General features: G+C 42.7%; 1 protein-coding gene across 1 annotated transcript; it reads right to left on the reverse strand.

Moving 5' to 3' along the window:
- Positions 1 to 36,878: 36,878 nt before the first annotated feature.
- HS3ST1 (heparan sulfate-glucosamine 3-sulfotransferase 1) lies at positions 36,879 to 60,598 on the reverse strand. Its single transcript, XM_073657415.1, has 2 exons — positions 60,195 to 60,598; positions 36,879 to 38,114 (listed from the first exon to the last, which is right to left on the reverse strand). Exon 2 carries the CDS (start codon positions 38,001 to 38,003, stop codon positions 37,086 to 37,088), a length of 918 nt encoding a protein of 305 aa, XP_073513516.1. The 5' UTR covers positions 38,004 to 38,114; positions 60,195 to 60,598; the 3' UTR covers positions 36,879 to 37,085.
- Between the last annotated feature and the right edge of the window lie 11,491 nt (positions 60,599 to 72,089).

Genomic DNA, 72,089 nt, shown 5'->3' on the forward strand with positions numbered 1-72,089 from the left:
TCCCACACACAGCTAGAAGCCCAATATTTTTTCAGAGGTAGATGCAGAAAAAAATATATTCAGTTTGCAACCTGATGGAGGTCAGTATAGATGGACTAATAGAACAAGTCCAACACACAGCTAGAAGGCCAAATATTTTTTCAGAGGTAGATGCAGAAAAAAATTATATTCAGTTTGCAACCTTATGGAGGTCAGTATAGATGGACTAATAGAACAAGTCCCACACACAGCTAGAAGCCCAAATATTTTTTCAGAGCTAGATGTAGAAAAAAATATATTCAGTTTGCAACCTGATGGAGGTCAGTATAGATGGACTAATAGAACAAGTCCCACACACTGCTAGAAGGCCAAACATTTTTTCAGAGCTAGATGTAGAAAAAAATATATTCAGTTTGCAACCTGATGGAGGTCAGTATAGATGGACTAATAGAACAAGTCCCACACACTGCTAGAAGGCCAAACATTTTTTCAGAGCTAGATGCAGAAAAATATAATATTCAATTTGCAACCTGATGGAGGTCAGTATAGATGGACTAATAGAACAAGTCCCACACACTGCTAGAAGCCCAAATATTTTTTCAGAGGTAGATGCAGAAAAAAATTAAATTCAGTTTGCAACCTTATGGAGGTCAGTATAGATGGACTAATAGAACAAGTCCCACACACAGCTAGAAGCCCAAATATTTTTTCAGAGGTAGATGCAGAAAAAAATAATATTCAGTTTGCAACCTGATGGAGGTCAGTATAGATGGAATAATAGATCAAGTCCCACACACTGCTAGAAGGCCAAACATTTTTTCAGAGCTAGATGCAGAAAAATATTATATTCAATTTGCAACCTGATGGAGGTCAGTATAGATGGACTAATAGAACAAGTCCCACACACAGCTAGAAGGCCAAATATTTTTTCAGAGGTAGATGCAGAAAAAAATTATATTCAGTTTGCAACCTTATGGAGGTCAGTATAGATGGACTAATAGAACAAGTCCCACACACAGCTAGAAGCCCAAATATTTTTTCAGAGGTAGATGCAGAAAAAAATTATATTCAGTTTGCAACCTGATGGAGGTCTGTATAGATGGATTAATAGAACAAGTCCCACACACAGCTAGAAGCCCAATATTTTTTCAGAGGTCGATGCAGAAAAAAATATATTCAGTTTGCAACCTGATGGAGGTCTGTATAGATGGATTAATAGAACAAGTCCCACACACAGCTAGAAGCCCAATATTTTTTCAGAGGTAGATGCAGAAAAAACTATATTCAGTTTGCAACCTGATGGAGGTCAGTATAGATGGACTAATAGAACAAGTCCCACACACTGCTAGAAGGCCAAACATTTTTTCAGAGCTAGATGCAGAAAAATATATATTCAGTTTGCAACCTGATGGAGGTCTGTATAGATGGATTAATAGAACAAGTCCCACACACAGCTAGAAGCCCAATATTTTTTCAGAGGTAGATGCAGAAAAAATATATTCAGTTTGCAACCTGATGGAGGTCTGTATAGATGGATTAATAGAACAAGTCCCACACACAGCTAGAAGCCCAATATTTTTTCAGAGGTAGATGCAGAAAAAAATATATTAAGTTTGCAACCTGATGGAGGTCTGTATAGATGGATTAATAGAACAAGTCCCACACACAGCTAGAAGCCCAATATTTTTTCAGAGGTAGATGCAGAAAAAAATATATTCAGTTTGCAACCTGATGGAGGTCAGTATAGATGGACTAATACAACAAGTCCCACACACAGCTAGAAGCCCAATATTTTTTCAGAGGTAGATGCAGAAAAAAATTATATTCAGTTTGCAACCTTATGGAGGTCAGTATAGATGGACTAATAGAACAAGTCCCACACACAGCTAGAAGCCCAAATATTTTTTCAGAGGTAGATGCAGAAAAAAATTATATTCAGTTTGCAACCTGATGGAGGTCTGTATAGATGGATTAATAGAACAAGTCCCACACACAGCTAGAAGCCCAATATTTTTTCAGAGGTAGATGCAGAAAAAAATATATTCAGTTTGCAACCTGATGGAGGTCAGTATAGATGGACTAATAGAACAAGTCCCACACACTGCTAGAAGGCCAAACATTTTTTCAGAGCTAGATGCAGAAAAAAATATATTCAGTTTGCAACCTGATGGAGGTCAGTATAGATGGACTAATAGAACAAGTCCCACACACTGCTAGAAGGCCAAACATTTTTTCAGAGCTAGATGCAGAAAAATATTATATTCAATTTGCAACCTGATGGAGGTCAGTATAGATGGACTAATAGAACAAGTCCCACACACAGCTAGAAGGCCAAATATTTTTTCAGATATAGATGCAGAAAAAAATTATATTCAGTTTGCAACCTTATGGAGGTCAGTATAGATGGACTAATAGAACAAGTCCCACACACAGCTAGAAGCCCAAATATTTTTTCAGAGGTAGATGCAGAAAAAAATAATATTCAGTTTGCAACCTGATGGAGGTCAGTATAGATGGACTAATAGATCAAGTCCCACACACTGCTAGAAGGCCAAACATTTTTTCAGATCTAGATGCAGAAAAATATTATATTCAATTTGCAACCTGATGGAGGTCAGTATAGATGGACTAATAGAACAAGTCCCACACACAGCTAGAAGGCCAAATATTTTTTCAGAGGTAGATGCAGAAAAAAATTATATTCAGTTTGCAACCTTATGGAGGTCAGTATAGATGGACTAATAGAACAAGTCCCACACACAGCTAGAAGCCCAAATATTTTTTCAGAGGTAGATGCAGAAAAAAATTATATTCAGTTTGCAACCTGATGGAGGTCTGTATAGATGGATTAATAGAACAAGTCCCACACACAGCTAGAAGCCCAATATTTTTTCAGAGGTAGATGCAGAAAAAAATATATTCAGTTTGCAACCTGATGGAGGTCTGTATAGATGGATTAATAGAACAAGTCCCACACACAGCTAGAAGCCCAATATTTTTTCAGAGGTAGATGCAGAAAAAAATATATTCAGTTTGCAACCTGATGGAGGTCTGTATAGATGGATTAATAGAACAAGTCCCACACACAGCTAGAAACCCATTATTTTTTCAGAGGTAGATGCAGAAAAAAATATATTCAGTTTGCAACCTGATGGAGGTCAGTATTAGAGATGAGCGGTGTTCGACTAGAACTGTTCGCCAATCTCAAATTCGAGCTGTTTTGGGCGGTGTTCGAGTTGTTCGACGAACCCGAACGATTTGCAAAAAATTCGGCTGTTCGAGGTTATGTTCGATAACTGTTCGTGCACCAAAAGCGTGTCCTGCATGTCTGGCGCTATTTAGAGCACCAATCATGCAGGGATTGTCTGCCACTCACTGTAATGTCACAGCCATGGTGGTTGTGGCATTACAGTGATTGCCCAAATCGATGGGAACAGTGCTCACAGTGAAACATGAAAAGCCGGCAATTCATCAGCGGCATACACCTGTACCCGACAATTTAGAACCGAAAGAATAGAGCTTCACACATAGATTAGATAGATATAAACATGTCAGCCACATATATACGAAGTACAGTGAAAGTGCTGCTTACTGTACTTGTCATTTAGCGTAAAGGATTTATCAAAAAAAATAATAGTGTTTTCATGCACCGTCTCTTTAAAAAAGCCGGCCGGCAATTCAGCAGCGGTACCCGACAATTTATAACAGACAGAATAGAGCTTCACACATAGATTAGATAGATAGAAACATGTCAGTCACATATATATGAAGTACAGTGATAGTGTTGGTTACTGTACTTGTCATTTAGTATTAAAATAAAGGATTTATTATTAAAAAAATTGGCGTGGGGTTCCCCTTAATTTTAGGCTCTAGCGGAGGTTAAGCAGACGGCTGGGGCAGATGTTTGAAGCCTGGGAAGGGGGTAATACCCACGGAGCTTCCCAGGCTACTAATATCAGCCCCCAGCTGAATACATAGCCTTTACTAGCTATTAAAATGGGGGACACCCCAAAAAAAATGACGTGGGGTCCCCCCTAATTTAATAGCTAGCAAAGGCTAGGCAGACAGCTGGGGGCTGATATTAATAGCCCAGGAAGGGAGCCATGAATATTGGCCCCCTCCCAGGCTAGAAACACCAGCCGTCAGCCGCCCCAGAAATGGCGCATTCATAGGATGCGCCAATTCTGGCACTTAGCCTCGCTCTTCCACGCTGCCCTGGTGCGGTGGCAGGGGGTAATAGGGTTGGGGTTGATGTCAGCTTATAATGCCAGCTGACATCAAGCCCAGGTTAGTAATGGAGAGGCGTCTATAAGACACCCCCATTACTAACCCCATAGTCAAAGTTAAAAAAAACACAAACACCCAGAATAAAGTCCTTTAATTGAAATAAAGACACAATCCTTTATTGTTCTAAATTAAACCATACTTACCGTCATGCCCATTCCAGCTGAAGCCAACGATCTCCTGCAATAAAAGAAAAATAATAAAGCAACCTCATCCTTACCTTTCCATGGTTCCCACGACAGCTTCAGCTCTGCTACATCGAGATGACAGGCTGGACCGCAGCAGAACGCTGCCATCCAGCCTCTCATCCCGCAGACACTGAGAAGCGCAGGCTTGCTTGCGCTGCTCAGCGTCTCTCTGTGACGACATCCAGATGAGCCGAGTTCATGTCCAATGAACTCGGCTCACCTCATGCACGTCACTGACAGCGTGGGAAAATTCTCACGCTGAAGCGGTGAGTGCAGGAGAATTCTCCCACGCTGTCAGTGACGTGCATAAGGTGAGCTCATGTCCAATGAACTCAGCTCACCTCCTGCACGTCACTGACAGCGTGGGAAAATTCTCCTGCACTCACCGCTTCAGCGTGAGAATTTTCCCACGCTGTCAGTGACGTGCATGAGGTGAGCCGAGTTAATTGGACATGAACTCGGCTCATCTGGATGCCCTCACAGAGAGACACTGTGGAGCGCAAGCAAGCCTGCGCTTCTCAGTGTCTGCGGGATGAGAGGCTGGATGGCAGCGTTCTGCTGCGGTCCAGCCTGTCATCTCGATGTAGCAGAGCTGAACCGGTCCTGGGAGCCATGGAAAGGTAAGGATGATGTTGCTTTATTATTTTTCTTTTATTTCAGGAGATCGTTGGCTTCAGCTGGAATGGGCGTGATGGTAAGTATGGTTTAATTTAGAACAATAAAGAATTGTGTGTTTATTTCAATTAAAGGACTTTTTTTTGGGTGTTGTGTTTTTTTTAAATACTTTACTAGAAATTCATGGTGGTCATGTCTAATATTGGCGTGACCCCATGAATTTCGGGCTTAGGGCCAGCTGATAATGCCAAGCTGGCCCTAACCCCTTTATTACCCAGTGAGCCACCGCATCAGGGCCCTGGATGAGTTGGGTACAGCGCCAGAAGATGGCGCTTCTATGAACGCGCCATTTTCCGGGGTGGCTGCGGACTGCAATTTGCAGCGGGGGTGGCCCAGAAAGCTTGGGCCTCCCTGCGCTGCGGATTCCAGCCCCCAGCTGCCTAGTTGTACCTGGCTGGACACAAAAACAGGGCGAAGCCCCACGTCAATTTTCTTTAAATTATTTCATGAAATAATTAAGAAAAAAAGGGCTTCCCTATATTGTTGTATCCGGCCAGGTACAAATAGGCAGCTGGTGGTTGGGGGCAGCCCGTTCCTGCCTGCTGTACCTGGCTGGACACAAATATAGTGCGAAGCCTTACGTCAATTTTTTTTAAATTATTTCATGAATTTCCTGAAATAATTTAAAAAAATTGAAGTGGGGCTTCGCACTATATTTGTGTCCAGCCAGGTACAGCAGGCAGGAACGGGCTGCCCCCATCCACCAGCTGCCTATTTGTACCTGGCCGGACACAACAATATAGGGAAGCCCTTTTTTTCTTAATTATTTCATGAATTTCATGAAATAATTAAAAAAAATTGAAGTGGGGCTTCGCACTATATTTGTGTCCAGCCAGGTACAGCAGGCAGGAACGGGCTGCCCCCAACCACCAGCTGCCTATTTGTACCTGGCCGGACACAACAATATAGGGAAGCCCTTTTTTTCTTAATTATTTCATGAATTTCATGAAATAATTAAAAAAAAAGTACGTGGGGCTTCGCCCTATTTTTGTGTCCAGCCAGGTACAACTAGGCAGCTGGGGGCTGGAATCTGCAGCGCAGGGAGGCCCAAGCTTTCTGGGCCCCCCCCCGCTGCAAATTGCAGTCCGCAGCCACCCCGGAAAATGGCGCGTTCATAGAAGCGCCATCTTCTGGCGCTGTACCCAACTCATCCAGGGCCCTGGTGCGGTGGCTCACTGGGTAATAAAGGGGTTAGGGCCAGCTTGGTATTATCAGCTGGCCCCAAGCCCAAAATTCATGGGGTCACGCCAGTATTAGACATGACCGCCATGAATTTCTAGTAAAGTATTTAAAAAAAACACAAACACCCAGAATAAAGTCCTTTAATTGAAATAAAGACACAATTCTTTATTGTTCTAAATTAAACCATACTTACCATCACACCCATTCCAGCTGAAGCCAACGATCTCCTGCAATAAAAGAAAAATAATAAACCAACCTCATCCTTACATTTCCATGGTTCCCACGACAGCTTCAGCTCTGCTACATCGAGATGACAGGCTGGACCGCAGCAGAACGCTGCCATCCAGCCTCTCATCCCGCAGACACTGAGAAGAGCAGGCATGCTTGCGCTCCTCACTGTCTCGCTGTGACGGCATCCAGATGAGCCGAGGTCATGTCCAATGAACTCGGCTCACCTCATGCACGTCACTGACAGCGTGGGAAAATTCTCACGCTGAAGTGCTGAGTGCAGGAGAATTCTCCCACGCTGTCAGTGATGTGCATGAGGTGAGCTCATGTCCAATGAACTCAGCTCACCTCCTGCACGTCACTGACAGCGTGGGAAAATTCTCCTGCAATCAGCGCTTCAGCGTGAGAATTTTCCCACGCTGTCAGTGACGTGCATGAGGTGAGCCGAGTTCATTGGACATGAACTCGGCTCATCTGGATGTCGTCACAGAGAGACGCTGAGCAGCGCAAGCAAGCCTGCGCTTCTCAGTGTCTGCGGGATGACAGGCTGGATGGCACCGTTCTGCTGCGGTCCAGCCTGTCATCTCGATGTAGCAGAGCTGAAGCTGTCGTGGGAACCATGGAAAGGTAAGGATGAGGTTGCTTTATTATTTTTCTTTTATTGCAGGAGATCGTTGGCTTCAGCTGGAATGGGCGTGATGGTAAGTATGGTTTAATTTAGAACAATAAAGGATTGTGTCTTTATTTCAATTAAAGGACTTTATTCTGGGTGTTTGTGTTTTTTTTTAACTTTGACTATGGGGTTAGTAATGGGGGTGTCTTATAGACGCCTCTCCATTACTAACCTGGGCTTGATGTCAGCTGGCATTATAAGCTGACATCAACCCCAACCCTATTACCCCCTGCCACCGCACCAGGGCAGCGTGGAAGAGCGAGGCTAAGTGCCAGAATTGGCGCATCCTATGAATGCGCCATTTCTGGGGCGGCTGACGGCTGGTGTTTCTAGCCTGGGAGGGGGCCAATATTCATGGCTCCCTTCCTGGGCTATTAATATCAGCCCCCAGCTGTCTGCCTAGCCTTTGCTAGCTATTAAATTAGTGGGGACCCCACGTCATTTTTTTTGGGGGGTCCCCCATTTTACTAGCTAGTAAAGGCTATGTATTCAGCTGGGGGCTGATATTAGTAGCCTGGGAAGCTCCGTGGGTATTACCCCCTTCCCAGGCTTCAAACATCTGCCCCAGCCGTCTGCTTAACCTCCGCTAGAGCCTAAAATTAAGGGGAACCCCACGCCAATTTTTTTAATAATAAATCCTTTATTTTAATACTAAATGACAAGTACAGTAACCAACACTATCACTGTACTTCATATATATGTGACTGACATGTTTCTATCTATCTAATCTATGTGTGATGCTCTATCTTTCTGTTCTAAATTGTCGGGTACCGCTGCTGAATTGCCGGCCGGCTTTTTTAAAGAGACAGTGCATGAAAACACTAATATTTTTTTTAATAAATCCTTTACACTAAATGACAAGTGCAGTAACCAACACTGTCACTGTGCTTCTTATATGTGTGACTGACATGTTTCTATCTATCTAATCTATGTGTGATGCTCTATTCCTTCTTGTCTAAATTGTCGGGTACCGGTGTATGCCGCTGCTGAATTTGCCGGCCGGCTTTTTTAAAGAGAGTGTCTTCTGAGCAGTTTGTCAGCTTTTGGACACCTTTGCAGGTGTTTTCTATGTGTTTCTATGTGTTTTTGTTTGCCTGCCATTGGTTTTAACGGTGTTCGACGGTGTTCTAAGGTGTTCGACGAACAGTTCGACGAACAGTTCCTTGAACATCCCGGTGTTCGACGAACCGAACCGAACCCGAACACTACGGGGGTGGCTCAACACTAGTCAGTATAGATGGACTAATAGAACAAGTCCCACACACTGCTAGAAGGCCAAACATTTTTTCAGAGCTAGATGCAGAAAAAAATATATTAAGTTTGCAACCTGATGGAGGTCAGTATAGATGGACTAATAGAACAAGTCCCACACACTGCTAGAAGGCCAAACATTTTTTCAGAGCTAGATGCAGAAAAAAATATATTCAGTTTGCAACCTGATGGAGGTCTGTATAGATGGATTAATAGAACAAGTCCCACACACAGCTAGAAGCCCAATATTTTTTCAGAGGTAGATGCAGAAAAAAATATATTAAGTTTGCCACCTGATGGAGGTCTGTATAGATGGATTAATAGAACAAGTCCCACACACAGCTAGAAGCCCAATATTTTTTCAGAGGTAGATGCAGAAAAAAATATATTCAGTTTGCAACCTGATGGAGGTCAGTATAGATGGACTAATACAACAAGTCCCACACACAGCTAGAAACCCAATATTTTTTCAGAGGTAGATGCAGAAAAAAATATATTCAGTTTGCAACCTGATTGAGGTCTGTATAGATGGACTAATAGAACAAGTCCCACACACTGCTAGAAGGCCAAACATTTTTTCAGAGCTAGATTCAGAAAAATATTATATTCAATTTGCAACCTGATGGAGGTCAGTATAGATGGACTAATAGAAGAAGTCCCACACACAGCTAGAAGGCCAAATATTTTTTCAGAGGTAGATGCAGAAAAAAATTATATTCAGTTTGCAACCTTATGGAGGTCAGCATAGATGGACTAATAGAACAAGTCCCACACACAGCTAGAAGCCCAAATGTTTTTTCAGAGGTAGATGCAGAAAAAAATTATATTCAGTTTGCAACCTGATGGAGGTCAGTATAGATGGACTAATAGAACAAGTCCCACACACTGCTAGAAGGCCAAACATTTTTTCAGAGCTAGATGCAGAAAAATATTATATTCAATTTGCAACCTGATGGAGGTCAGTATAGATGGACTAATAGAACAAGTCCCACACACAGCTAGAAGGCCAAATATTTTTTCAGAGGTAGATGCAGAAAAAAATTATATTCAGTTTGCAACCTTATGGAGGTCAGTATAGATGGACTAATAGAACAAGTCCCACACACAGCTAGAAGCCCAAATATTTTTTCAGAGGTAGATGCAGAAAAAAATTATATTCAGTTTGCAACCTGATGGAGGTCTGTATAGATGGATTAATAGAACAAGTCCCACACACAGCTAGAAGCCCAATATTTTTTCAGAGGTAGATGCAGAAAAAAATATATTCAGTTTGCAACCTGATGGAGGTCTGTATAGATGGATTAATAGAACAAGTCCCACACACAGCTAGAAGCCCAATATTTTTTCAGAGGTAGATGCAGAAAAAAATATATTCAGTTTGCAACCTGATGGAGGTCTGTATAGATGGACTAATAGAACAAGTCCCACACACTGCTAGAAGGCCAAACATTTTTTCAGAGCTAGATGCAGAAAAAAATATATTCAGTTTGCAACCTGATGGAGGTCAGCATAGATGGACTAATAGAACAAGTCCCACACACTGCTAGAAGGCCAAACATTTTTTCAGAGCTAGATGCAGAAAAAAATGTATTCAGTTTGCAACCTGATGGAGGTCTGTATAGATGGATTAATAGAACAAGTCCCACACACAGCTAGAAGCCCAATATTTTTTCAGAGGTAGATGCAGAAAAAAATATATTCAGTTTGCAACCTGATGGAGGTCTGTATAGATGGATTAATAGAACAAGTCCCACACACAGCTAGAAGCCCAATATTTTTTCAGAGGTAGATGCAGAAAAAAGTATATTCAGTTTGCAACCTGATGGAGGTCTGTATAGATGGACTAATAGAACAAGTCCCACACACAGCTAGAAGGCCAAATATTTTTTCAGAGGTAGATGCAGAAAAAAATTATATTCAGTTTGCAACCTTATGGAGGTCAGTATAGATGGACTAATAGAACAAGTCCCACACACAGCTAGAAGCCCAAATAATTTTTCAGAGGTAGATGCAGAAAAAAATTATATTCAGTTTGCAACCTGATGGAGGTCTGTATAGATGTATTAATAGAACAAGTCCCACACACAGCTAGAAGCCCAATATTTTTTCAGAGGTAGATGCAGAAAAAAATATATTCAGTTTGCAACCTGATGGAGGTCAGTATAGATGGACTAATAGAACAAGTCCCACACACTGCTAGAAGGCCAAACATTTTTTCAGAGCTAGATGCAGAAAAAAATATATTCAGTTTGCAACCTGATGGAGGTCAGTATAGATGGACTAATAGAACAAGTCCCACACACTGCTAGAAGGCCAAACATTTTTTCAGAGCTAGATGCAGAAAAATATTATATTCAATTTGCAACCTGATGGAGGTCAGTATAGATGGACTAATAGAACAAGTCCCACACACAGCTAGAAGGCCAAATATTTTTTCAGAGGTAGATGCAGAAAAAAATTAAATTCAGTTTGCAACCTTATGGAGGTCAGTATAGATGGACTAATAGAACAAGTCCCACACACAGCTAGAAGCCCAAATATTTTTTCAGAGGTAGATGCAGAAAAAAATAATATTCAGTTTGCAACCTGATGGAGGTCAGTATAGATGGACTAATAGATCAAGTCCCACACACTGCTAGAAGGCCAAACATTTTTTCAGAGCTAGATGCAGAAAAATATTATATTCAATTTGCAACCTGATGGAGGTCAGTATAGATGGACTAATAGAACAAGTCCCACACACAGCAAGAAGGCCAAATATTTTTTCAGAGGTAGATGCAGAAAAAAATTATATTCAGTTTGCAACCTTATGGAGGTCAGTATAGATGGACTAATAGAACAAGTCCCACACACAGCTAGAAGCCCAAATATTTTTTCAGAGGTAGATGCAGAAAAAAATTATATTCAGTTTGCAATCTGATGGAGGTCTGTATAGATGGATTAATAGAACAAGTCCCACACACAGCTAGAAGCCCATTATTTTTTCAGAGGTAGATGCAGAAAAAAATATATTCAGTTTGCAACCTGATGGAGGTCAGTATAGATGGACTAATAGAACAAGTCCCACACACTGCTAGAAGGCCAAACATTTTTTCAGAGCTAGATGCAGAAAAAAATATATTAAGTTTGCAACCTGATGGAGGTCAGTATAGATGGACTAATAGAACAAGTCCCACACACTGCTAGAAGGCCAAACATTTTTTCAGAGCTAGATGCAGAAAAAAATATATTCAGTTTGCAACCTGATGGAGGTCTGTATAGATGGACTAATAGAACAAGTCCCACACACTGCTAGAAGGCCAAACATTTTTTCAGAGCTAGATGCAGAAAAAAGTATATTCAGTTTGCAACCTGATGGAGGTCTGTATAGATGGACTAATAGAACAAGTCCCACACACAGCTAGAAGGCCAAATATTTTTTCAGAGGTAGATGCAGAAAAAAATTATATTCAGTTTGCAACCTTATGGAGGTCAGTATAGATGGACTAATAGAACAAGTCCCACACACAGCTAGAAGCCCAAATAATTTTTCAGAGGTAGATGCAGAAAAAAATTATATTCAGTTTGCAACCTGATGGAGGTCTGTATAGATGTATTAATAGAACAAGTCCCACACACAGCTAGAAGCCCAATATTTTTTCAGAGGTAGATGCAGAAAAAAATATATTCAGTTTGCAACCTGATGGAGGTCAGTATAGATGGACTAATAGAACAAGTCCCACACACTGCTAGAAGGCCAAACATTTTTTCAGAGCTAGATGCAGAAAAAAATATATTCAGTTTGCAACCTGATGGAGGTCAGTATAGATGGACTAATAGAACAAGTCCCACACACTGCTAGAAGGCCAAACATTTTTTCAGAGCTAGATGCAGAAAAATATTATATTCAATTTGCAACCTGATGGAGGTCAGTATAGATGGACAAATAGAACAAGTCCCACACACAGCTAGAAGGCCAAATATTTTTTCAGAGGTAGATGCAGAAAAAAATTAAATTCAGTTTGCAACCTTATGGAGGTCAGTATAGATGGACTAATAGAACAAGTCCCACACACAGCTAGAAGCCCAAATATTTTTTCAGAGGTAGATGCAGAAAAAAATAATATTCAGTTTGCAACCTGATGGAGGTCAGTATAGATGGACTAATAGATCAAGTCCCACACACTGCTAGAAGGCCAAACATTTTTTCAGAGCTAGATGCAGAAAAATATTATATTCAATTTGCAACCTGATGGAGGTCAGTATAGATGGACTAATAGAACAAGTCCCACACACAGCAAGAAGGCCAAATATTTTTTCAGAGGTAGATGCAGAAAAAAATTATATTCAGTTTGCAACCTTATGGAGGTCAGTATAGATGGACTAATAGAACAAGTCCCACACACAGCTAGAAGCCCAAATATTTTTTCAGAGGTAGATGCAGAAAAAAATTATATTCAGTTTGCAATCTGATGGAGGTCTGTATAGATGGATTAATAGAACAAGTCCCACACACAGCTAGAAGCCCATTATTTTTTCAGAGGTAGATGCAGAAAAAAATATATTCAGTTTGCAACCTGATGGAGGTCAGTATAGATGGACTAATAGAACAAGTCCCACACACTGCTAGAAGGCCAAACATTTTTTCAGAGCTAGATGCAGAAAAAAATATATTAAGTTTGCAACCTGATGGAGGTCAGTATAGATGGACTAATAGAACAAGTCCCACACACTGCTAGAAGGCCAAACATTTTTTCAGAGCTAGATGCAGAAAAAAATATATTCAGTTTGCAACCTGATGGAGGTCTGTATAGATGGATTAATAGAACAAGTCCCACACACAGCTAGAAGCCCAATATTTTTTCAGAGGTAGATGCAGAAAAAAATATATTAAGTTTGCCACCTGATGGAGGTCTGTATAGATGGATTAATAGAACAAGTCCCACACACAGCTAGAAGCCCAATATTTTTTCAGAGGTAGATGCAGAAAAAAATATATTCAGTTTGCAACCTGATGGAGGTCAGTATAGATGGACTAATAGAACAAGTCCCACACACAGCTAGAAGCCCAAATATTTTTTCAGAGGTAGATGCAGAAAAAAATTATATTCAGTTTGCAACCTGATGGAGGTCAGTATAGATGGACTAATAGAACAAGTCCCACACACTGCTAGAAGGCCAAACATTTTTTCAGAGCTAGATGCAGAAAAATATTATATTCAATTTGCAACCTGATGGAGGTCAGTATAGATGGACTAATAGAACAAGTCCCACACACAGCTAGAAGGCCAAATATTTTTTCAGAGGTAGATGCAGAAAAAAATTATATTCAGTTTGCAACCTTATGGAGGTCAGTATAGATGGACTAATAGAACAAGTCCCACACACAGCTAGAAGGCCAAACATTTTTTCAGAGCTAGATGCAGAAAAATATTATATTCAGTTTGCAACCTGATGGAGGTCAGTATAGATGCACTAATAGAACAAGTCCCACACACAGCTAGAAGGCCAAATATTTTTTCAGAGGTAGATGCAGAAAAAAATTATATTCAGTTTGCAACCTTATGGAGGTCAGTATAGATGGACTAATAGAACAAGTCCCACACACAGCTAGAAGCCCAAATATTTTTTCAGAGGTAGATGCAGAAAAAAATAATATTCAGTTTGCAACCTGATGGAGGTCAGTATAGATGGACTAATAGATCAAGTCCCACACACTGCTAGAAGGCCAAACATTTTTTCAGATCTAGATGCAGAAAAATATTATATTCAATTTGCAACCTGATGGAGCTCAGTATAGATGGACTAATAGAACAAGTCCCACACACAGCTAGAAGGCCAAATATTTTTTCAGAGGTAGATGCAGAAAAAAATTATATTCAGTTTGCAACCTTATGGAGGTCAGTATAGATGGACTAATAGAACAAGTCCCACACACAGCTAGAAGCCCAAATATTTTTTCAGAGGTAGATGCAGAAAAAAATTATATTCAGTTTGCAACCTGATGGAGGTCTGTATAGATGGATTAATAGAACAAGTCCCACACACAGCTAGAAGCCCAATATTTTTTCAGAGGTAGATGCAGAAAAAAATATATTCAGTTTGCAACCTGATGGAGGTCTGTATAGATGGATTAATAGAACAAGTCCCACACACAGCTAGAAGCCCATTATTTTTTCAGAGGTAGATGCAGAAAAAAATATATTCAGTTTGCAACCTGATGGAGGTCAGTATAGATGGACTAATAGAACAAGTCCCACACACTGCTAGAAGGCCAAACATTTTTTCAGAGCTAGATGCAGAAAAAAATATATTAAGTTTGCAACCTGATGGAGGTCAGTATAGATGGACTAATAGAACAAGTCCCACACACTGCTAGAAGGCCAAACATTTTTTCAGAGCTAGATGCAGAAAAAATATATTCAGTTTGCAACCTGATGGAGGTCTGTATAGATGGATTAATAGAACAAGTCCCACACACAGCTAGAAGCCCAATATTTTTTCAGAGGTAGATGCAGAAAAAAATATATTAAGTTTGCAACCTGATGGAGGTCTGTATAGATGGATTAATAGAACAAGTCCCACACACAGCTAGAAGCCCAATATTTTTTCAGAGGTAGATGCAGAAAAAAATATATTAAGTTTGCAACCTGATGGAGGTCTGTATAGATGGATTAATAGAACAAGTCCCACACACAGCTAGAAGCCCAATATTTTTTCAGAGGTAGATGCAGAAAAAAATATATTCAGTTTGCAACCTGATGGAGGTCAGTATAGATGGACTAATACAACAAGTCCCACACACAGCTAGAAGCCCAATATTTTTTCAGAGCTAGATGCAGAAAAAAATATATTCAGTTTGCAACCTGATTGAGGTCTGTATAGATGGATTAATAGAACAAGTCCCACACACAGCTAGAAGCCCAATATTTTTTCAGAGGTAGATGCAGAAAAAAATATATTCAGTTTGCAACCTGATGGAGGTCTGTATAGATGGATTAATAGAACAAGTCCCACACACAGCTAGAAGCCCAATATTTTTTCAGAGGTAGATGCAGAAAAAAATATATTCAGTTTGCAACCTGATGGAGGTCAGTATAGATGGACTAATAGAGAAAGTCCCACACACTGCTAGAAGCCCAATATTTTTTCAGAGCTAGATGCAGAAAAAAATTATATTCAATTTGCAACCTGATGGAGGTCAGTATAGATGGACTAATAGAATGATGCTATGCCCAAAAGATTTTACTTCACTAGGTGCAGTAAAAAAATTGGTATTCTATACACAGGTGGTATATCTTGCAACACAGATAGGCTACTCCACTGACTAACACACTCTGCAATAGGCCAAAAAGGATTAGCTTTGCTAGATTCAGCCAAATGCTGTGAAAAAAACTTGCACAGCACTGGCACAGACCTGCCTGGCAAAAACTGATAGGAACTGATGTAACCTAGTCCTGAAAAGGACTCCAATTACAATTAGTCTTTACTCCCACAATCTATCTATTTAAGAGCACAGACCTGCCTGATAAAAGTCGTAGGAAATGCTGTAACCTAGTCCTTAAAAGGACTGCAATCACAACTATTCCCTACTCCCAAGCTATCTGTAGATTTGTGCGAAAATTGGCTTGAAATTAACAAGGTATAGCGCACACAGCAACAGCGGTGCCGTCTAACACGCAGCTGCAGCAGTGAGAAAATGGTGGCGACGGGGAAAATGGCTGGGTCTTATAGGGCAAGGACATGTGACATACACTGCCAATGACACATGCCCTTGCTTGTGTGAAAAAAAGCACTTCGCTCCGTGTGTGCGCTGCTGATAGGCTGACAGATTGCACCTCCCCACTGCAAATGCGGGAAAGAGAAAAAAAAATGGAGATCTTCATTGTTCCTGCAGAGATCCATCCCCTGCCCCTCCCCCCACCCCGCTGTACACTCAAACTGCGTATTAACATTAATTTTCATCATTACTGAGAAAAAATCCAGTTATGATTTTGGTGCATGAACAGTTATCGAACATAACCTCGAACAGCCGAATTTTTCTCAAATTGTTCGTGTTCGCCGAACGGCTCGAACACCGCCCAAAACAGCTCGAATTTGAGATTGGCGAACAGTTCGAGTAGAACAACGCTCATCTCTAATTATAAATTACAGCTTTGGATGGGCCTCTATAAAAATTGCACCTTGAGGTTCACACAATGAGTTCTCTATACGTTTGTTTTTGTCACAATTTTCTGAAAATTAGGTAAAATTGCCCCCTTTTTTTTTTTTTTTTTTTTTTTTTAACTTTAGTTTTGGAAAATCACTGCTTTAGTTTTATAATTACTGCCTTTGTTCTGCAGAAACTGAAATTTAATCAAATATGTTAATTAGGGTGCTCAGTGCAGCCTGGATGTGGCCAACAAACTTAGCATATAGCTCCGCCCATGCTTTTTACATGTCGCCACCTGTCTCACTGGTGATTGACAGCGATGATCCGCTGCAGCTTTCGCGGTAGATAGTGATTGCAGACACTAATGGTACACTATTTAGAGAGGGCAGATCAGCTGCAAGGCTTTTCACTTAGTATATAGTTAGGGCTGATGGCCTCCCTTTAATGTTTCCGGTACACACACAGAAATCAATGGAGCCATTCTTTCTTTGCCTGGATATGGTGACCTTCTAACAAGCAAGGACAGGGATCAGGGGACCTGCATTTTTGGGGAAAGGTGCAGAGGTTTATGGAATATTCCGTGAATTTGCAATAAATGAATAAAGTCAGATTCTACTTTTACCTTCCATTTTTTCCTTCTACATATACTTGGATGAGTTTGCATATGTTTTTTTTTCCTTCTTACAAATACTTTTCAGTTTAAATTTTTAATGCCAGATTCTCTAGGTGTAATTGATACCACCACCACACCCCATCCCATAAGACACTCAGGGTCGCCAACCATCCAAAAATTTCAGGATAATCCGTAAAAATAGGGCACTTTTTTGCGTTAAAAAAAAAAAAAAAATGCTTCTAATTCAATTTTCTTTTAAGCTGTGGAAGCTTCTACAGATTTTGATTGTAGTAATTATTTTTACAGTGAATGCAATTAATGTCTCATCAGAATTATGGGCTGTAGACCTTTTCACTTAAATCATTAAGATTGGAAAACCATACAATGTGTCCATCCATTTTTTTTTTTTTAAATGAGCTGTACAGAAAAAAACGGAATTAGTCTTACCGGTAATGATGTTTCCAGGAGTCCACATGACAGCACCATAGGAGGTGTAATTCCATATCCTGTGTAGGGACAGGAAGCACAAGAGGTTAAAAGACCTCCCACCCCCAACCTCCTCAGTGATTTTCCAAGAACCACATTGGCTGGGTACAACAAAATTTTATTTTAGACTCCTTAGACACATGTTCGAGTCACATACAGTAGCAATATAGGGAGGGAAATAAGGGTGCTGTCATGTGGACTCCTGGAAACATGACAGCACCATAGAAGTATACCCAAGAACTCATAGCTTAGGGGGATAACTGCCTGAAGTACCTTCCTACCAAATGCAGATCTCTGCTGTGAGAGAACATCTAGCTTGTAGTGTTTGCAGAAAGTAGTATGCCCTGACCATGTGGCTGCGGTACATATCTGTTCAATGGTAGCCCCTGCTCTAGTTGCCCATGAGGTGGAAATTGCTCTGGTGGAATGGGCTTTGATAATTTCAGGGGGAGGCTGTCCTTCTGAAAGATATGCTAGATTAATCATGGATGTGACCCATCTAGCTAGGGATGGTTTTGAAGCCTTCCTGCCTCTATTTTTCCCCCAAACTGTATAAAAAGATTAGAGTCTAATCTCCAGTTCCGAGTGGCTTCCAAATAGGCCAGCACTGCTCTGTGGACATCGAGATGGTGGAACTCTTCCTCCCTCTGATTCCTAGGGTTTTCGCAGAATGATGGAAGAATCACTTATTGGTTTAAGGTCACCGATGACACCACCTTTGGGGAGAAACTTGGATCCAGCTTCAGAATGATGCAATAATCCCGAATCTGTATACAAGCCTCGACAACAGATAGAGCCTGGATTTCACCCAACCGTTTAGCCGTGGTGATTGCCACCAAGAAAACTGTTTTCAGAGTCTAGTTCTTTATTCCCAATTCATTAACTGGGCCGAAGGCAGGTTTACAAAGGACTCTCAGGACAAGATTCAGATCCCACAGAGGGGAAGAAATTCTCTGGGTGGGCCTAAGTCTCTGAATTGCCTTGACAAACCTGATTATCCAGGGATGCGAGGACAATCATGTGTCGAAGAAAGCACCTAGTGCCGCAATCTGCACCTTCAAGGTACTTGGTCTAAGACCTGTGTCAAAACCTACCTGCAAGAAATCAAGGATCACATGGATGTCTGGCTGAGAGGTGTCTACCGTCCTGTGGAACTGACATAAGGTTCTCCAGACTTTTTTATATATGGCCTGGGTTACAGGTTTTCTACTAGCCTGCATAGTCTGGATCACTCTGGCGGATAAGCACGTGTTCTTCAGGATCTCCCCTTCAGAAGCCCGGCTGAGAGCTGGAGTTGTTGAAGATTCCGATTCAACAGTGGAATTTGCGTCAGAAGATCTTCCTGAAATGGTAAAATGATTGGGTCTTCCAATGCTAGATGATGTAGAAGGGAGAGCCAACTCCTCCTTGGCCAGAACGGGACAATTGTTATGACTGTCGCCCGATCTTCCTGAATTTTCCGTAGCATTCTCAGAATTAGAGGAGCAGGTGGGAAGGCATATGTTAGGCCTTCTCCCCAATATTGTGAGAGAACATCCACTGCCAGAGGATGATCTCCTGGGTCGAGAGAGAAGAAAGATGTGGGCTTTGCATTCGTTCTGAATGCAAAAAGGTCTAGGTGCGGCTGACCCCATCTGCGAGTTAGTTGCTGGAACACCTCTTCGTTCAGTTCCCATTCTGAAGCCTTCATCTGACACCTGCTGAGGTAATCTGCCTCCTGATTGTCAGATCCCCGAACGTGAACTGCTGAAATGGAGCTCACTATCTTCTCTATCCCTAAGAATATCCTGTTGGCCAGGGACTGGAGAAGTGGGTGTCTTGGTCCGCCCTGATGTCTGATGAAAGAGACTGTCGAGATGTTGTCCGACAGGATTTTTACATGTCTGTCTCTTAAGACTGCCCGGCTTCTCTGTAGGGCTTCCCAGATCGCCTGTAGTTTTGGAAAATTCAATGATCGGATCTGAATCTCTGAGGACCATGTTCCTTGGAGATAAGAATCTCCCACTCGAGCTCCCCATCCTGAGAGACTTGCGTCCGTGGTTACTAAAAGACAAGGTTCCAGAATCACTACACTCCCTTCTGTAGATTCTTCTGGTCGAGCCACCAGTGTAGAGAGTCCTGGGCATCTCAGGACAAAGACATCTTCCTGTCTAGGTAATTCTGATGTCAGTTTGTCACTTCCAGGATGCATTTCTATAGAGGCCTGGAATGGAACTGGCTCCATCTGACGCAGGTGATGCATGACGTCATGATTCCCAAAATACTCATTGCCTTTCGTATCGAAGGTTTCTTCTCTCTTGCAAAAGAACGAATCCTTTGTGGAATTGAGAGCATTTTGTCTTCCGGGAGATAAGACATTCGCATTTGGGAGTAGAGATGGACTCCCAGGAAGATGTGTGAAGTACTGGGGATATGATTGGATTTTTCTTTGTTCACAATCAAACCCAGGCTAGTAAATGTCTATAGGACAAGTTCCAGATGTTGCGTCATACTTAGAGGAGATCCTGCCACCACTAGGAAGTCGAACAAGTACAGAATGATGGTAATATCCCTGAGTCGGATATAGGCCACCACCTCTGCCCTGATCTTTGTAAAGATTCTGGGAGCAGATGACAGGCCAAAGGGAAGACATCGGAACTGGTAGTGTAGAATCTGACTGCCTGATGGTAGTGCAAACCTCAGATATTGCTGACTTGAGGAATGTATTGGCAGGTGGTAGTATGCATCCCTGAGGTCCAGGGTGCACATTACCTCATCTGCGTCTATTAGAGGAATGGCTGATCTTACTGATTTCATGCAGAATTTTTTGTAGCGGACCCATCAGTTTAGGGGTTTCAGGTTGATAATTGTACGGAACTCCCCTGACGGTTTCTTTATTGAAAACAGAGAGGAGTAATGGCCCTGATGTTGTTTGTGTTCTGGAACTGGCACAATAACCCTCTGATGTAGCAGCTTCTCTATGTCTTCCCATAGACGGGAAAAAGAGGTAGGGGAAACCTTTGTCAGGCGGAATTTTTGAGGGGGATTTTGAGAAAACTCTATCCTGTAACCTTGCACTATAGTTGTTAGTATCCAGGGATTTTGAGTGACCCGATGCCAACTGTTTTTGAAAAACTTTAATCACCCCCTACTCTGACATAGTCATTGTCGTTTTGGACGGGAGTTAGTATTGGGCTAGTATTTCCTATTTTTGTTCCCCTTATTAAAACTCCAGCTTGTGGACCCCCCTTTTTCTGAGTGTTATATTTACGGGAAGGGAAGGGTTTGCAAAAGGGCTTCTCCTTTTTCTCCTCAGGGAAGCCCTTCTTTTTATTGGACGCTTTTTCTAGAATGTCGTCTAATACTGATCCGAATACTCTGAGCCCTGAAAATGGAATGGAGCACAGTTTGTTCTTAGAAGCTGTATCTCTAGGCCATGTTTTTAACCAAACAGCTCTACGGGCAGAGTTGGAAAGCGCATTATTTCTTGCCGCAAATCTGACCAATTCCGCCAAAGCGTTGGCCATACAATTTGTTGCCATTTTTAATAGGGGCAATGACTGAAGGAGAGATTCCCTCTGGGTGCCATTCCGTAGGTGACTCGCTAGCTCTTCTAGCCATACTCTCATGGATCTGGCAATAGATGTAGCAGCGACATTAGATTTAATAATTGCCACCGAAGCTTCCCAGGCTTTTTTCAAAAATAAATCCGCCTTCCTATCCATTATATCTTTAAGTCCTGATGAGTCCTCAAAGGAGATAGAGGTTTTCTTGACCACTTTAGCCACTGGGACGTCAATTTTAGGAACAGTGTCCCACACGTTGGTGTCCTCTGGGTCAAAAGATAGTCGGGCGCGGAAGTCTCGTGGTATAGAGAGTCTCTTCTCTGCATCCTCCAATTCCTCCAGTATCATGTTCTTCACATGAGCATTAACAGGGAAAACCATGGATCACTGGGTTCTAAGACCACCAAACATCTCATCCTGAATGTTACTGCTCTTCTCCATTTCCTCTACTTGCATCGTGTTTCGGACGTCTCGTAGAAGAATATCCATACCATCTGAGTGGAACATATATTTTTTTAGTTCCCCGCCCTGAGGTGGACTAATGGTCTCACTGTTGTCAGAGCTGCCAGATGGGTCAATTTCACCTTCAGAAGATGGTGCTATATCTTCTCTGGGTCTTTTGGGTCCCGGGACATCCTGGACTCCTGAACCTGGGGCTGCAGAGACTATTAGAACCCCCCTGTTTGTTTTTTACATCTTGTGTTTTGCGGTCACGTGACCATCTGCCTTTATATTCCAGCTCCGCCCTTGTGGCTGTGCTGGACTTCAGTGTTTGACTGTTTCTCTAGCCTGGTGCTTCGGTGCCTTTCTCTGTCAAGTTCTCTTGGTCCTCTGGGACCTCTAGTACATCTTTGTCAGTTTGTCTTTTTGTGTTCTGCAACAACTTCTCTGTTTAGGAGGTGTCCCATTTTTGTCCCAGTCCTTAGTTCTTTTAAGGACGCCTTCCTTAATTCTATAGGTCTTCGTTCAGACTAGCCGAGGACTAAGGCGGGTCTGTTCACTAGGAACAGGCAGCCCGCTACATTGTAGGGGTTCAGCTTAGTCTTACTGTAGGGACAGCTTTCACCTATCTTTCCTTAGTACATGTTACAGATAATAACAGTAAGTCCAGCCCAAAAAACTAAAAGGAAAGAAATTCGGGGATCAGTATGGTTTCCGTCCAGGATTTGGCTCAACGCCTGCAGGGATTGTCTCTGGAGGTGGCCGAGCTTCAGCAACACATGAGTAGCTGTTCTGGAGCGCATTTTGTCAAACCCAAGGTAGGAATGCCTGATGTTTTTTATGGTAAACAGCAAGATTTTTTTTCCTTTAAAAATGCTTGTTTGTTATATTTTCGTTTGAGACCAAGGTCCTCTGGGAATGAATCACAGCGCATTGGTTTTATTATGTCACTTTTGCGCAATGAACCACAGGTGTGGGCCTTTTCTCTCCAGCCTAATGATCCGTGTTTAAGGTCTGTTGAAGAATTTTTTTCTGCTATGGGGCTATTATATGATGATCCTGATCGAATCTCATCTGCTGAATCGGAACTCAGGCGTTTGAATCAGGGGTCAGATGATGTTGAAAATTATTGCACACACTTCAGGAGATGGGCTTCAGAAGTTAAATGGAATGATCCTGCGCTGAGATGTTTATTTCTTGCTGGTCTGAGTGAAAAGGTTAAGGATTTGCTAATTGCATTCCCTGCACCTTAGACTCTGCAGGATGCTATGCAGTTAGCTGTTCGTATAGACAGGAGACTGAGGTGCAGGCTCAATGAGGTAAAGACTGCTGTAATGTCATTTCCTGGTCCCCAGAAAATCTGCTCTGACGGCGGAGAACCGATGGAGGTTGGGGCGATGTCACTCCGCTCTCAGGAAAGAGACCGGAGGTTTACTGAGGGATTGTGTCTTTATTGTGGTAAAGCTGACCATTTGATTAGGTATTGTGAGCGTCGTTTAAGTAAAGAAAAAAAAAGGTCAGTTACGCCCGTATAGCTTGTTTACGCTCTGCAGGAGTATTTCTTTCTGGGAGTACTACTTTGCAGGGAGATTTGATTGAATTTCAGGTATTTGTGGATTGCGGTTCAACACTTTATCAATCACATTAAGAGTTTTTGGAAAACCTTAAATGGAAATCCAATCCTTTGTCATCACTAGTGTTGAGCATTCCGATACTGAAATATCGGGTATCGACCGATATTCGCCGTATCGGAGTTCCGATACTGAGTTCCGATACCTTTAGAATATCGAATACCGGAATCGGAAGTTCCCATAATGCCTGCGCTCTGCAGTGTCTCTGAAGGATGACAAGCTGGATGGCAGCGCTCAGCTTACTGTACTTGTCATTTAGTGTTAAAGGATTTATTAAAAAAAATAATAGTGTTTTCATGCACCGTCTCTTTAAAAAAGCCGGCCGGCAATTCAGCATCGGTACCCGACAATTTACAACAGAAAGAATAGAGCATCACACATAGATTAGATAGATAGAAACATGTCAGTCCCATATATAAGAATTACAGTGATAGTGTTGATTACTGTACTTGTCATTTAGTGTTAAAATAAAGGATTTATTAAAAAAAAAAAATTGGCGTGGGGTTCCCCGTAATTTTAGTCTCTAGCGGAGGTTAAGCAGACGGCTGGGGCAGATGTTTGAAGCCTGGGAAGGAGGTAATACCCAAGGAGCTTCCCAGGCTACTAATATCAGCCTCCTCTGAATACCTAGCCTTTACTAGCTATTAAAATGGGGGACCCCCCCAAAAGAATGACGTGGGGTCCCCCTTATTTTAATAGCTAGCAAAGGCTAGGCAGACAGCTGGGGGCTTATATTAATAGCCCAGGAAGGGTGCCATGAATATTGGCCCCCTCGCAGGCTAGAAACACCAGCCGTCAGCCGCCCCAGAAATGGCGCATCCATAGGATGCACCAATTCTGGCACTTAGCCTCGCTCTTCCCACTGCCCTGTAGCGGTGGCAGTGGGGTAATAGGGCTGGGGTTGATGTCAGCTTATAATGCCAGCTGACATCAAGCCCAGGTTAGTAATGGAGAGGCGTCTATAAGACACCCCCATTACTAACCCCATAGTCAAAGTTAAAAAAAAAAGCACAAACACCCAGAATTAAGTCCTTTAATTGAAATAAACACACAATTTTTTAATGTTCTAAATTAAACCATACTTACCATCACGCCCATTCCAGCTGAAGCCAATGTCTTCTGCAATAAAAGTAAAATAATAAAGCAACATCATCCTTACCTTTCCATGGTTACCACGACAGCTTCAGCTCTGCTACATTGACATGACAGGCTGGATCGCAACAGAACGCTGCCATCCAGCTTGTCATGCCGCACACACTGAGAAGCGCAGGCATGCTTGCGCTCCTCAGTGTCTCGCTGTGACGGCATAAAGATGAGCCGAGGTCATGTCCAATGAACTCAGCTCACCTCATGCATGTCACTGACAGCGTGGGAGAATTCTCCTGCTCAAGCGCTGAGCGCAGGAAAATTCTCCCACGCTGTCAGTGACGTGCATGGGGTGAGCTGAGGTCATTGGACATGAGCTCACCTCAAGCACGTCACTGACAGCGTGGGAAAATTCTCCTGCGCTCAGCGCTTCAGCAGGAGAATTCTCTCACGCTCACTGCAAGCGCAGGAAAATTCTCCCACGCTGTCAGTGACGCGCATGAGGTGAGCTGAGTTCATTGGACATGACCTCGGCTCATCTTTATGCCGTCACAGCCAGACACTGAGGAGCGCATGCATGCCTGCGCTTCTCAGTGTCTGCGGCATTTAAAGCTGGATGGCAGCTTTCGGCTGCGATCCAGCCTGTCATGTGAATGTAGAAGAGCTGGAGCCGTCGTGGGAATCATGGAAAGGTAAGGATGAGATTGCTTTATTATTTTACTTTTATTGCAGGAGATCGTTGGCTTCAGCTGGAATGGGTGTGATGGTAAGTATGGTTTAATTTAGAACAATAAAGAATTGTGTCTTTATTTCATTTAAAGGACTTTATTCTGGGTGTTTGTGGTTTTTTTTTTTTTACTTTGACTATGGGGTTAGTAATGGGGGTGTCTTATAGAAGCCCCTCCATTACTAACCTGGGCTTGATGTCAGCTGGCATTATAAGCTGACATCAAGCCCAGCCCTATTATCCCACTGCCACCGCTACAGGGCAGTGGGAAGAGCGAGGCTAAGTGCCAGAATTGGCACATCCTATGGATGCGCCATTTCTGGGGCAGCTGACGGCTGGTGTTTCTAGCCTGCGAGGGGGCCAATATTCATGGCACCCTTCCTGGGCTATTAATATCAGCCCCCAGCTGTCTGCCTAGCCTTTGCTAGCTATTAAAATAGGGGGGACCCCACGTCATTTTTTTGGGGGTCCCCCATTTTAATAGTAACATAGTAACATAGTTTGTAAAGCCGAATAAAGACTTGCATCCATCAAGTTCGACCTGTTAGTTCTGTAATTGCTAAAGTTGATCCAGAGGAGGGCAAAAACCCCAAATGATTTAGCCAATCTTCACCTGAGGAAAAATTCCCTCCCGACTCTGAAACCAGCAGTCAGAATAAATCCCTGTATCAACCTACTATTTTATTTTATTTTTAAGTATATGCTGAAATCTGCCTGGTATCTAGAAATGCATCCAGTCCCCGCTTGAACTGGTGTAGTCAATCCGAAATTACCGTCTCCTCACTCAATGAATTCCATATTCTCACTGCTCTTACCGTAAAGAACCTCTTCCTATGCTGGTGCTGAAACCTTTTCTCTTCCAGTCTTAGTGAATGCCCTCTTGTTATCGTAATATCCCTCCTTTTGAACAAATCCCGGGCAAGATCTCTATACTGTCCCCTAACATATTTGTACACATTCATTATGTCCCCCCTCAACCTTCTCTTTTCCAGGCTGAATAGTCCTAGTTTTGCCAACCTCTCTGGGTATTGCAGTCCCTCCATTCCTTTTATTAATTTTGTTGCCCTCCTTTGTACCTTTTCAAGCTCATTTATATCCTTTCTATATATTGGGGCCCATAACTGAGCACAGTATTCCAAGTGTGGTCTGACCAGTGCTTTGTATAGTGGAAGAACAATGTTCTCATCCTTTGCAGCTATACCTCTTCTGATACATCCCATTACCCTGTTTGCCCTTACAGCAGCGGCCTGACTTTGGGCACTCCAATTTAGTTTGCTATCAATCAAGATGCCCAAGTCCTTCTCCATCTCTGAATTCCCCAATGATTTCCCATTCAGTGAGTACTGGTGACTTCCATTTTTCCTTCCCATATGTATGACTTTACATTTCTCCTCATTAAACCTCATTTGCCATTTAATGCTCCACCTACCCAGCTTATCCAAATCCCTCTGTAGGTCTGCACTGTCCTCTTTTGTATTAATTGTTTTACATAACTTTGTGTCATCTGCAAATATTGATATTTTACTATTTATCCCGTTGACTATGTCGTTAATAAAGATATTAAATAACATTGGGCCTAGTACAGACTCCTGTGGTACCCCACTAGTGACGCTTACCCAATCTGAGTATATTCCATTTATAACCACCCTCTGCCTTCTATCCTTTAGCCAGTTAGCTACCCACTTGCAGACATTTTCCCCCAGCCCCATCATTCTCATTTTGTATACCAACCTATTATGTGGCACGCTATCGAACGCTTTTGAGAAGTCGAGATACACGACATCCACTGGTTCCCCCTGATCTACTCGAGAGCTAACCTCCTCGTAGAAGTCAATCAGGTTTGTTTGGCAGGAGCGATTACTCATGAATCCATGTTGGTTCGGGATTAAAAGATTATTAGCATCAAGATGCTCCGTAATCGCCTGTTTAATGAAGCTTTCAAAGATTTTGCCCACAACAGACGTCAGACTCACCAGCCGATAGTTTCCGGCGTCACTTTTCGCTCCCTTTTTGAATATTGGCACTACATTCGCCTGTCGCCAATCAAGTGGTACAGACCCAGTCTCAACAGAGTCCTTAAATATAAGATATAACGGTCTGTCTCTCACATTACTTAGTTCCCTTAGTACCCGTGGGTGTATGCCATCAGGTCCTGGTGATTTGTTTATTTTAATGTTACTGAGGCGTTTCTGTACCCCAGCTTGGGTTAGATTTGTCATACTTAGTGGAGGATTAAGCTTGTCACTTCTCATTTCTAATGTTAGTTCTATTTCCTTTGTGAAAGTTGTCGAAAAAAAATTATTTAATAGATTAGCTTTATCCTCATCTTTCTCTATGATTTTGCCTTCCTCACTTTTTATCGGTCCAATATTATCCGATTTAATCCTTTTACTATTTATATACGTAAAGAACAGTTTGGGATTTGATCTACTTTCCCTAGCAATACGTCTCTCTGTTTCCTCCTTTGCTATTTTTATTTGTTTTTTACAGGTTCTCGTTTTTTCCTTGTAACACATTAGTGCCTCCTTACTGTTTTCCTGTTTTAATCTCTTGAATGCCTCTTTTTTGCTATTTAACGCCCCTTTTACGTTCTTGTTCAACCATATTGGTTTCCTCTTATTTCTGGCCCTTTTATTCCCCTATGGTATATACCTCTCACACTGAGTATTCAGAATTCTTTTGAAGGTTTCCCATTTACTATTCGTATTCCTTTGATTAAGTACTTTGTCCCAGTCAATAAGTTGAAGGTTTTCTATCAGCTGATCAAACTTCGCCCTCCTAAAGTTTAATGTTTTTGTTGTTCCCTTATTGATAACCCTACTGAAGGGCATTTTGAAGTCGATAATATTATGGTCGCTATTACCTAGGTGCCCCCCTATCTGTACCTCAGTTATTCTATCAGGCCTATTAGTCAATATTAAGTCCAACACGGCCGTCCCTCTCGTTGGTTCCTGCACTAGTTGGGAGAGATAATTATCCTTAATATTTGTCAAGAACCTTTTTCCTTTCTGAGATCTACAGGTTTCTGTTTCCCAGTCAATATCCGGGTAGTTGAAATCCCCCATTACAATCACTTCATTGTGTTTTGCTACTTTGTCTATTTGTCCTAATAGCAGATTCTCATTCTCCTCTGTTATATTTGGTGGCTTATAGTTTTCCCCCAGTAATATTTTATTATTATTTTTTGCCCCCTCTATCTCTACCCACATGGACTCGACCCCTTCTTCTCCCTCTCCTATATCTTCTCTTAGTCTGGGTTTTAGACATGACTTTACATATAAGCAGACTCCTCCGCCTTTCCCCTGTTTCCGGTCCCTTCTAAATAAACTATAATCTAATAAATTTACCGCCCAGTCGTAGCTATCGTCTAGCCAAGTCTCTGTTATACCTACGACGTCATACCTCGCCTCCGATATAAACGCCCGCAGCTCATCCGCCTTATTGGTCAGGCTTCTTGAGTTGGTCAGCATGCAAGATAAAACTTTGGGGTTATTTAGCATCCTATTCTTCTCTAACGATCTAACTGTACTATCCCCACCCCCCTCTCCACCCTCATTATATTCACTTCTCCGCTTCCCCCTTGCTTGCCTCACATCCCACCTATTTCCTTGGTTCCCCCCCCGTCTCTAGTTTAAAAACTCCTCCAACCTATTAGCCATCTTCTTCCCCAGAACCGCTGCACCCTCCCCATTGAGGTGCAGCCCGTCCCTACGGTAGAGCCTGTAGCCGACCGCAAAGTCGGCCCAGTTCTCCATGAACCCAAACCCTTCTGCCTTGCACCAACTCTTTAGCCACTTATTCACCTCCCTAACTTCCCGTTGGCGCTCCTGTGTGGCTCGCGGGATTGGTAGTATTTCTGAGAAAACTACCTTGGAAGTCCTTGCCCTAAGCTTCCTACCTAGGTCCCTGAAATCATTTTTAAGGACCCTCCATCTACCACTCACTTTGTCATTGGTGCCGATGTGGACCATGACCGCTGGGTCTTCACCAGCCCCACCCAGTAACCTGTCAACCCGATCCGCGATGTGCCGGACTTGAGCGCCAGGGAGGCAGCACACCGTTCGGCGATCCCGGTCTTTGTGACAGATTGCCCTGTCTGTCCCCCTAATAATAGAGTCACCCACTACCAGAACCTGTCTTGCCTGCCCTACACTTCCCCCCTCCCCCTCATTACTAATAGCTAGTAAAGGCTAGGTATTCAGCTGGGGGCTGATATTAGTAGCCTGGGAAGCTCCGTGGGTATTACCCACTTCCAAGGCTTCAAACATCTGCTCCAGCCGTCTGCTTAACCTCCGCTAGAGACTAAAATTACGGGGAACCCCACGCCAATTTTTTTTTTAATAAATCCTTTATTTTAACACTAAATGACAAGTACAGTAATCAACACTATCACTGTACTTCTTATATATGTGACTGACATATTTCTATCTATCTAATCGATGTGTGATTCTCTATTCTTTCTATTCTAAATTGTCGGGTACCGCTGCTGAATTGCCGGCTGGCTTTTTTAAAGAGACGGTGCATGAAAACACTGTTATTTTTATAAATAAATCCTTTACACTAAATGACAAGTACAGTAATCAACACTGTCACTGTACTTCTTATATATGTGACTGACATGTTTCTATCTATCTATCTAATCTATGTGTGATGTTCTATTCTTTCTGTTCTAAATTGTCGGGTACCGGTGTATGCCGCTGCTGAATTGCCGGCTTTTCATGTAATACATTCTACATTATTTTTAGCTGTTTTCCTTCATATAGAATTAACCTACAAGGAAAGAAAGGGTTTATTTTTATTCCGATATTTGTGTCCCATTGACTTACATTGGTTTCCGGTATCGGAATCGGCGATATCTGATATTTTTTGGGTATCGGTCCGATCCAATCCGATCCGATATTTCCCGATTATCGGAAGGTATCGCTCAACACTAGTCATCACTTATTTCTGTGATTGCAATTGATAACACTCCTTTGAAATGTATTACAAGACTGCTGCATTTCCTCTCACTATCAATGGAGATCACCAAGAAATTTTGGACTTGGTTGTTTTAGATAATTTACCCTCTCCAGTTGTTCTAGGATTGCCTTGGTTAAAACTGCACAATTCTTTATTGGACTGGTCTACTAATGTGATTAAGTCTTGGAGTCCGAAGTGCTATGATAAATGTTGTAATGGTCGCATTGCGGTAGTGGAAAAAGGGGAATTACCGGTACCTATTCAAGTTTTTTGGAGGGTTTTTTCGGAGGAGTCGTCGCAAGATTTACCTCCTCATAGGGATTATGATTGCGCCATTGAGTTTGTTCCGGGAGCTACTCTTCCCAAGAGTCGCTTGTTTAATCTGACTATCCCTAAAAGAAAGTCCTTGGAGGAATACATACAGACTAGCCTGGCTGCTGGTCACATTAGACCTTTTAAGTCGCCTGGGGCAGTTGGATTCTTCTTTGTTAAAAAAAAGGACGGGGGTTTACGTCCATGTCTGGATTTTCGTGAAATTAATATGATTACCGTACACAATTCCTACCCATTTCCGTTAATTCCTGACTTGTTTAACCAGTTAGTGGGGGCCAATTGGTTCTCCAAAATTGATCTCCGGGGGGCATACAATTTGTTACGAGTGAAGAAGGGTGATGAATGGAAAACTGCTTTTAACACTCCGGTAGGTCATTTTGAGAATCTGGTGATGCCTTTTGGTCTTACCAATGCACCTGCATTTTTTCAGAACCTTAATAATGACATCCTGAGACCTTTGATTGGTAAGAATGTGGTTGTGTATTTGGATGACATTTTGATTTACTCACCAGATCTAGAGTCCCATTGGCAGAGTGTACGTGAAGTTTTGCAATTATTGAGTGATAATTCACTCTTTGCCAAGCTGGAGAAATGGGAGTTCGCTGTGAAAAAAATTAGTTTCAGTCGCAGTTTTTGGTGGCCTGTATGGCAGAAGGAAGTCATAAAGTGGGTGTGTCAGTGTACTGTGTGTGCTAGGTCAAAGGCTTCACAGATTCCTGCTGCGGGGTTGCTTTGCCCTCTGGAGGTTCCTAGTGCACCTTGGACGCATCTCACAATGGATTTTATTACTGATCTTCCTGTGTCCGAGGGTTTTACTGTCATCTGGGTGGTCGTGGACTGTTTAGTAAGATGTGTCATTTGGTTCCATTCATTAAGTTGCCCTGCGCCAAGACACTCGCCAAATCGTTTGTTAAGGAGATTGTCAAGCTCCATGGCGTTCCCACGGATATTATTTCTGATAGAGGACCTCAGTTTGTGGCTCGCTTTTGGCATGCTTTTTGTGACAGGTTGGGAGTCCATTTGTCATTTTCGGCTGGTTATCATCCTGAGTCTAATGGACAGACAAAGAAAGAACCAGGATGTTGAACAGTTTTTGCGTTGTTTTGTGGTGGACAATCAAGAGGTGTGGTCTGAGTTTCTGCCTCTCGCAGAATTTGCTCTTAACAATCATACATCCTCCTCTGCTGGGTGTTCTTTTTTTTTTTGTACTGGGAGACAACCGTCTTTTGGTTCATTCTCCAAATTGGGGTCGGCGGTGCCGGAGGAGGAGAATTTTTCCGGTGATTTGGAGAGAGTTTGGACTAATGCATGTTGCAACCTTCAAGAGGCTAACAAGAAGTCCAAGAAGTATTTTGACAGGAAACGTAAGGAGGTTTTGTTTACTGTGGGTGACATGGTTTGGTTGTCTTCGAAGAACCTGCGGTTGAGGATTCCCTCTAAAAAACTGGGTCCTAAGTTTGTGGGTCCATTTAAAGTGCTTCAGGTTGTTAACCCGTCTGCTGTTAGGTTGGATGTCCCTACTTCCTGGAAGATTAATCCTGTGTTTCATGTTTCCTTGTTGAAAAAGGCTGATGTATCTGATAGGGACGCCACTGTCACAGTTCCTCCTGTTGTGGAAGAAAGCGAATATGAAATTTCTCGTATCTTGAATTCTAGATGGCATAGAGGGAGATTACAGTATCTTGTCTCCTGGAAGGGTTTCGGTCCCGAAGACAACTCCTGGGTAAGGACGGATGATGTCTCTGCTCCTAGGCTTGTTAAAGCTTTCCACAGGAGGTTTCCGGATAGGCCTGGGCCTGGAGGATCCTCATAAAAGAGGGGGTACTGTTAGAACCCTCCTGTTTGCTTTTTCCATCTTGTGTTTTGCGGTCACGTGACCATCAGCCTTTACATTCCAGCTCCACCCTTCTGGCTGTGCTGGACTTCAGTGTTTGACTGTTTCTCTAGCCAGGTGCTTCGGTGCCTTTGTCAAGTTCGCTTGGTCCTCTGGGACCTCTAGTACATTTTTGTCAGTTTGTCTTTTTGTGTTCTGCAACAACTTCTCTGTTTAGGAGGTGTCCCATTTTTGTCCCAGTCCTTAGTTCTTTTAAGGACCCCTTCCTTAATTCTATAGGTCTTCGTTCAGACTAGCCAAGGACTAAGGCGGGTCTGTTCACTAGGAACAGGCAGCCCGCTACATCTTAGGGATTCAGTTTAGTCTTACTGTATTGACAGCTTTCCCCTATCTTTCCTTAGTACATGTTGCAGATCATAACAGAGACTTAATAGAAGCCTGAACTTCTTCTTTAATTATACTACGCAACTCATTTAATAAAGCCCCGTGCTCCTCCTTTAGCATGGAGGCTCTACATTCAGCACATAGACGCTTTGTATACGAGTCGGGAAGTCTGATGTTACAATCCAGGCACCTCTTGGATTTTACTGTGGCCTTTTCCTTCTCAGATGGAGGTGGTAATTGCCCAGAGACATCCTATAAAAAATATGGAGTGCCTGGTAAGTGCCAGCTCCATCAGCCATATAAAAAGGGTAATGGTACACTTACATGACTGTGGGGCGATCCAGGGAGAGTATCAGTGTGAGACCTATCTGCCATTTTGCAGTCAAGGGTGCCCAAGCTGTAAGCCTGCCTGTGATGCTCCTTAGCCTCTCTTCTTATAACTTACCCGGTCGTCGAGTCATTTTCTCCTGCTCCCTGGCGTCTGGTCAAACTGTGATTTGAATTTCCCGTGCGACCGCCACCAGAAGTCGTCATCGCCGAACTTCCGGTTTCGACGCCGGGCGATCCTGAAGCTGAGAGAAGCCGGACCCGCCCAGAGCAGGATGCCAAGAGCCCTGGTGATGGGGAAGCAGCACCCGGAGGCTCCAGCACACCGGAGGGCTGAGGGACTCCCGACAGGGAGTGTCGGCCCAGGACCTGCTTGGCGGAGGGAAGGAGAAAGCCATGGCCCCCCCCTCCCGATCCCTCGGGGTCCCTTGAGGTAAACTTTTCTCCAGTGCTCCTGCAACAGAGCCCCTCCTGTAATCCATGTCCTGTGTAGGGATAGGAAAAATACTGAGGAGGTTGTGGGTGGGAGGGCTTTTAACCTCTTGTGCTTCCTGTCCCTACAAAGGATATGGGATTACTCCTCCTATGGTGCTGTCATAGGGACGTACTGGAAAATAAAAATGTCAATATACCAACCTTGAGGACACCTTAACATGTAATGGAGTCTTTGTATGGAGTCTATATAGTCAACGTATTCTGATCAGGGGCGCATATACCATTGATGAACCCCTGACTAAGCTGAACGTGAAACGCGCGTTGGGGTACTAGGCAGTATTTTCCGATATTATGGTGTATGGTTTGTATTGATATTATTTGTGTCTAATCTACTCTTTATTACTGGTGGTTGCCTTTGTGATATGGGGGAATTGGGCAACTCTACTGAGACTGTATCCAGAATGTGGAATTACTGTATGTAAATATATGAAATCCTGGATTTGATCGATTTATTTATGGCATTAATTGTATGTATATAACCCTGGAATTTTGATTTATAATTTTTGGGTTATATTTATTAATTATATAATGCTCATCTGTATGTATGCCACTTGTATTACCTTTTATTAATTATTTGTGCCATCCAACTGTCAATCTAATTTTAAATTGCTTTTTTTTTGGGGGGGGGGGCTTTTTATAGGGTCTTTGTGTGTTTTGACTTAAATCAATAAACTTTGATACTTTAAAAAATAGAGCATATGCAGCTTTTTAATGGTGGTAATAGTGGGGATATATAAGCATATACCGTTGATGAAAACTTTGCAGCGCACAAGGGCACACTCATCTTAAAACCAGTTTCGGACTATAGGATTATAGATCAGGAAATAAGTGAATTAATAAACTTCATAACTCCCAATTACTAGTGGACTGTTAGAAATAAGTAGGTGCCTTATGAGGAGTTGGTTGTGTACCGCTGACAGCAGCAGACCATGCAGCAGCTATGGGGCCTACGAGTTGGGGAAAATCCGGCCCAGTCACCCCTTCCATTCTGGAATGCAATCCCTTCTGCATCCTCAGGCGCCTCAATATGTATATGGGAACAATGAGCACATCATACAGTGTTAGGAGGGGGAGGGAAGTGGCATTGTAATGTATTGCGGGCACTGTGGCAGAGTCATACGGCGTGTTTTGGTGGCTCTATGGGGGCAACTTGTGGGACTGTAAAAAAAGGGGTATTGTAGTGGGAAAGAACACTAAGGGGTTACAGTAGGGGCAACATTACTGTACACGTGGAACATTACTTGTCCCTCTCTGCTTTTAAAAGTTGGGAGGATGTGGCCTTCTCTTTGAAGGGGTCCAAATTAGAACTTTTGTTAAGCCCACCCCCCTTCCATTTATCCGTACCTCCCAGTGATAAGGCCATGAACAGTCCGTGTGTCTACAATCCTGATCAAAAAAACACAAGGGTAATGGAGAACTTCAAACTCTCCCTGCCAGCAGAATGAAATATTAGCTTGATGCACAATTTATGGTGATGTGTCGACAGACCAAGACAACTCAAGTCTGCAGAGGAATGAAGAACATACAGGATAATTGTTAATAGTGTCTGCTGGCGGCTGCAGTAGGATAACCCCCGGGAATGTGAAAGTCCCTAAAGATCTGCCTGTGTACTCTCAAAACTGTTTATAGAGAAGGATTTTCGATAAAAAAAAATAAAATAAAAAAAATTGTGTTTCCTAATACATCTTTATCTATATATAAATGCAATGCTTATTTTTTTATTGATTTTGCTTAAAAATTATTAATGCAAGGTTAAACCACCATCGGTGTTTCGGAATATAAACTTTAGGGCTTGCTCACATGAGCGTATAAAATCGGACGAGTGCTATCCAATGTTTTATTGGATAGCACTCGGCCCAATATTATACTATGGGGCAGGGCGGATATGCACTTTTTTCCCCTGATGGGCATGAGAGGGAAAAATATAATATAATATACACACACAGCTATTGCACCCGTTCTACGCCTGGGTGGCGAGCATTTTTAATTCTATTAATGGCGCCGGAGTCAGCAAGTGCGCATACAGCGCTATCCTGCTCCATTTTTTAAAGATTATATGCAAATTCGCATATACACAGTGTCTTCAATAAAATGGCGCCATAGTGCGGTTTGCACACGTGCTGACTCCGGCGCCTCACTGAGCAGACGCCACCCACCCTGTATTCGGACAGAAGGACGTGTCCAGCATATATAAGGGGGTGTACTCACTTATGCTGAGCGCTGTATATATAATGTACTAATAATATGGAGGTGTACTCACGAATTTGTCTCTTATGCTCAGTCTTTAAAGGTTTCGGATAGAAGGACACATCCCTGGTGTATGCATGCATGCATGAATGAATGAATATTGTAGCACACTGAGAGGTTCTACTAATCTGATGATGCGCACCCATACGAGTCTATGGATGTGTGTAAAACATTGAACTGCACTTGGATGCCATCCGACTGCAGGCCGATTTACACTGACAGACAAAAAAGAAAAAGTTGTTCTCAGTCTTCTGAGCACAAAGATTTTCTCACCTGAGAGAATTGGATCACATGGAGCTGACATTCTACTCAAACGCTGAGCAGAGTAGCATTAACATATCGATTCGATATCGGAGAGCATATATGATAGTTTGACCTTAGAGTAAAAAGAGAAGGGGGCCCAGTTGCTGCATTCAGCCAGTTACAGATCTCCGGCGTTCCTTTGATGCAGGAGAGCTAATGCTGCCTCTGGTAAAAGTATCGGAGAGCGCACAGTTTTGCATGGCTGCTCAACCATGCTGCCGGGCCAACTATCAATCATAAGAAGTGCACTTCCCCCAGCAAGCAGGGAGGCAGAGGAACGGTGTGCTACTGAAGATTAGTTAAAAGGGGTTGTCTCCCTTTCAACTACAATGTGATGAGCTCCCATCTTTGTATTAAAAAAATAAAAGTTTTAATACAAAGAACATAAGACTTATTGGGAGAAAGAATGAGGTCTTAAAGGAAATTGTGAAATTGTTCCATATCTTCGTTAAGAAATGTATACATTGCTAAAAGTTGGCAAGATGAGTTTTGAAGTACTTACTGAACAGGTCTCACATCAATTTCCAATTCTCTGGTCATTGCTCGGATGACATGGATGAGTTCGTCTACTTCCCAATGTATTTTTCAGAGCCTGTGCGTGAGAAAACAGAATCCCAGAGTCCACATGTGCATTACCATGCTTCTTCTTAGGTAAGAGTATTTCCATTATACAACATTGGCCCATGGCATTCCATACACATTGCAAATTGTCCCTCAAAACTGGCAAATTGACTCCCCCATATTCTAACATCTAGAATTGCTAATGAATGGGTGATTTATGTAGATTTTCAAAACATTTTCCATTTTTTTTGGACTTAAGTTTTGCAGGGTTAGAAAGTCAAACAAGAAAAATAGTATTCGCAAGAGAGTCATAAATATATTTTATATACTAAAAGGGTTTATTATTCTTGAAAATCTATACAGAGAATATTCACAGTAACACAGTATAAAAATATAACTAGCTTATTTCTTCATATCCTTGTACTTTAGAGAAGATTCCATTTATAAATAACTTATAGCTTAAATATTCTTATTAAATACAAGGTAACATTCCAAAAAGTTCACGTTACGACCAAACTTTATTTACAGCCAATCGAATGTCCTCCCAACCAGCTCGAAGAATTTCTTATTGGGTTCATAGAAGTAGTCACGTAGTTTCATTAAGAGAATGGAGCTTATGTGTGGGTGAGCCCGTCCTTTGGACTCATGTAAACAACGCTCCCGACCACTGTCCCGTAAGCAATAAAACCCTTTGGTCCTATTAAAGTAAAAGTTTGATGCGTTGATTTGAGGAGAAAGGTTCAGAAACCTCTCAACCTTCTGCATTTCGGGGAATGGATCCTTAATTAAATAGTCACCATCAACAATGTGAATGTTTTTGAGTGGGAAGAATTTAAGCCAGTTTTCCATATAATGGTAATATAAACTCCTGCTTATTGCTTTGTAGTCAGTATTGAGTTCTCCATTTTTTAGAAGCAGGCTCTCCACCGGAGGATAGGTTTTATTTTTCTGCAAGTGGTTATAATAGACTTGGGTGTAGTCCGATAAGACTCTTTCGATAGGGTCTCTTAAGATAAGCAAGATCTTGATGGTGGTGTTCATCTTGAATACACGTTCAGGAACTTGAGTTAATGTGAAATAGGCTGGGGTTTTCTCCACTGTAAGTTGGTGAGGGTATGAGAAAGGCATCTGGCTCAAGTACCATTGTAGACCTTTTCCATACTGGTTTTCCCAGTCAAAGAAATGGATTTCGCTCTCGGCCACAGCAATATCGGAATGGAGACTGAGCATTTCTAAGAGAGCCCTAGTTCCACCTTTACGTACTCCAATAATAATGGTGTGCGGCAAATGTTGGTAGGTGCCATTAGGATGAGGGACATCCTTCAACTCATAAACCGGAGAGGGAGAGGTGAAAATCCTTACATCACCTGAGGTTGGCCGAGAAGGAACCCCTTGAGGCTGTATAAAGAAAAAACACATTCCAAAAAGCAGCAAGGCCATGACTAATTTCAAAACTGTGGCTTCAGTTAGGAATCTGGTTCTCCATTGGTGTGGAATTGTTGGAGGAATGACTTCCTGCTTTATTGTGCCTAGAATCTTTTTATAAGTAACCTAGGGGGAAAAAGAGGAAACATTAATATTTCAAATAAAAAAAAATTTTGACAATTGATTAATATGTATAAAATTATGTAGTCAAACACCTATTGTTTCCTAATACTACTATACTCTAAATTTTAGTTAAGTCCGGGGGAGGGGGGGGGGGCGCGCTAAACCCACCACACACCCCGGTATAGTTTACCAGCTCTTTCAGATTTTCTCTCCCAACAGACCAGATCCTTCTCTCGCTCAACCCCTTCTGCTGGGGAGTTGAGAGGCCCCCCCATACATATTAGACTTAGGCCAATTGGCAGTTTCAAACAACTTTAGTGTATGGGGGCCTGTACCGTTGGGTAGGCCAACTTCTATTTAAGTTTTACCAAATTCACTTCTGATATTGGAGTACACGACTTTGACATGGTAATGCTTAAAGGCCCCCGTACACACTAGATACAAGTAATCAGAACCCATTCATTTTTGTGGGATCTGGCAACAGTTTAATGTGTGTGAACAGGCTTCAATTCTCCCAGATAGATGAAGTCGGTAGAGAGAAGGATCCATCCTGTTGAATTTCAATGGCTGATCCTTTTGCTCAGCGTGAATATCAGCCTCTGCCAAAGGAATCTTACTGTAGCTCTCACAACACAAGAAAGCTCGGCTGAGCCATGTATGCTTGTACACGGGAGAGTCAGAAAAGATAGTCAGTGGAATGATAGTTAGTTATCGGCAAAAACTATCTAATGTGTGTTTCAGCTTTAGGCTACATTCATATGCAGCAGTCATTCTGCGGCTGAAAAACACAACAGCCCTGTACCACTGCAGCTTTTCCACCATTTCCCTGCAAAAATCACTATGCTGTAAGGAAACAGCCGTTTAAGCTGAAAAACTACAGGGTCATTTTGATTGGCTGCCACAGGTGAAACAGGTTCCCTTTAATTTTTCAAGGAAACATCCATCACCAGAAAATGTTATTAACCTGAAGCTATAGGGAGAACCTGCACGTAAATAGCGTTTACCTCATATCTGGCTGGAGGAGCGGCTATAGGGAGAAAATGAAGTTATATATTTCAGCCAATCACTTCCAGTAATCAGGACGGTGCAGGGGGCTGTTATATTCATTGCTTGACAGCTTGCACTAATGTACAGGGGTGTGATTACAGTCACCAATCTCTTCACAATGTGAGTAACCTTTCCCTGCACCACCCGATGACTGGAAGCAAATGGGCTGCAGGGAGAATATAATTTCATTTTCTCCCAGTAGCTGCTGCTCCAGTCAGACATGATATAAATCCTGAAGATCACCTCTAGCTTTAGGTGGATAGCGTTTCTGGAGAGGACAGGTGCAGGGAATAAGTAAAAAAACTGCAGTTGTACAGGGCCGCTTCAGGTTTTCGTGACAAAGGCCTTAGTCTCTATATAAACCCCATTTTCAGCCTAATGTACTGACCAAAGTATAGGGGGGGGGGTGTTACATTATGAATACTCCTAATACAAAAATATATCCAATTTTTTTTTCCCTTGAAAGTTAAATACATTTACTTTATTATTTATTAAGGTCAGCCATTTGAAACTTTTCTGATCAGTATAGGCCTTTAGAATAGTCAACATTTGCAATATGTGAAATCATGTAAAGCCACAAACACCTAAAATCATCTTCAGGCACCAGAATAATTTGCTTTTTGTGAGATATTTGAAATTCTCACTACTCTGATCTCCGAGACATGAATCGCTGTATATACAGCTTGGCCTAAAAGATGGAAGACACCACAGCAATTGATGTTTTTCATTATAAAACTTCATTAGAATTAAATACATGCGGTCACTACAAGTAAGAGTTTAATTACTGAGTTAACTATGTCTGTATGTCCAAACTTTAACCCCCTTGTGAAGAAATCTCATTATTCCTCAGCACCAGAGAAAAATATCTGAACTTTCATAACTTTTTAATCATGTATGATCTTCTGGCTTTCTGACTTTTCAGCAGTCGTGATTTGAGAACTTGTTTACTTACTGTAAAGTTTTAATGAGTATGATGCTCGCTATTGCAGAGCAATTTATTTGACCAAAACCAACTAACAGGAGGAGTAACAGTGGTGTTCTAATTCACAATATTTCCACATCAGTTGAGCAGTAGCCAGGATTTCTCCCACCCCTCTTTACACCATAGTTGTATCTTTAAAAACCATTGGGGACCTAACCGCACTGGAGACTGGAGTTGGACAGACCGGTCCCGGCAGTTTCTCCCCGCCCGCTACCTTGGAGTGACAGGTCTCTCCCAGAGTGCACATACAGGAAAAGACCTGTCACTCCATAGTAGTGGGTGAGGAAAAGATTCCAGGGATCCACTTGGTCTCCCATGCTTCTGTGTCCCCAGCGGCTTTTAAATTATGTCTGTCTTTCTCTGAAACACTGCATAGTGAAACATACATGGGCTGCATGCATCAGCTGTCTGGTTCCTCTTAAGTCACTTTTCTGTTTTGTCTTATGGTATTCGTTGACTTTTTTTGCGCCCAGTTCTTCAAAAATGATGCAAACAGTTCATGAATTCTACGCACAGTCAAAAATAATTTTTGCTATAAAAAAAAAAAAAAATGGTGGTGAAGCCTGTGTGTTGTATACAACAATGCGTAGCAGGCTTCACCACGTTCCGCACAACCTCTAGTGATTGAAATGTTGAGGAGCCCCACTATGAAGTTTTGCCCCGGGGCCCCAAAGTTTATAGTTACGGCACTGGCGGGGAAAACGCAGCGCTTCCGCAAAATAATTGGTAGTGCTGCGTTTTTTTTCCGCAATGATAATCCGCATGTGCTGTGCACATGCTGTGGAAATTTCCGCTGCGGGTTATCATTGGGGAATATGGCAGGCCTTCTACCATGCGTTTAAGCGTTTCTACAGCATTTTTGCCGCTGCGGAAACGCTTAAAAAACGCATCGTGGGCACACAGCCATAGTCTTTAAAAGGCTAATAATGTAAATTTATACTCAAGAACTAAATATTGAAACTTGAGTGGCCATTGTATTGTTACGGGAAGTTTCATCTGGCCACAAAATATCTACTATAGTGAGGTCTACAGCAATATTTTTACACCTTGTCTTTTCTCTGGCTAAAAGTAGTAGGACCCCTGAACATAGTGTCAACATTTCCCAAGGCTGCACTTGATAAGTCCATATCTTAACTTACGCAAGTGCAGATTTCTATCCTGTAGAGTCTCAGCACTGCCCTATAGGTAATTGGCTATCAAGACAGTAGTACATGATCATGGTGTAACATCATAAAAGACCCTCCCCCACATAACAGCCACTAATATTTAGAATCGGAAACAAGTTACTTATTTGTTAAAAATATTGCTCGATAGCACCATTATATTCTATATTTCCTTATGACAATTTAGTTTGCAGTCAACAAAAAAAGTAAATATCAATGCACTTAGCTAGCTCAAATATTGAGCAATGTTCTATAGAAATGCTACCTCAAGTGCACTCTGGTGTTTTAAATAAAATATTTCTAGTGCTTTTTGCAAGTCAATTTATTAATTTGTTTTGATCACATTCATGTTCTGAACTGTATTAGAAGCTCGTGAGTCAGGCAGGTCAAGTCCTATAATACTTTTCAGAGGTGTGATCAACAAGATTCTCATAGTATGAAATCATCATATTATAGTGTAACTATAGAGAAACAAAATAAACTTTTTTTTCTCATTTTATTTTTTAATTTTGGTGGTGGGGGGGGGGGGGTGATTTCACAAAAGTCACTGACCTTTAAAAGCTCATTAACTCAATGATTCAGACCTGTGGCTCTAATGTCCCACCAAATATTGCAAAACTACAATTATGCCCTGACAGTCACAGACTCAACGAGAGCTGCAAAGTTGGAGATAGTTACGGTTTAGCTTCACTGAGCGCTGCATCCCACCCTAGCAGAACTGGGCTGGGAAGGTTGAAGCTCTCACCTGACAAGATCACAGGAGGACACGGCATTTGAAGCCAATCCAGGAAGATTTATATTTTTATACATACATTCTGTTAGCACACTGGGGTCATTCAAAAGTTGTTTAGTAGTGAATAATCCTTTTACCTTGTGTGTACCATTGGAATATATGTATACGTTGTGAGGAAGCATGATGTAAGGTCCTGGATGGCAGGTGTGTTACATAGATGGTTTTTATTTTGACTAGATTTTGGGTCCAGGATTTAGGAGTGACCAAAAGAGCCTGGGTGGGAAAGGTCACGCCCATACTCCAGTTCGGGTGTTACTGGCCAAATACAATGCACCTAGTCTAGCTCAGGGAATAGTAGTGTGCTGAGGCGGGAGAAAGACAGCTTGTGGATAGTCTGTACTGCAGCCCCTGATGTTTCTGTAATACCAAGTTGGTAAGACTGTCTGACTTACTTTGCCTTTCCCATAGAGAGGAGTTATTTATGCTGAAGAAAGTACTGTTTGGTTATTAATTTGTGCTGAAGATAGGCTGTTTTATTTTTGGAGCTGTAATGTTTATGAAAGACAAAAAACACTTTATTCTGTTTTGCTATAAAAACCCTGTATGCATCCAAGCAGCACACATGGATGGGTGCACACATGGGGCAACAATTACGCCACTGTTAAAGCAAGGTCTGTTGCACAAAGGTGCTCCAAATTCTTAATGTCAACCATAGTTTAAGCCACTTTTTGGAATATGTTGAAGTAAATATGGTATGGTATGGACTGGTCACTCCCTTTCCCAGTTTTAAAGGCACTGTTTAAACATTAAAATTTGCTAAGGGTCTTAAAAAAAAATAATTGTAAACGTGCATTATGAATGCCCCTTATTGTGCTTACGTTGTGCCCATTATTCGGGTGTTTTTTTGGAGTTTGTGTTACTTAGGCTTAGCAATGTGGGCAACAAGACCTTACTGCCAAAATATTAAGAGGAGAGTTGATAGTATTGGAATTGCACGGCATCTAATACCTGCATAAACTGAACTATAGAGCCGTAGGGTTACATTATGGATGTCCTACTGGTTTGCACATTTTACATCACCAGGAAATACTTGAATGAATTGCATTTAGATCTCTGACCTCTTCCTAATGCTGTACATCCTTCCATAGTTTTAAATTTCCTTTAACATGTAGACAATCAATACTGGAGAAATGTTGCCAGTGCTTTACTGGATTGAATGTCAAAATTGATTGACAAATGACTTCATTGTACATCAAGGTACTGCTAATCCTCATATATTAGTGAGCCACCTGTTTAATAGGGTTACAAATAACAAATCATATTTATTTTTCCATAAAAAAATCTAAACATTTTTGGAATTCAGTTAAAGAGGTATATTTATAGCCGCTGGATATTCCATATACAAGAAAGGTGAAGGTCCTGGTCCTACAGGTGGAAAGTGTTCCCTGTTCACCAATTCATGGAGGCAGCATTCCCGATAGACAACAGATATTCTTTCTACTCAACGCTTTAAAGGGTTTAAGATGGGATCAATATGAGATTGACCCTTATCGGACACCCAGCAGCCCCACCGATCAGCTGTCACCAGCTCCAGCGGGGGCCAGATTTAAACTGTGCAATGCGAGACAGCACAGCTCTTTATACAGAACTGATGGCCTATTGAGAGGAGATCACAGTAGTTGTTAACCCCTTTAGTAGAGAGGACAATGAGGAAGAGCGGCCACTTTTCCGTTCCTCTTTATGGAAAGTGCTGCCTCCATAAATCAGCAAAAGAAAACAGTTGGCTTTTATTTTGAGGTAAGGAGGGCTATAATGGCCTGCACCCTTGAATATGGTTGAGCAATAGAAAAAGTAGATTTTTTTTGTGACAAAAAGGGGGTGGATCTCGAGGCAAATGATACCAATGGCTCTGCACCCCTATCAGCTGTCATCTTTAGAGGCCATTTAAAATAAAAGGAGGGGCGATTCAAACATTGAGGCCACAGCCCCTCTATAAGTATTTGGTCAGTATTTTTTCTCAGGAGTGGGAGCCAAAATCAGGAGTGGGTGATAAATGCAGAATTGATGATTTGTTCCTATTATACATTTTCTCTGATTGTTCCTCACCTGGTTTTGGCTCCCACTCCTGAGAAAAAATAGTGACCGAATACTGATAGTGGGACCGTAGCCTTATAGAGAGGCTAGGAGCCTTGAACCTGTGGTTGCTTAGTCTATATACTGCAACAGCAAAGTATTGAAGTATACAGTATAAAAGGAAATGACGGTCTCCTTTGTAGCTCAGTCGAGTACCAAGATGTTGAAATTGGGGCCTTCAGAAGGACCTGACTGCTATGTCAACCCCAGTGGTACCAAGTGATAACAAGCCACCGGGAGCTTGCTATGTAAATACTGCCAGCAGAGAGATTGTGGCATTTATGGGCATAAACAGAAGCCACCAGAGGTTTTCCTGATCCAAGCTGTTAGATGGAAGTGCTGGCTATGTAAAGCAGCCGGCATGTGTTGTGTGTAGGGGACTTCTCTTAAGCGCGCACCATACACCCATTCCCCCAGCATAGGACAAAGCAGTATGTCCCAGGTCAAGAAGGACGTGCATCTGTGCAATCAACCTAGTTTTACATGGTACCCACGTGAGTAGATGACCAATACATAGACAATTTAGGTCCACAGAGCGGTGAATGGAAATGCTTTTACTCTGTGGTCCTTAGAGGGAGGTTCAAAGCAGAAGATCATGGCCATGATGGCCATATGCCCAAGGCAAGTTAGTATTAGTTTTCATGAGATAAGTGCATCGAAGAGTTAAGGTATTAAAGGGCATGTCCCCACATACCGGATTTACTGTGGAAATTTTGGGCAGTAAATCCAACAAATCTACATCATAATGTGCATATTTTCGTGCTGTGAATAGGATACAAACAAAAAACACAAACACACACAAGCCTGTACCGTCATCTTCCCATCGGCTCCCATAGTAATGCTTACCCAGGCTCCCACTGGAAGGTGTATCCGGCCCCCAGCCATGAATCCACTGCAACCTGTGATTGGTTGCAGAAGTCACATGCCAATTGCTGGAGGCCTAGGATATGAAGATTTGGGTGGGAACAGGAAAATCTTACAACAGGAAGAGCAGAAAATTTGGGATGAATTTTATTATAATTTTTACTCAATTGTCTCAATCTGTGCATTTTGCTGCAGATCTGCTGGTAATCTGACAACTCCAAAGTTAACAAGAGAGGAGTAAAATGATGACCAGTGGCGGACATACCATTGGTGCAACCTGTGCAGCCGCACAGGGGCCCGGGAGGTAAGGGGGCCACTACCACCTCCAAAGTAGGTGGAATTGTGAAGAATTAGGAGCTACTGGAGTGCAAAGGGCCTATATATTGTTCTTGCACAAGGGCAAGCCACTGGACTTGACGTCCACTTTGGTTTGCCTTGGCAGCTGAACCAGGGCACTGAACTTCCTCGGCTGCCACTTAAATGTTGGTAACCTGGGAAACTAGGCCTCATGATATGATATAATATAATATAATATAATAAGAAGAAGAATAATATACATACTATTGAACCCATTCTACGCCCAGGTGGCGAGCATTTGTATTGATATATGGTCCCCCATCCTGTTGTGTGCTGACCCCATACCCATCCTGGTATGCATGGTACGCCATCCCTCATCCCCAATCCTGGCATGCATGGTACCCCCTCCCTCATCTCTATCATGCTGCACACAAAAAAACAACAAAAAAAAAAAAAAAAAAAAACACCACTTATACTCACCTTTCTTCCCTGTGCTCCAGCACCGAGTCCCGTTCTGCTGGAGGCCTGTGCCTATTTCAATGCCACACTCCAGCCAAAACAGAGGCGCAGCAGCAACGCTCCTCCCGGTCAGGTAAGTATGGTGTCGGAGATCGCGGTATGCCTACAGTGCCTGCGCATACCACGATCTCCGGCACCATACACTCCTCTTACCTGTAACGGCTCCATGCGTTCTTCTGTCTGGAGCCAGACTGCGCAGGCTTGTCGCACTTGAACAGTCTATAAAGGCTTTGGACAGAGGGACGCATCTACGAATATATTATAGATATCATGCTGCAGCTTTGCACAGGAAAAAAAATATGCCCCCCCCCCCCCAAAAAAAAAAAAAAAAAAAAAAAACCTGCACTGAAGTTTCTGCAGTATGTAATTGTAATTTGTTAAAATCCGCTCCTTTCCTTTTAAATGTATTCTGATACGGATTTTCCAGCCAAAAATACAGTTGGAAAATCTAGTTTGTGTGAACATACGCCTATATGGCTTAGACTTAGAGAGTCTTTAAAGACTGCCCTTTATCTTAAAAAAAAAAAAAAGAAGACATTAACAATAGGAGTAGATACATAGGAATCCATTCTGATTCATTTAGATTGAAAGGCGATAACATTTCTAAGAAGGAGTGCAATGAGCGGGCGAGTGTCTCCGGCTCTTTTATCCAAGGTCAGGAATAATTCATGGACTAAGACCAGGGGAAAAAAAAAAAAATATAATGATAAATAAAAATGAATATCAGCACTAGACGCTATATTGATGCCAGCATATCTAGCAGGCAGAGCACCATTTGTAAGGTACAAGGTGACAATGTTCTACAATACGATCTTCTGCATTTGGGGCAACAGCCACCAGGTTGTCGTGACATGTCAGGAACAAAGCGAATTAAAGAGGTCTTCTTTACAATAGATGTCAGGAAAGCGGGCCATGCTGAGCCCCCTGTTATTAGTCCTGGAAATGTATAAATAAGTTGACAATTGGGTGTTACCATACATCTGGTGACAGACCATCTTGTCAGTAGAGATGAGCGACTAACGGAATTCATATTTTGAAAAATTGCCCCAATGTGCCCTATTTATTAATAAAGATTATGCTTGGATGTTTCTCCAGACTGTAACAAGTAGGGTTGAAAAGACAAAAAAAAAAAAAAAATTGCCAGAATTTTTATTTTTTTTTAAAGAGACAGAATCAAAGTAAATTCTATTTGCTTGGAATAGACTCCCATATCTTGAATTGACAGGACAGTGACAGACTGTAGGAGAACCAAACTGATAACATTCAGTAGTCATTTATGAATACATTTCCAGGAAAAAAACAACAAACACTAAAATGCAGATTTGTAAGAAAATTTATTCCGGAATTGCCATTTCATGAGTAATTTAAGTAAAACAGTTCTGCAAGGAGAGTTGATCTTTGTCCCCGAATTGTTTGGGACTACTTCTTAGCACTAATGCAAAAACTGGTAGCGACCGATCCAGCACTGCCACGTGTTATGGACCAGTCATCAAGGAATTATTTCTAAGTACTATGGAGATTGAAATAGGACAATATTCATTAATGTATTAAAATGTTGTTATTGAAGTTACAGGAGGATTCCTCCTCAACAACTGACTTTTCTTGCCAGAGATGTTTACGTGGAGCAATTTTCCCGAGATATAAAGAAATTCCCTTTCCTAAGAAACTAATACCCTAAAGCTGAAATAGATGATCACACTTGGCATGGAAACTTTACACTGGGCATGAACCAAGTGCAGGTGCACAAATATCACTCCGGAAAGAAATAAAGTAAACAGATTGATTTATGGGAATGATTGCGTAAGTCACTGGCACATGGGTCGTCCTGTGACAGGTTAAGTGGAGACTAAGTGATTCTTTATCTAGAACGGGAACGGAAAATATGGTGATCGCCCAAAATGACTGTCGCAGGAGATTATATCTTATTTGCAAGCTTTTACAGGACAAGGAACACATTCAGAAGAGCTTTGCCAATTCACAGGAATTAATGGAGTTGTGAAATTATAAAAACCAGACTGAGAAGATGAGCGGCCAACAACCTACAAATGGGTAATGTCACGAACGGTGAGGGAAAGACTATGTGCACAATGACGGGAAGAGGGGGAGGAAGCTCAAAACACTAGGGAAAGGGGGAGTGGAGACCCCTAGGCAGATCTGACAACACCCTGTCTCCCCTAACATCCCTAAATAGGTTCCGAGCAGGAAACCTAATCCCTGACTGCTCCTAGCAATAGGCCCTAGATAGGGAGGGGACGGGAGCACTAGTCAGCCCCCACAGCAACTAAAAACAAACAGGTAAACAGACAAAGGAATACACTTAGCTTAACCCCTTTACAGCCTGTGACGTATTAGTACGCACAGGCTGTAATCCCCCGGTTCAGTGAGGGCTCCAGCGGTGAGCCCGCACTGAACCGAGCACATGTCAGCTGATTATTACAGCAGACATGTGCCCACAACAGCTGTGGGTGATATCGCGATCCACCCGCGGCTGTTAACATGTTAAATGCCGCCGTCAATCTCTGACAGCAGCATTTAACTCACGCTTCCGGGAAGCGCGTCACTTACCCCGCCCATCGGCGACCCCGTCACATGATCGCGGGTCACCAATGGGTGGGCATGACAAACCAGGGTCTGCAGCAGACCCCTGTGGTTGTCATGAGCTGGTCGCTATGAGCGCCACCTAGTGGTCGGCGCTCATAGCACAGGACCATTTCAGCTACATACAGGTGATCTGCTGATCATCTGTATGTAGCAGAGGCGATCGGACAGTTGCTGCTTCTAGTCTCCTATGGAGACTATAGAAGCAAACAAAAAGTGTAAAACAAAAGTTTTTAAAAATATTTAAAAAAAAATATATATATATATATGAAAAAAGTTTACATCACCCCCCTTTTGCCCCATTCAAAATAAAATAAAAAAAACCCTACATACACATTTGGTATCGCCGCCTTCAGAATCGGCCGATCTATCAATATCAAAAAAGAATTAATCCGATCGGTAAACGGCGTAACGAGAAAAAAATTCTAAACGCCAGAATTACGTTTTTTGGTCGCCACAAAATTGCAATAAAATGCAATAACTGGCGATCAAAACATCGGATCTACCCAAAAATGGTATTAATAAAAATGTCAGCTTAGTGCACAAAAAATAAGCCCTCACCCAGCCCCAGATACTGAAAAATAGAGACGCTACAGGTCTTAGAAAATGGCGCTATATTTTTTTTTTTTTTTTTTTTTTTTTTTTTTTTAACCAAACTTTGGAATTTTTTTTTTCACCACTTAAAAAAGAACCTATACATGTTTGGTGTCTACAAACTCATAATTACCTGAAGAATAATAATGGCAGGTCAGTTTTAGCATTCAGTAAACACGGTAAAAAAATTAAATAAAAAACAACTGTGGTATTGCACTTTTTTTGCAATTTCACCGCACTTGGAATTTTTTTTCCCATTTTCCCGTACATGATATGGTAAAACTAGTAATGGCGTTGAAAAGTACAACTCGTCCCGCAAAAAATAAGCCCTCACATGGCCATATTGACCAAAAAATAAAAACGCTATGGCTCTGGGAACAAGGGGAGCAAAAAACGAAAATGCAAAAACGGAAAATCCCAGGGTTGCGAAATTTAAAAAGACACCAGAGAGATCACGCCAACAATCCTCCAGGGGAACTCCAAGAAGACACTAGCCGACTACAAGTACTTCAGGCCTGGACAGGGGAAAATAGAGCCATCACCGACAACTCTCTGGAGAGACAGAAGGTATTTAAATCATCCAGCAAGGGTGTGTCAATTAGCAGCAGAAAGTGGAGGTCACTGCTAGGTCCTAGAGGGAGAAGGATATCACTACACTACAGGGATGAAAAGATCAAGAAGGTGTCTGCAAAGTCAAGCGCAATGATTTTCTACAGCTGGATCCAGAACGACTGTCTGTCACACCCATGACAGGTAAAGACCGACTATGGTCCATGACTAGTCCAAAAACTAGTATCTATTCCCTCAACACTGAACCATAAATAAAGCCGGGCTGGCACATAGAGAGCAAGGCTAGAGAAGTCTCAGAAGCCAAGTAGGCAATATACCTAGGAATTTGTAGCTGGCAGCAACTTTTTGGGCGACTTTAAAAGGGAACCTGTCACGTGAAAAAAAAGCGCTATTAACCTGAAGATATGGGGTTAATAGCGTTCTGAACCTGCCTGGAGCTGGCAATTAGACCTGCGCTGGCAGGATGAAGTGAACTTTTTTCCTCCTAGTATCGTTCAGTCACAGGGGGGGGCATCAGCACGGGTTCAGGCACCGCTTGTGTATTGAGAGTGGTAGCTCTAACCACCCACTGGCACTGACTGTCTGGAGTAATGCCGATCCCACTGTCAATCAGTGCCATGGGCGTGGTTAGAGCCGCCGCTCTCTATACACAGGTGGTGACTGAACACCGAACGCTAAAGAGGATGTTCATTTCCTTCTGGTAGCGGGGATTTAAGTGCCGGCGCCGGGCATGCTCACAATGCTATTAACCCCATATCTGAAGGTTAGAGTTTTTTCACATGACAGATTCCTTTTAAATATTGATAACACTTCTTAGAATTTAAGAATCCAGCAACTTACCCTCTTAATAAAAGTCCTCTCCATTCTCAAGAAAAGAGGGATTTTTGATTTGATTTACTGCTCGTTCCCTAGCTTACTTATTTAATACCCGAATATATGCAGTTAAGAGCACTTCTGACACATTAGCACTTCAAAAGATTGCAGCACTACATGCTGCACAATCCTGACGCCTAACCTGCTGCTAGCAGCCTTGGACATCAGACAATGATCAGAGGCCAACATTTAAAAAGGGTTGTCCACTACTAGAATAACCCCTTTTCAATCCCTATTATTTTACTGGGGGAAAACATAAAACCTATCCCCAACCCTCCAGTGAAGGCGCCGGTCCCCGGTAGACCAGTACCAACACCACTGGATTGCGTGAAATTATGTCACATGATCCTTTTGGGGACACAGCAAAGATTTATTTTCCCCTACTTCGGGTGTAGCTGACAACCGGAGGAAAATGAGGCAGATTTCTCCGAAAGCAGGGAGAGTGAACCCAGCGCTGATTGGCTGCAGGGATCGCATGACATAATGTCATGCAAGTCCCTGGTGAGTCAGTGCAGACACTGCTGGAATGGCACCGGCGGAGAATATAGGTGTTCTTTTGCTAGGGAGGGAAGGGGGGAAACATAGGGATTGAAAACGGTTTGACAGAGTAGTAGATAATCCTGGAAGTTTCTGACAACTAATCACATTATATTGGGGCAATGTTCACACACTGTTTTTTATGCAAATTAAAAGCTATGACATTTTAGAAATTTCATGCTCGGTCGTATTTTTTCTGACAGAATGGGAAAACTGCAGCATGTCAATTCTGAGGGTTTTCACAACATTGTTTGGTGAATAAAGCTAATTTTATTAGAAATGTATTGTAGACAATTACACACGTAAACCGCAGCAAAACATTTTTATTCTTTTTTTGCAAGGGAGGAAAAGAAAAAAAAAAAAAAAAAAAATCCAAAAGTATAATTAACTTTTCAGGGTTGTATGTAAAAAAATAAAAAAAAATTGTTTGGGCATTTGTCAATCTAAAGAGAAGATAGAAATATAAAATACATCAGAAAGGAGTACCAGACAAGTTATTTCTCCTTGCATCACTGCAAAATGAACAAGCCGATACAGCTAAACCCATCATCGCCTGGTCGTTTCCAGTCTTCCACTCTGTATTGAGCTGCATTGCCGTCGTGATGGGTCATGTTTGAAGGTCACCATACAAAAATCAAGACAAAAGGTCTTATTACACAGGAGCAGAGATACTACTTCTAAAATACAGTTATTGATTTGTGCGCCAGTCTCTGACAGTTTTCTTTTCCATTTCCCACACTATGAAATGGATGTTCTGCAAATAAATTTCCAATTTTCAACTGTGGTTACTTCATTATGCAGGGTAGTGTACTATACTCCGAGCTTTCACGTTTGATGTCTGCAATGTTTCAATGACAAGAAAAATCTACTATCAGAAATAGTTCTTGTCCGATCATATGATAAGAAGTGTGAGACAATGGCCATATTCCAGAAAAAAAATAAAAATAGGCAGCACAGAACCAAAAATATATAAGTTGCTTGATCAACTGAGCTACATTATATATTGTAAGAAAAAAGAAGCACAAGCCTAAATTTAGTCGGAAGTTCACCAATAACCCCATCCAAGTCTATGCCAATTTTAATGCATGCAATCAAAGCAAAAAAAAAAAAAAAGTACACATTTAGTGTAATTTTGTAAGTTTATTTTCTTATTGCTGAAAAGATATATCTAGGACATATGAGGAATCCAACTTGCCATGTTATTGCTGGTTTTTTCACTCATTCTCTGGGGTATCCACAAACATCAAAATCATTGGGAGCCTATTGACTTCAATGGAGAATCCTGTTACAGGACTACAATTAGAGTCAGCATTTACTTAGCTGCTTGGGTCTGATCAGTTTCACTAATGGGGGGGCCATTCCTTCCAAGAAGGGATGACAAAACCCCCCTCCTCTCACCCTCAACAGCTACTTCACTTACCATGAGGTTCCTAAAAAGGTATGTGCACAATAAGTCTTTTTCAGGGGGTTTAAGCATTGAACCCACCTGAAAAAGCGCTAGCGAAACACCAAAAAGAAAGAACACATGCACAGTGAAAAGGACTTGCGGTGCATAGGTGCCATCTTTTGTCACTTCTTTTTAAAGGCTAAAAGAAGTGGCCTGACCATTCCTTAGGCAGCTTCTGCCGGAAAGTCACAACTTATGTTATATATATGGTATTAAAGGAAAAAAAAAATTTGGAAGAAGGGCTGCCAAAAAAATCCAGACTGACATCAGAAGAGACGGTTCAAAAGGACAATACAGCCAAAGTTCTCCCTCCCAAAAAAAAGAAAAAAAAGTCATCTGCTTCAAAAAAGGGTCTGAAAGATCTAATGTGAACAGAGCCTCAACCTCCTAGGTATACAGATAGGTCCAGTGTATACAGGATTTAATGTGTAATTGGTTGAAGTAGAAACATATGCAATTGCTCAGGTACTGTATGACTTCCATGTGCCGTCAGCTAGAAATCAAAATCACATTGTGGGGTTCGTGGGAGTTCTCAAATTTCCCTTTTGCATGAGAAAGACAAACCAAAAGAATAGCACAGCATTGCCTTAAATCAGTGAAGTATTTTGCCCAGGTTTTTGCTATTAGAACTTAAGGTTTTTTCTTTGTAATACCCCCTTGGAAATGCAATAAAGACAGTACCCCCCCACATCAGGAATGTTGTCAGTGTAGGAATGTCACATGCATTCCAGCCTGGAGCTTGTAATACCTATATGAACCCAGGTTACAATGTGTCCAAACCACACAGACAGGTTTACTTACTGGAAAGTATTATTTCTACACATTTCTAGGTTTCTCTTATGTAATGCAATAAAATATAAAAGTGTATCCTACCCATAAAGTAACAGAAGCCATATGGTAAGATCTGGCGTCAAGTACAGTACGGGGGAGAAGTGACATGGGCAGGTAGGATTTACAGCCAGGTATCGAGGACAAACAGATCAGTAACTGAACTTGGATCAAACCGAAGACTGAACCTAAAGTCGGATAAACATTAGAGAGTTCGGACGACTATTCTTCTTTCAATAGTTGTCTGTGACGGATGACATTGTTCAAGGGGTGCACCTTACGAAGACTGGAAAACATGTATTTGGAAGTCGCCTTGCTACACTCATCAGAAGAGCTTTAAACTAGAACAATGTGGGAAGGGAAGCAAAAGGCCAGAAAAAGCCATACAGCTGACAAATACTATTGAGATCTCTGCTACTGGAAGTGGAAAGGAAGAACAAAGACAAAACAATTTAAATAATAAAAATATGGTAGGAAGAGAAACCAATCACAAACTAAAATGTTTTTATACAAATGCACAAAGCATGGGCAACAAACAAGGAGAATTGGAACTACTAATGCAGGAAAAGGAATATGATGTCATTGGAATCACTGAAACTTGGTGGGACGATACACATGATTGGAATAAAAGGCTAAAAGGATACAACTTATTTGCAAGAAACAGACTTGATAAACGAGGAGGAGGTGTTGCATTGTATGTTAGAAAAGCGTATATCTGCACAGAGGTTGAAGCTTCAGAGACTGGGAGTTCTGTGGAAACTGTTTGGGTAAGAATACAAGGAGAGAACAACGGAAAGGACACCATTGTAGGCATTTACTACAGGCCACCTGGGCAAGCTGAAGATATGGATGAACTCTTTATGTATCAAATGACCAAGTTCTCCAAAAAATATGACGTAGTGGTCATGGGAGATTTCAACTATCCAGACATTTGTTGGGAATCTCTCTCAAGTAAAACTAACAGGTCAAGCAAATTCTTATCCTCTCTTGCTGACAACTTTATCTTCCAAAAGGTAGGGGAGAAAACAAGGGGATCTGCTACTTTGGATCTAATCCTTATAAACAGGGAGGAAATGGTTGAGGAGGTAAAGGTAGCTGGGACCCTAGGAGGCAGCGATCATGCTATTATAGAATTTTGGATAACTAGAGGAGGAAGACATGTGAAGACTCAGACTTCAAGGTTAGATTTTAGAAAGGCTGATTTTAAGAGACTCAGAAAGAGAATAGGAGGGATCCAATGGCTGGATGTCCTTAAGGACAAAAATGTCCAGGAAGGATGGGAAATTTTTAAAAAGGAGATTCTCAAAGCACAATCGTTAACAATCCCGAAAAGTAGGAAGAATGGGAAGCATTTAAGGAAACCAGGATGGATGAACACAGAACTTAAACACATGCTAAAAAGAAAGAAAGAAAGAAATGTTTATTAAATGGAAAGAGGGAGGCATATCTAAAGAAGATTATAATGCAGTCTGCAGATCCTGCAGGGCACGTATCAGGTTAGCTAAAGCTGACAATGAATTAAGGCTTGCAAGAGATGTCAAAAGCAATAAAAAAGGATTTTGGGGGTATGTCAAAAGTAAAAGAAAAGTCAAAGATGCTATAGGATTTTTACAGGATGAAAATGGAGAAATGGTAAGAGAGGATGTTGAGAAGGCCGAACTTTTTAATTCCTATTTTGCATCTGTTTTCTCTCAGAAAGAAAATGTAACATCAACTGATCTTCACTGTCCTTTTAAAGGAATAGAGGAATCCAAGTTATCTGTAAACAGAAAGATTGTGAGGGAATATTTAGCTAACATAAATGAGTTCAAGTCTCCAGGTCCAGATGAATTACACCCCAGAGTACTGAAGGAGATCGTAGAAGAAATTTTAGAACCACTCTCCATAATCTTTGAAAATTCTTGGAGAACAGGAGAAGTCCCAGAAGACTGGAGAAGAGCAAATGTTGTTCCTATCTTCAAAAAGGGGAAGAAGGTGGACCCAGGGAACTATAGGCCGGTGAGTCTGACTTCTATACCAGGAAAGATCTTTGAACAAATTATTAAACAACATGTATGTAAGTACATGGATAAGAATGAAGTGATTGACCAGAGTCAGCATGGGTTTGTAACTAACAAGTCATGTCAGACTAACTTAATTTCCTTCTATGACAGAATCACTGACTGGGTGGATCAGGGAAATGCTGTAGATATAGTATATCTTGACTTCAGCAAAGCATTTGACAAAGTATCTCACATCATCCTTATTGAAAAAATGACCAAGTATGCAATGGACCAGGCAACTGTTAGGTGGATTCATAACTGGCTTAGTGATCGGACTCAAAGGGTGGTTGTAAATGGCTTCACATCCAGCTGGATGAATGTCTCAAGTGGGGTACCACAGGGCTCCGTCCTGGGACCTGTATTGTTCAACATCTTTATCAATGATTTAGATGAAGGAATTGAGGGTAAACTGATTAAATTTGCTGATGACACAAAGCTAGGAGGGATAGCTAATACTAGAGAAGAGAGAGAGAGGATTCAAAAAGACCTAAATAAACTGGAGCAGTGGGCAGCAACCAACAGAATGGTTTTTAACAGGGAAAAATGCAAAGTACTACATCTGGGCAATAAAAATGAAAAAAGCATACACAGAATGGGAGGAATAGAGCTAAGCAACAGTACATGTGAAAAAGACTTAGGTATACTAATAGATCATAGACTGAACATGAGTCAACAGTGTGATGCAGCAGCAAAAAAGGCAAATACAATTCTGGGATGTATTAACAGAAGCATACAGTCTAGATCACGTGAAGTCATTATCGGTCTTTACTCCTCTTTGGTCAGACCTCATCTGGAATACTGTGTAGTTTTGGGCACCACATTTTAAAAAAGACAGACAAACTGGAGCAAGTTCAGAGAAGAGCGACCAGAATGGTGACTGGTCTGCAAACCATGTCCTATGAGGAACGGTTGCAGGATTTGGGAATGTTTAGCTTGCAAAAAAGAAGACTGAGAGGAGACTTAATAGCTGTCTACAAATATGTCAAGGGCTGTCACATTGTAGAAGGATCATCTTTATTCTCATTTGCACAAGGAAAGACTAGAAGCAATGGGATGAAACTAAATGGGAGGAGACACAGATTAGATATTAGAAAAAACTTTTTGACAGTTAGGGTGATTAATGAGTGGAACAGGCTGCCACGAGAGGTGGTGAGTTCCCCTTCAATGGACGTCTTCAAACAGAGGCTGGACAGACATCTGTCTGAGATGATCTAGTGAATCCTGCTTTGAGCAGGGGGTTGGACCAGATGACCCAGGAGGTCCCTTCCAACTCTACCATTCTATGATTCTATGTCCTAAATAAAAAGAGCAAGTCAGTGATCGATCTCTGCCATGGTCTCTGGACACATCTTGGCTTTCATCGAGGGGATGTAAATCAGTCATAAACGACTGTTGGATTACAGCACAGCAGATTAAAGGGTTTAAGCAATACGACCAAGTTTCACCAAATATGATCCCTAGCACGATGATTTTACAGGATTTTTGGAGTATGCTTGAAATATACGGTCAGTCCTACTCCAAAAATAAGGCATAGTTACAGTCAGGGCCAAGGGGATGGTGTAAAGGGGGCAGCAAACTGGGCAATTGCCCAGAGCCCCCTCTTTTAAGGGCCCCCAGCCTTTCTATTCCAAGGTTAAGACTGAAAAGGAACCCTGGTGACATCATGATCATTTGACCATGATGTCACCAAAGGTCCTTTACTGCAGGAGTCTAGAGGAACTAAAGAGGAGATGGGCTGGTATGTACAATGTGTGTATAAAATTATTAATATATATATGGGTTGAGTTCAGTGTTTTACCCTAAAATAAGACTGGATCTTATATTTTTGTTCCAAAACATGGGTTAGGGCTTACTTTAAAAGGGGATTTTTTTTCCCTTGAACAAAAAAAAAAATATAATAATAATAAATATATATTATATATATAAATATATATTATATATATAAATATATATTATATATATATATATATATATATATATCTCAACTTTTATTCAAATATATATTTTATACACACACACACACACACACACACACACACACACACACACACACACTTCCTACTCCTGTGGTATCAGCACTGACTCCTTGTGGTCATAGGACATTATGTCACGTGAATGCTGCAGCCAATCAGAAGCCACTGATCTGATGAAGTGTGAGTATTGCAACCATTCAGAATCTGAACTGTACAGATCACAGTCTTCAGCCGGCCATACATGTGGAGTGTTCCCCCCCCCCCCTGGTATCAGCCATTTCTGGCTTGAAGGGGGAAGAGGTGATTGAGAGCACTGTCAACCTTTTAAATTAGCTCCTATTTCTCCAGAAACATTCACGTACATAAATGTGAGACCAAAGGTCCATCTAGCCATAAATGTATCAGATCTCCTTGCATAAAAGTGTTAATATACAACCGCACAAACATTGTAAAAAAAAAAAAAAAAAAAAAAAAAGTCTTACCCGTCATGTTTGTGCTAAATGATAAGTCTCTAAGTAAATGACAGACAAATACAATACAGAAATTCATGAAGTGAATCAGTAAGAACGCAGGACCTGCAATACCAGATAATTTGATTCAAAATTCTCCCAAAATTCTACGGTATATAATAAAGGGCTTCAGACAAGTTATTGCCCATCGGATAGGTGATGGCGGATTGTTCAGTGGGGTCCCGCATAAATTGGCAGAATAGTAAACTTGTACCCCATTGGATTAGAGTGGCAGTGCACGTGGGTGTCCTGCTGCTCCATCTATTACCCATGGCACTGCTGAGTTCTGATCATTTTTTTTCCAATCAGGCCCATAGGGAACGTATGAAGCAGTGACCAGGCGTCCAATCTGCCGTTCCAATTTGTAAAGGGGATAAGAATTCCCCAATCTGCCGATCGCCTGGGTCATGTGGTCAAACCCAAGAGATAAGTAAATTATAATTTATTTTGGAAGTGATAAAAAGATGTCTAGTGAAGAAAAAAAAAAAAAAAAAAAGTTTAGACCCAATGCTCTGCAGTAGGATTGCTGCTTGTGGACTGCCAAAAGACTTGAAACTTAAGGGTAGTCCACTTATTATTCTCAAAATGGTGGTTTAGAAGATTAGCGTCAATAGCTGCACAGAGATTAAAGCCGTATGTCAGAGACAGTCGCACTCCCCAGAGAGAAGGCAGAGATGGTAGGTTACGATCTCTGCCTTCCAGATAGCTGAAATCACATCACCGAACAAGCGCTGCGTATACAATGTAACAGACTGGACATCAAGTTAAAATGAATTAGGGGGGGGAGAGAGAGGACATGGAATTGTAATTGAAATTAATTGGAAGGTGGAGCAAGAAAAAAAAAAAAAAAAAAAGGGCACATGAATGATCCTTTAAAATGTTGAATATTTGTCTTCAACACTGTAATGAAGTTAGATAGGTATTGTATTCCATAAGAGACCCGGAGTACAATATTAGAAAACTTTGACATTTTGAAGAGTCTCAAATTATGAATTAGGCCAATTCATCAGGATAAGGGAAATTGTACCCACATTGTAATCAGAAATGGTTTTTTTTTTACTCTATGCTGCATCCTGGGACTAACAAGAATTAAGGATCGGCGGTCCTTTAATAGCCTATTACCTGAACACCCCTTTAAGTAAGATTTTGCTCTAGGATGCAGCAGTGAAGGGACCAACGTTCTAATGAGTGGTGGTCTCAGATTGCTCCACCTGCAGATATTTGTAGCATAATCCATCCATCCATCCATGGATTTCTCTGGTGGGTGAACCCTTTAAATTAGGTAAAAATGTAAAACTTGTTTTGAAGGATGACTCCGATGTCCTTATAAACATGACAGGTTTTGGGTACCAAATAGGACGATGATTCATGGAACTATATGGAGTCGGGAAGGAACTTTTCCCCTAATATGGGGCAATTAGCTTCTACATCCACATTAGGGTTTTAGGTTGCGGACTTGCCTTAAAACTATGAAAGGCTTTTTGGAGAACCCACTATTCAGTTTAACATTCCCATGCATTGGTTCAGTACTCACATCGCAACTCCAGAACAACTTCTGCTCGCATGTGAAGAACGGCTATAAGAAAAGCCTCAACTAGGAGACCAGGAGGACTTCAGCGCCCAAATAGTAAGGATGCAGAAGTTGTAGAAATAGAGACATCAATCAGTGGACAGAAAGAAAAACTATAAAGACCGGATAATAAGGAGGATTCCTAAACATCCATGTGCCCCATCATTAATAGATTATTGGCAGCTAAGATGACAATGAAGAGGATGTGGAACGTGCAGCAAAGGGAATCCTCGTTACTGATTCATCCCACTGCCAAATACACCTCACTATTACACAAGCACATGTTTCCTCCCAATAAAAGTTCATTAAATGCCTAATATATGTAATAAAAAGAAAATTGAGATATTTAACCAATTCCTGTCATGCCACAGATGGGATATCAATATTAGGGTCTATGGCACAAAAAAAAAAAAAAACAACACACTTTTTTCATTTACAGTGCCAGGCTTTAATTTGGCAGGGAGGCATGAATATATGAATATACAATCAACATTGAAGTAGTCACCTGTGAGCAGACAGCTCTACAAAGATGTTCTGCAGCAGCAGCTACATTTAGAAGAACACAGTAAATAATGTAGCTGAAGTGGATACAAGGATTTGGGGCTGTGAACGCCCCCTGTATAGGAGCAGGTCACCTGCAGGATTTGGGGCTGTGAACGCCCCCTGTGTAGGAGCAGGTCACCTGCAGGATTTGGGGCTGTGAACGCCCCCTGTGTAGGAGCAGGTCACCTGCAGGATTTGGGGCTGTGAACGCCCCCTGTGTAGGAGCAGGTCACCTGCAGGACCCTCACTTCTTGCACTTACCTGTGAGCTCAGAGCCGCTTACACCGCCGCTGCCCTCATGGCCGGAGCTGGCTCCTCTCCCCGGCACCATCCAGGTGTCCTTGTAAGACGCGATCAGATGTTTGCACTCTTGTAAGTCTCTGTTCGGTGACGCAGGTTTCCTCTCCCATAACTCTCACCCTATGAGCAGACGATCTGATCGCCAGCAGCTCTGGGACGCTGCCCTCGCCCTCCTCCTCCTCCTTCCCCCCTAGGAGTGCCGCTGCTGCTGCTGCTGCTGACGAAATGCCGGTGTTGCAATGTACAGGTGACGTTGTGCGAGTGATCGGCAGCGGCTGGGAGCCTCCTCTGCCCAAGTGCTGCTGCCTCCTCTGACTGCTCTGCTAACTCCGGAGTCACTTCCCAGCACTGAGCCCCTATGATATGATCTCTGCGGGGTGTCCTCCTCTACTACCGTAATGTACCGGATACAGGTGCACTCCTGAGGCAGCAGACCTGCGAGATGGAGATGATGGGAGCTCAGTGCCCGGAGATTACACAATTATCAGAAGGATATTTACATTTATATGTGTTATTATTATGTTCTGGATGGAAGTAAGATCATCTAAGTGCACTAATTGCACCAGCAAGATCTAATACCAGACCACAGGCTACAATATCTATCCATCCATCTATCTATCTATCCATCTATCTATCATCTATCTCATATCTATCTATTATCTATCTATCTATTATCTACATCCATCTATCATCTATCTGTTTATTATTTATCATCTATCTATTATCTATCTATAATTTATCTATCTATCTCTATCCATATATATTATCTATCTATATCTATCCATCTATCTATCTATCTACCGTATCTATCTATCCATCTATCTATCATCTATCTATCTATCTATCTATTATCTATCTATCTATCTATCTATTATCTACATCCATCTATTATCTATCATCTATCTGTTTATTATTTATCATCTATCTATTATCTATCATTTATCTATCTATCATCTATCCATATCTATTATCTATCTATATCTATCCATATCTATTATCTATCTATCTATCTATCTATCTATCTATCTATCTATCTATCTATCTATGTAGGTAGACAGTAACATGCAAATATTACATAACTCTAATTCCAAAATTTTCCTCTGTTTCTATATAATAATAAACTGATTATTTTGTTAAATAAATGATTAGATGCCTACACTGAGACCCCTCTGCCAGGAGGAAATGAACTGAATTCCTTCCAGTGGGGGTTTCAGTCACAGGGGAGGCTCCGGCGCTGGTTCATTCACCGCTCTGTGTATAGAGAGCAGCAGCAGGAACAACGCACCTGGCACTGACTGACAGCAGCTCAGCATTAGAAAATTGTTGATGTGTTCAATACCTATTTTACCTGCTGTATGTACTTTGTATAATTTGCCAAATGTCTAATTTTTTCTTTTTCTTTCAAAGTTTTTGGAATTTTCACCATAAACTGATTGTTTCTTCCATTTTGGAAAATGATTATTTTTACTGAACTCTGTTTTGTGCAATATGGATCCAAAGCATAGAAAGTAGAAAATATAACGAAAGGAATTTCTAGTATACATATTTTTATTAGAAGCCACTGGAGATGGGATAGTGTACTTATGAACGACAGTAAATGCTGCCTGCACCCCCCCTTCTTTTTAATTTCAAAAAAGGAATTTAAATCTATTCCTCAACACTGAACCTCTGATATTAAAGTTTGTCCAGGACTAAGATATTGGTGACTTCTTTCTTTCTTTTCTATAAAAGTCAATATCCGATGAGTGTAACGGGCTGGGTGGTGGAACCACTGTGCCGTGGTCCAAGGAAAGCCCCGAGGTGGGGGGGGGGGGGGACTAGGGACCTCACCAAGTCCAACTTCGGATGTACGGCGGCTTGACGATACCGTGATCCGAGGACAGATGAGGGAGGCAGACCAGGTACTACTCCGGGACTGACCTTGGGTGGACGGCAGCTGACCCCCAAGGGACCGGAGGCTGGCACGGTCAAGGATGGTAGAGTTGGCAATCACAGGCAGGCAGTCTGATAGACAGGCAGACTGGCACAGCAGATAGACAGGCAGGCTCACATGGCTGATAGACAGGCATGCTGGCACACCTGATAGGCAGACGGGCACAGCTGATAGGCAGGCGGAAGTGGCTAGTAGGCAGGCAGGTGGGCAAGGCTGGCAGGCAGACGGACACGGCTTGTAGACAGGCAGGTGGGCACGGCTGGTAGACAGGCTGGCGGACACAACTAATAGGCAGATGGGCACAGCTGATACACAGGCAGGTATATAGGATTACACGTACTGATGCCTGAGAACTAACAAGAGTGTTAGGAACAAACTTACAATATTTCTCAGGCACCTCCATGTTGGAGGAGGTGCCTTAAATACTAAGTGTCCTGCAGCCATTGGCTGGGGATACTTTAGGATGGCACGTGCACAGCCCCTTTAAGAGACGGGGAGCGCGCACACCCTAAGCACGGTGCGTGGGGATCTGCACTCTGTGTGCGTACCCCTGGCAGCAACAGAGCCAGAAGAGAGAGTCGGCGTCTCTGCCTGGGGAGAAAGGCAGAAGTCAGAGACACCGGCATTACAATAAGTGGGCATCCGACACATGACATTCCCACTGATCAGGTGTCAGCAGGTTCTCTGACAGCCATTAGTACACGATATGGAGCTCGAGATGCAGCACCCAAGACTTTTCTTTCTTTTTTAACGGCCTTTGGCTCAATCTCGAGCCATGGCAACTTGATGGATGAACGCTCTGTAGGAAAATTGATCATGTGCAAGCCTAGAGAGGTCCACCCGGATCTTCTCCACTATTATCTTGATACTATCAAGACATCGGGTTGCTGGTCTTGCTGGTGTCCAAAGTAGGCAATTCGAAGCTTGGCGATCCTTGTTTCAAGTTACATGTCTGGCTTGATTTGTTTGTTCTTCTTGCCATCAATGGTGTTATGGGTCCGGGTGGTGGAACCACTGTACCGTGGTACAAGGAGGGACCAGAGGGGCGTAACTAAGTGCCTACCCGGACCAACCCTGGCTACACGGCGGCTTAATCGACTCCGTGAACCTAGGAGGGACCGGGCAGGTGGACCAGGTGCCACTCTGGGACAGACCTCGTTTGAGAGCAGGCGACTCCCACGGGACTGACAGTCTAAGCAGATAGGCACGGCAGATGAGCCGGCAGATGAGTTTGGCTGGTAGGCAGGCAAGCAGCGCAGGTAGGCAGGCTGGCTCGGCTGGCAGACAGACAGGTGGTCACGGCTGAAAGACAGGGTGGCAGGCACGGCTGATAGACAGGCTAGCGGGCACGGCTGATAGGCTGGCGGGCATGGCTGATAGACAGACTGGCGGGCATGGCTGATAGACAGACTGGCGGGCACGGCTGATAGACTGACTGACGGGCACGGCTGATAGACAGGCTGGTGGGCACGGCTGATAGACAGGCTGGCGGCAGCTCTGGAATTTGAGGGCTAGAGAGAGTGTAAGTACACTAACAACAACCTTGCACAGGAACCTCCATTTTGGGATAGGATATGATATCCTGGACAATCCCTTGAACATATGAGCTTTTTCTGATGTCAGTTTCACTTTTTCTGTTAGAGGACTGACGGCTGGTGAATGCCATTATGGCTTATCTTATTGATGGTTAAAGTGACATGCTGGAAATGTTGAGTTTTTGCTGCTGTCATCATAGTGGAGAGAGTGGCCAATTACTGCCCACTCCTTAAAATGGAAATTCCACCAAATATGATTAAATAAGTATCTGAAGATGACATCAGTGAAAGCCTGCTAGCTCAGACACTTGTACATTTGTTACATTTGTAAATTGAGGTGAGTGCTGTGCTCTGTTGAGGAACACAAGTGTCATTTTTGTCACTGGGAATTTCCATTAAAAATGAGTACTGTGATTTCACAATAACTGGAAAGATGTGTCTTACATTTCTAGTGGTGGAAATCTGCCAGCACCTAAAAACTCTTTTTTTTTTTTTTTTTTTTTGGCGTTGCTCAGACGTCTCATTTTTTGCCACATTTTTCCAGTGTGGAAAGAAAGAACGCAGTTTTTTCAGGACCAACAAAGTGAATGAGTTTTCTGAAATTTCATGCACATACTGATTATTCTTTCCTTGTAAATTTGAACCATAGAAGCATTTTTTTCAAATCTGCAGCATCTCAATTCTTCAGTGTTTTGCAGCATTTTTCACCCAATCAAAAGAGTGGTAAAAAAAAACACATTATAAATGACTAGTGTTGAGCCACCCCCGTAGTGTTCGAGTTCGGTTCGGTTCGTCGAACACCCGTGTGTTCGCCGAACTGTTCGTCGAACTGTTCGTCGAACACCTTCGAACACCGTTAAAACCAATGGCAGGCAAACAAAAACACATAGAAACACATAGAAAACACCTTCAAAGGTGTCCAAAAGCTGACAAACTGCTCAGAAGACATAACTAACACATGGAAAAGTGACAAGTACATATAGTCATGCGAAAAGAAAAGAGGTGGAGGAGTAAAAGGAGGGGGAGACACAGATATAGGCATGTCATGCCCTTCTAAAATCCAAAAAGTGAGAAGCCGACACGGCCAGTCCGCTCCTGCCCGTGCCACCTCCGTGTCGCCGGGTTTGTGCCAGAGCCGCGGTGAACCCTGACGGCCAGCCCCCCTCTCCCAATACTGGTGCCTGTCCGCTGGTGGGTCGAGCGAGCCCCCCTGTGGTGGAGGCAGCTCTAAGCTTTTTAATTTAAATTGTCTCTCTAATTTGAATGAATACACTTTAAATCCATTTACAAGGATCTATTGGAGGGCAAGTCTCATGCCAGCAGCCGCGTAATTCCAGCTCCAGTAGCGTCCACTAAAGCTGCTGCAGTTAAAAAGCTTTTATAAGGATCGAGCTCGGCTGTCCACCGCAAGGCATCCTAATGCCAGTCCCAGCCCCTATGCCTTGGGGTGCCTCCTGATGCTTTTCACTAAGTATCCCATGGTCCCGAATCATTTCCTTTGAAAAAATTAAGTGTCTAAACTACAGGTGGTGTAGCTTGCTTAACAGCCGGGATAATCCGCTGACTAGCAGACACTGCTACTAGGCACAAAGTATTTCCTGGGCTAGATGCAGTTAAAAATTTGTAATTAGATACTCTCGTTGGATGCTGAGAAAGCATTCCATAGAGTCTCCTGGCACGCCATATATGATTCTCTTAAAAAGCTTGGGGTAGGGGTCTAGGGGACCCTTTTATAGCCAAAATCACGGCCCTGTATCGCAATACGTCACCTAGGCTGAAGATAAATGGAACTGCAGCACCCTGAGGGCTCGGTTGCTACAGACGTATTGCACCTCACCCAGAGGTGTGATATCTCACTCTCAGGTAAGGATGGAGTGTGGATCAGGACCCGACACCTGCATGCATTACACCACATGGGGCAGGGCGACCAATATGCCCCTGAGATGGGCACGACAGTCCCTGTCCCTGGCTGGAGTGGGGGGAGGGAACACTGAGGAAGGGGAACCCTGTAGTGCAGGAGCAGGGAGGAAGCAGTTCCTGGGTGCATTGAGAAGGGAGTATAAAAGGTGTACCATCTTAGTTCAGTGCAGAGAAGTCTGAGCAGAAGTGGCAGGGAGCAGGGGCTCTGCATGAGCTCTGCTCCGGAGGCGGGCCTAGTAACAGAGGCCCAGGCCTGGAAGAGGGAGAAGGAAGGAAGAGGAGCGGAGAAGGCTCCAGGAACGAGGAATGAAGGGATCCCAGGGGTGCGGACGGGCGAGTCGCCACCGCACGCCCGAATCCACCTGCGTGGAGGGGTCAGGCCAAAGGGGGAGACCGGTCCCCGAACTAGTGGAGGCAGGAAACGACCCTCAGCTAGAAACCGGAGGCTCTGACATTTTATGTGGCGCAGCCCCTCGCTACACCCGCTAGGAAGGCACCACATAGGGTCAGGGAAACTGGCGCCAAGTTTACCAAGAGGAGGCCCGAGGCAGCCGGACAGAAGTGTTGGTAAGAAAGGCCAGACAAAGGACACACAAAGGGGGTCCTGTGAAGTGCTCCAAAGTTATCTGGGAGTTGTCTGAGCCCCTCAGAACATTTTCATCACCTTTCACAATCACCAATGGGACAAGGCAGGGATGTTCTCTGTCCCCTCTCTTATACATCCTAGTGACGGAGCACCTGCTCTCATCAATTCGCCATAACCCCAATATTAGGTGGATTGAGGTGGGAGGCACCGAGTACAAGTGCTCTCTATTTGCTGATGATGTCCTAGTATATATCACTCAATCACTTATATCCATCCCTGCTGTTATGGCTGAAATAGATCACTTTGTTACATGGTCAAATTTTAAAATCAATGCAGCGAAGTCTGAGGCCCTCGATGTCTCCCTCCCTAAATCCATATAGGATTCCATCCAGTCCAACTTTCCCTTTGCCTGTCCCTCACAGGGTATCAAATACTTAGGAATTCCTATTCATAGAGACCTCTCCCATCTATGTTATCTTAATTTTGGGCCCTTTATTGAACAACTCCATACAGACCACGGTTGGCAAGTTAGAACTGTAAGATTTACTACGTGAACCGCTGGTGTTTTGTGGAAAAGCACATGTACACTGCGTTCCAAATTATTATGCAAAAAGTGTTTAGGAGTGATAAGGGAAGAATTTGTTTGTTTGTCAGTTAAACTCATTGATGGTGATGTGTGTCAGGGCTCTTTATATCACTGTAAGCAATTGCAGACACCTGTGCTAATTAGTTTGGCAGGTGTGTCCAATGAAAGGCAAGACTACTTAAGAAGGCTCTCTCACATTATTAAGCAGCCTACATTTTCTGCCAAAATGGGAAAGAAAAAGGATGTGTCAGCTGCTGAGAAGCAACAAATTGTGGAGTGTTTAGGTCAAGGCATGACTACAATCAACATTGTGCGATGATCAGGATGAAGTGTCTTGGCAATCAAGAAGTATGTAGCTGATTCACAGTACACACGTGTGCGTGCTGATAAGGGCAAATTGAGGACTCTTTCCTACAGGCAATTACGTCAGGTTGAAAGAGCAGCGGCCAAAAAGCCTTGTCATAGCAGCAGACAAGTTTTTGAAGCTGCTTGTGCCTCCAACGTCCCCCGAACAACAAGATGCAGGGTCCTTCAGAGGTTTGCAGCTGTGCATACGCCATCCTGTCGACCTCCTCTATCCACTTCACACAAGCAGAAACGGCTCCAGTGGGCCAAACATTACATGAAGACTGATTTCAAAACAGTTTTGTTCACGGATGAGTGCCGTGCAGCGCTCGATGGTCCAGATGGATGGAGTGGAGGATGGCTGGTTGATGGACACCCCACGCAAACACGGCTACAGCGCCAACAAGGAGGAGGTGGAGTAATGTTTTGGGCTGGAATCATGGGGAGAGAGATTGTCGGCCCCTTTAGGATCCCTGAAGGCGCTAAAGATGAACTCCATAATGTATGTGGATTTTCTCAAACAGCACTTCCTGCCATGGTTCAAGAAGAAGAACCGTGTATTTCACAGCAAGATCATTTTTCTGCATGATAATGCACCATCTCATGCTGCACATAAAACATCTGCATCTCTGGCTGATATGGGCATAAAAGGGGACAAACTTATGGTGTGACCCCCATGCTCCCCTGACCTCTACCCCATTCAGAACCTTTGGAGAATCATTAAAAGGAGTGTCTATGATGGCGGGAGGCAGTTCACATCTAAGCAACAGCTCTGGGAGGGTATTCTGTCCTCATGCAAAACAATTGAAGCAGAAACCATCCAAAACCTGACAAATTCAATGGACGAGAGAGTTCAGAAGCTCCTTTCGAACAAGGGGTCCTATGTGAAAATGTAACATCACCTAGAATAAAGTTTTGAGTTGAAAACTGTTTGATTTCAGTTTCTAACAACCTGCTAATGCTTATAATTTCAAAAATGACCATTTTTTTGGTCTTTATTAAAATGAAAAGGTTGATCGAAAAGTTTGGGGGATCTAAGAGTGTGGCAACCCAGTAGTCATGATTACTTCGAATTCTGACAATATGAGGGTCATGCTGCAGGTAGTGCAGCAAGAAGGCACTTATGTGTCTTGCGCATCTCGGAGCCCCAAAATTATTTTCCGGGCTAGATGCAGCTAAAAATTATTTTAAATTTTAAATCTGGTGAAGCTTTAGTATAGATGGCCTAATAGGATCAGTGCTGCACACTGCTACAAAGCCCAAATTATTTTCCAGTCAAGATACAGATAAACATGATTAGTAATTTGAAAGCTTAAAACGGTTGGTAGGGTGATTTTAACCAATCATCAAGCTTTTACTCTCCCCAGGATGACACAGGGGTAGAAAAGTCGTTTCGGATCCATGATTTGTTCATCTTTATGAACGTGAGTCTGTCTACATTATCAGTGGAGAGCCGCGTGCGCTTATCTGTCAGCACACCGCCAGCAGTGCTGAACACACGTTCAGACAGAACGCTGGCTGCGGGGCATGACAAGATCTCCAAGGCGTAAGTGGCTAGCTCCGGCCATTTATCCAGAGTGGAAGCCCAAAAAGAGCAAGGGTCCAGTGACACAGTCGTGGCTTCAATGTTTACTTGGAGATACTCCTGTACCATCGTCTCTAGGCGTCCTTCCTCTGTCCTCTCCCCCCAACCTCGCACAACAGAAATGTGATCAAGGTCTCCCTCATCTGATGAGTCTTCCATCAGTTCGTCCTCCACTTCTTCCTGGGCTCCTGCACCTTCCTCACTAGTTTGGCTGCTACCATGCGCCCTGGTAAAACCATCTCCCCCACCCTCACATGCCTGCCGCCTTGGTGCTGCCGACCGTCTGGACCTTGCAGATGTTAGCCCTTCCGCATACAACTCCTCCTCCTCTACTTCCTCCACCTCCTCTTGTGCCACCACCTGACTCCGAATTCTGTTTAACATGTGCTCCAGCATGTAAATCACCGGAATAGTCATGCTGATAATGGCATCGTCAGCACTAAACATCTTCGTCGCCATTTCAAAACTGTGCAGAAGGGTGCATAGGTCACTGATCTGAGACCACTCCTCCAGCGTGATTTGCCCCACCTCTGGATCTCGTTGGCCCAGGCTATACGTCAGAACGTATTGCACCAGGGCTTGTCGGTGCTGCCACAGTCGCTGCAACATGTGCAGAGTTGAATTCCACCGGGTAGGCACATCGCATTTTAGCCGGTGAAGTGGCAGGCCCAACGACTTCTGTAGAGATGTAAGTCGCTGAGCTGCGGGATGCGAACGGCGGAAGCGAGCACACAGCGACCGTGCCCTCTGCAGAAGGCCATCTAGTCTGGGATAGTGGGCTAAAAATTGCTGGACAACCAGGTTCAACACGTGAGCCATACAAGGCACGTGTGTGACATTGCCCCGGCGAAGGGCCGCACCCAGGTTTGCAGCATTGTCGCACACGGCTTTCCCTGGTTTCAGGTCCAGTGGAGACAACCATTCATGAAATTGGTTCTCCAGAGCTGACCACAACTCCTCAGCTGTGTGACTCACATTTCCCAGACATTTCAATGTAAAAACCGCCTGATGACGTTGAGCCCTACTGCCAGCATAGTAAGGAGGTGTGCAGGATCCCTTCTGCGCAGTTAGAAAGCTTGTGGCATGACCAGACAGGCTTTGGGTGCAGGTGGAAGACCGAGAGGAGGTTGAGGAGGCAGAAGCAGTGGAGGAACTTTGACATAAAGAGGATTGACGCACAACTCGTGGGGACGGCAAGACTTGGACAGCAGCCCCTTGTCCTGCTGTCACCATAGTTACCCAGTGCCCAGTCAGCGACATGTAACGCCCCTGTCCATGCCTACTCGTCCAAGTGTCTGTGGTGAAATGCACCCTGTCACACACAGAGTTTCTCAAAGAAGCGGTGATGTTGTGTGCGACATGCTGGTGGAGCGCAGGCACACCTTTCTTTGAGAAGTAGTGCCGACTGGGCATCTGGTACTGGGGCACTGCGACGGACATAAGGTCTCGAAAATCCTCTGTGTCCACCAGGCGGAAAGGCAGCATTTCTGTAGCCAAGAGCTTGCAGATGGTGAAATTCAACCTCTTAGCTTTCTCATGGCTAGGAGGAAATGGTCTTTTACTTGTCCACATCTGAGGGACCGAGGGCTGGCTATTGTGCTTAGACGGGGTTGATAAGGGTGTCCCCGGCAAACTGCCGGTCTGTGAGGAAGATGCAGGCGGACATGTTAGGTTGCCTTGATCCAAAGGTGGTGCTATCGATGTCGGACAGCGCTCAACACCAGCTGGTGTTCCCACCTCCAAAGAAAATGATGACCTGCCAATCACGCTGGCTGTTGCGGGTAAAGAGGTGGCAGGTCTGCGCCCCAAAACAGGTGTGACTGCTGTCCCCCCAGTCACAGAGGATGAAGAGGCCGCGGATGCACAAGATATGGCAGACGGTGGCTGGCCCGGCCGGCTAGGCCGCATTGTAGCACACTGAGCTTCCCACTGCAACTTATGCTTCATGTCCATGTGCCGGTTCATGCATGAAGTACTCAAACTATGTATTTTTTGGCCTCTACTTAGCTTTTGCTGACAAATGTTACAGATAACACGAGTTGGGTCATCTTTATCGATCTGAAAAAATGCCCAGGCTATGCAAGGCTTAGCACCCATGCGACCTGAAGAGCCACCACGACTTGTGGTGAGAGGCAGAGTTGTGTTTGAGGATGCAGTTGTTGACGTGCTTCCAGTACTACATCTCTGTCCAGGAAGGCGCAACCTGACCTCGTCGTCACTAGCATCTTCCTCCACCTCCTCTGCTGACCTCATCTCTTGGCTGACTGTGGGTTGACAGTAAGTGGGATCTCCAACCTCATCATCACCCTGTGTGCTATCACACCCGTCGTCCTCAGAGCCAACCTGTTCCTGCCCTGACAAAAAACTAAAGTTGTCGCTCCAATCAGGTATTTGAGTCTTATCATCGTCTTCCTTATTGTCTCCACCAACAGGAGTTACGGTTTGGGAATGAGGGTCTACATTATGGTCAGAACCTTCTGCGTCTGGTCCTGGATCCGACTCATAAAGATTCTGGGCATCAGTGCAGATCATTTCCTCGTCTGGATTCACAGAAGCGCTGGAGTCGACCTCTGATTCCCAGGCTATAGTATGAGTAAACAGCTCTGCAGACTCAACCATCTGTTCTACCTCATACTCAGACGGGCAGCTGGAGATTTGGGAGCTGTGAGGAAGCAAGTGCGATTTGGGTGACACCTTTGAGGACTGGAGTATTTGTGATGTTGAAGTTGATGTGGAGGAGAGCCCACTTAAAGGAGCACTTGATATCCGTTGAAGCACCTGCTGTTTTTGTGCCTCATCTGGAATTTGTAGCGATTGGCATGGCCGTAAGAAAGGGATCTTATCACATTGTCCGCTAAAAGAAGTAGACATTTTAGTTTGGCTGGAAGATGGTCTTTCTTCTGCAGATGTTACTGTTGCTTTAACACCTACCCCACGGACACAACCTTTTTTCCCCTTCCCAACACGCCTATTCCCCTTTCCACCAGCAGCAGGCCTTTTTCCACTCATTTTGGTGGTTAACTAATTCACAACTCTGGAGTTGTTTGCACAAAAAAACAATGGATGGTAACCGAGCAGAGCTGAGTGGCCAAACTGTGGTATTAGGCCAAAACTATTGGCTGGGTTAGATGCAGAAAAAAATTATATTCAATTTGCAACCTGATGGAGGTCAGTATAGATGGACTAATACAACAAGTCCCACACACAGCTAGAAGCCCAATATTTTTTCAGAGGTAGATGGAGAAAAAAATATATTCAGTTTGCAACCTGATGGAGGTCAGTATAGGTGGACTAATAGAACAAGTCCCACACACAGCTAGAAGCCCAATATTTTTTCAGAGGTAGATGCAGAAAAAAATATATTCA

Source organism: Phyllobates terribilis, unplaced genomic scaffold (assembly GCF_046119375.1).
Source record: "Phyllobates terribilis strain yellow unplaced genomic scaffold, ASM4611937v1 Scaffold_1__5_contigs__length_1240528914, whole genome shotgun sequence".
In the NCBI taxonomy this organism is placed as follows: domain Eukaryota; kingdom Metazoa; phylum Chordata; class Amphibia; order Anura; family Dendrobatidae; genus Phyllobates; species Phyllobates terribilis.

Excerpts from the sequence above, each read along its gene's own strand:
- HS3ST1 (XM_073657415.1), bottom strand. The coding sequence starts at position 38,003 with ATGGCCTTGCTGCTTTTTGGAATGTGTTTTTTCTTTATACAGCCTCAA.